We start from the raw sequence: 63,109 nt of genomic DNA, 5'->3' as shown, positions 1-63,109 counted from the left end.
TGGGACACCCAAGTGCAGCAGGATAAGCCATATCAAATAATATAATAATAATATGAAATGATTGTCTAGTATAGTCATAAATTCATAATAAGATGGTATCTAGTGTCATGGTTGTGACTTTCTGCCTTTGTTCATTGTCTAGGTTTTGTATTTCTTTGTGTATTATGTTTCCCTGTCTAGTTCTTTTAGTTCTACGTGTACCATGTTTCCTGTCTGCCCCAGCTGTGTCTCATTTGTAATCACCCCCCATGTGTATATTAGTCTTGTTTCCCAGTCAGTCTTGGTCGGATCATTGCTTTCTGTTACATGTGTCAGTTTATGTGTGAAGAGCTCTCGTCTTTGGTTTCCTGTGTCACCTGCAACCTGTTACATTAAACACCCAGTGTTGGGGTTTAATCACCACCTGCCTCGCTGTCCTGCATTTGAGTCCTCACCATACCTCCACCTAACATCTAGATATAAATGGGTACGCCTACGTGGCTCTCCCATCTCTCAAATATTGGAGATAATCCAGTATCACTGTAATAACTCATAACTGAGCCATGTATCTCTGTGGTGATAGCAGATTGAAGTTCTGCAAGGATTTCTCAGAGGTAGAGCTGCTCTGGAGGCAGAAATCATCTCATTGGTTCAGTTAAACCTCAATGGGCGGAGCCAAAGAACCAAAATAATGAATAAAATAATCATAAATGTCGTCTCCATATATGAATATATATTATTATATGTATTTTTTATCAGAAATTTAGTGTTGTTTTAAAATAATTTAAAAGCCGCTGTTTTATAAGTTATAACTTTACACAATGATGTACAATTTTAACCATTTGTGCTTTTTTTGCTTTTAAACTGGCAGCGGGACATAGATTGAACTCTATTCGTGGAAAGTTATTTAAAGAAACACTGACAGTAGACAAATGTGCAGGGAAGACCGAAGAAATCCAGACCGGCTTATCGGCTCGTTTACAGCTCTCTTCCACTAAATCACACAGTGCAAAACAACAAAGCGGGCGAACACACAGAACTGCTTATAACACTCTCTTTGGGCTGCTGTCTCCATGAAGGTTACAGTTTGTATGTCGTAGGACACGCAGCTACAGCTTAGTGCTTCCTTGAAACAGGTCTAGTTTTGTGATTATCTAGTTAAATTTGGGAGAGAAAGACTAACAAAACACAGTTGTGGAAAACAAGTTACAGACCTTCAAATGTGACAAAGAGCCATGTTCCAGTCTGCATGCAAATGCACTGTGCAGGTCCGTCTTTTCCTATCGCCCCATCTCTTCCCTTCTCATCGTCTTTTCTTTTTGGCGTATTGGTGGATTGTGTAAATGATGTGGGAAATCCAATATGGCAGATGCTAATGATTCTGGAGGTAAATTTGCCTCCAGGAGAGTTGGATATGTGCACCAAATGTCATGTCATTTGAATTTACTTTGTGGGAAATATGACTGGTTATTAAGATGACCTGTAATTGTAGCTCCTCCTTGGGCCATAGTGCAATGTGTAATTATGGAACTGACAACAGGTTTTGTCAAATCCGATGAGTGGTGTCTGAGATCTTGTAGGACAGAAAATAGCCCAGCAGGGTGGCCTGGTGGTGAGAAGGATTGTCCTGTAACTGAAAGCTCACAGGTTTGTCCTTTCTTTCAGCTCTATGTCCTGAAATCCTACCGCTAACTCGCTTTTAGGACACTGAAAACAATGTGTAGCTGGGTGAACTGGTACCACTTTAAGACATGGGTCCAGGGCCGGATCTAAACTGCTGGAGGCCCCGGGCAGAGGCCCCCTTTTAAGACAAATCCCACCTACAATCAAGCAATAAAGACTGAGGAAAAATGTAGTGTTTAAAGCATCATATGTCTGTTACCTGTTATAAGATACAGCACATGAATATCAAAATAAAATGTAACAAATACAAAAGGTGAATGTGGCTCTCTCCACTTAAAATTAAGACTTTCTTTGTTTTGACCCTTGTGATCTGTTAAGGTAACAAGAATTACACTTACTTATACGTTCATTTATTTTATCTCGTATCCAGACTTATCAAGCATATTTTAGGAAAAAAAATTTTTTGGACTTTTTTCAGGAGAATGTAACTTGTTTCAGAACATTTACTTGGTAAAAGTGAAGTTGTCTTGGAGAAAGTTTCTTGTTTCCAGATTTTCTTCATTGTTTTATGATGATTTCTTGAAAGAAGTCATATGGGCATGAATCAAGTGAAATTTATTGAAACCAGCAAGATTATCTGCCAGTGCAGTGAGATAATTTGACTAAAAATATCATGAAGTAAGCTTGATAGGTCTGGAAACAAGTTAAAATCACTTGACAACTTGTCAACCATCTGCCATTTTGCGTTCTTTTCAGTTGTCTCCCTTGTGGTAGACGGGGCCCTACCTCAAGGGGTTCGGTGGTCGCCTAAGCCGGGGGCCTATTGCGCCTTATAGCCTCCTTCTCTCACTGCATGCTTGCTGCTCTGCACTGTGCACTTAACTCGTGTGGTTTGCTGTGTGCATGAATCACGTGTGCTTGTTGATAATTCACCTTCCTAACAGGCTTGGCCCTTGTCTGGTAAAACTAATTCTCTGGGCGCAATTCCCAGGGTGGGGCTTCAGGTTTAAGCCAGAGGTTCCCTCTGTTTTCATACTCTGTGGTCACACAGTGTATCAGTTTGAAATCTAGCCAAGCTTTCTCAGAGAGCAAGCTTTACTGGCAAAGTTTCAACATCAACCAGAGACAAGAAAATTGGTCAGGTGACCTGTCCTCAGACCACAATATTATCAAAATGGTCCAACTGCTACTAAAAAGTAAACACAGCTAGGGAATAATAGCTGTGATTCTTTTTATATAACATTTAATCTAGCATGCTAGCTAGCTACCTAGCTAGCTAGCCTATGATACATGTTATGAAATTCCAGTGGAAAACCTTGATAAAATGATTAAATGATTACATTTTCAGAAGAAAAGAGGAGGCCAAGATAACAGTGATGGCAGCAGTTTGTTATTTCATCCATTTTCACTTCTCCAACTATCAAATTTGGCAGTTGGTATTGCCCATTGCCCGCTTTGCCCAGTTGCATTGTCCATTGCCAGAAAATTTTGCCCCAAAGCTTAAACAATATAAATGGAAAAGTACAAACAAAACAAAACAAATCGACATCTTCCCACCTAACACCATGCATCATCATGACATTCCTATTCCTGCTGGTCATGAACAGCTAAATCCATCACCATCCTCCCTATTCTGAACAGTTGCCAGGCACAAGGGTGTGGGATGAAATTTAATTCTACCATGTTTAGGATATTACAGTATATTGATTAACCGTCCATAACAATGCACACTCTTTATTCTCGTCTTTATGTAACTTGGTGAGATGACAGAGTACACAGTCTTACTTAAAGCAACAACCGCCTGGAGGAGTTTTTGCAGGGGGAGGGAGGGATGCATTCACACATACACACTGCATTGGGGCGTTTTTGGGGGTTTGATGCAAGGGCATTTCCATACCAATGTTTAGGGAACGGAGAGCGTTACTCGTTCACTTACCCCACCCAGACTCTTTCAGCCAGTCTGGGCTATTCACATGAGCGACAATCTGGTCACAAGCCTGCTTCTCTTTTGTTTGCTGAATATAAAGTCAACAGAAATAAGTACTAAGTAGACATTGGATGCAATATTTGATCATCATTTATCAAGAAATGAGAGCTAAAGAGGACATGGGAATAATAGTTTTATTTCTGTAGCACTTATCTACAAGCTGAGTTTACAAAGTGGTTTACAGGAAGGCATGAAACCAAGAACAATTAAATGTACTGTATGAGGAGGTTATCTCCTCATACAGTACATTTAATTGTTCTTGGTTTAATCTGATGTTGTTTGCAATGTTATATTGGAAACAACATAACAATTGCATACAAGTAAGTCTATCATAATGTGTTTTAATAAGTGATTTACAAAGATAGAAATAAGGGACAAGCAGTGCATTAATTATCTCATCACTTTGCAATATGTGATAAGAGGATATTGCAATGACTGATGTGGAAACTATGGTTAAAAGCCACTTTGTGTCCAGATGTCCTCATGTTCAGTCATTGTGTAAACCGCTTTCGTTTGTCAGGAAGCTGCTTTTATATGAGATAATCAATAACTCAAAGGCATGCAGTGTGGGTTTTTTATTCTTTACAGTGTCTTCTGCTGCAACACACAGCTCCGATTTTACTGTAGCAGCTCAACTATGACATTTTCCAGAATTCAACAAAAGACAGGAATTTACAAAATTACATATTTCGCCTCTGTCTTTTATTGTAAAATAACAGGAAAATTAAATGATGTACTCATGAGAGTGTGGCAGTGCCCCCAGAGATTCAAATTTAACCTCTGTCCATTTGAAAATATACATTATGTCGATACAAAATGTTGCATGTCATCTCTTTCTCTTTCAAAATGTTTTCTACTGGTTTACACAATAGTTTCAAGTAACCAAACTACTGTATATCAATCTACTTTTTGCAAATGGGAATCTCTTTTTTCCTTTAATTATTCAAGAATTCTAACATGTACAGTTTAATTTCCTTGCTTTATTTCTTTAATGGGCTGTGTGGTGCCAAGTCAGTCTGGGGTCAAGTTGTTACGATGGTTGACCTGAAATGTCCGATGTGCTCTTACTGCTGGGCAAAGACAAATGGGCCCTAATGGTATGACAAACACACACACACACACACACACACACTGAGCCCTCCACTCATCCATCCACATTAGCATCATACTTTCATCTTAATCCTATTGACAGGCATTCTCTTGTGGCATGGCAATGTAGTTAAGTGTGCAATATTAAAGCAATATTCCACTTAGTTTTAACATGGGGGTTATTTGGCTCTTGACCGCCATGAAAACCAGAATATAAACTAAACACCAAGATCAGATGCAGCTGGACGAGTTTGTAGCGTTCAGATTTTTTACTTCCCATTCATTTGAATGAGCCACGAAAATAGCCTGAAAACTGACACACTGGTGAACAGATTCAACAACAGATCCTGCTGCTGTGATTTTCAACTGACTGTGGGTCCAACGTTTTAGTACATAATTTCGCCAAATAGCATATTTATTGATAGAAGAGAACATAGCGGAGGAATATAATTTAGGAGAGATAGTTCCTGCTTGGGAGACCGGATCTACTTCTATTTTTAAATACTAATTTTAGTATAAACCAAGAATAAAAATTCAAAATGACGACCGACCAATTACTGCTTTATTGTCTTAAAAGTGGAATCTGTTGTAGAATCTGTTCACAAACGTGTTAAATGTCAGTTTTAAGGATATTTTCGTGGCTCATTCAAACGCTACAAACTCGTCCAGCTGCATCTGAGCTTGGTGATTCGTTTATATTCTGGTTTTCATGACGGTCAAGTGCTGAATAACCCCCAAAACAAAGTGGAATACTGCTTTAACAACATTCCTACAGCTGTAAAAGGTGTAATCACCAGGTACAATAAATATACAGATTTGTCGTGGTGTCAGTGGTATACAGATATACTGCCAGCTTACATGATTTCATAGTACATGCTTATATATGGTACAAAGACAACAGGACACCCGTAAATCCTCTAATAGTGGCCTGTAGTCAATTAAAAGCCTCCGATAATGGCCGGGGGCGTGGTCAACACGAACAAATAAAGGCCGGCCTCAAATACAGGCCGGGGAAAAAAACAAAGGAAACAAGACTGGGTCAAAACCTAGTATATGGCTGGACCGTGTCCGTCTCCTCTCTCCGCCGCTGTCCTCTCCACCGCACCCACGGCCCGCATTGATCCTCCCGATCCAAGACCCGGACCCCCGCCGAAATCTCGGCCGAATCATCGGGAACACATCGGTGCCCAGCTATCGGCACTGGCCGGCACTGCCCCCGGGAAACTCCGGGGGCCGAAACCTCCATGCTTGTCTGTGTCTCTCTCTCCGCCGTCAGAACAGAGGGCTGTCAGGTGGACTGAGCTCGCGCATATGCATCGAAATAAACGCCGATATGATATAACTGTATAGATTCTATTCTTAGGTTCAGTTAGCTTCAGCTTACATGCAAACAACGGTGGATACCAGTAAACTCCTGGTGCCTGTTTGTAACTGTAGTTTGTAGTAACGTACAAGTGCCACAAGATGGCTCGGCCGGCGGAAGTCTCTGGAGCATGCCGTCGTCGATTACCGTAATTATCGTAATGCATTGTAGTAACAAAAAAACATCTACCTAACGTACCCCAACAGAAGCAGATCAGAAAACAAGGAGGCTTCGTACTAAAATATGAGCAAATATACTTATCAAAGAGAGGGAATTAGAAATAAAGGCCTGTCTCTAATATAAGCCTGCTTCCAATAAAGGCCTGGTACCCTCTGCAGTTGAGGTAAATAAAGGCCCGGGCCAATATTAGAGGAATTACGGTAATTAATGGAGGTTTTAGGGGCAATCTGTCATTGAACAGGAGGCACCACAGGTAGAAATAGAGATCTTGGCTGGATTGGTCAATTTTGAGATAATATATATATATACTGTATATATATATAGAAAAATGAACTGTGACCTCATCCACTAAGAAAAAGAAGTGTTCCAACTGATTGCAAATGTATGCATTTGTTTATGAAATATTAGCTCATTTGAATATGTTAATTGCAAAGTAAAAAAATAAAATCACCAATACAAAAAGTGTTTGTATTGGTGTCCATATTCAACATATACATTTTAATTCTGATTTTTTTCCCCCTATTCACCTATGGAGAAGATTTCTGAACCCTAGTGGATTCAACCCTTTTGAACCAGTAGAGGGTGCTATACTCTCACTTCTGAATGGCAGCTTTAATAACACACTGCCTGGGGTTTATTGACTGTTCTCCAGTCCTCTCTACAGATTCCAATATCAATTCACTGCTGTCCATATTTTCCTACACAGAATGTGACAACTCCTCTGTTATCAAACAGGTATAGGCTGGATAAACAAACGTTGGTTGAATATTTTGTTGGCAAATGTGTTTCTTTCAAAGGACCTTGAATTAAAACTCATGCTTACAAAGAAAACCATAATCCGTTTAATCACCATGTACAATAAATGTGTTAGAATTTGTCTTAGTGACATTGCTGCAGAGACATATTGACAATTTACAGAGTTTCACAGATGACACTAGTGGTATAATAGCAACAAGACTTCACATGCAGTGCAAAAAGGCAGTGTAAGAAATAGACTATAATTGTCACCCTACATAGATACATTCAACATTTAAGATTCTATAAATAGTGATCTAGTGGTAAATAAAAAGGTGGGACAATACATCCAAAAAGTTAAACTAATCTTTTCAGAAAAGCATGAATTGATGTGCTTCTCCTTGAAGGACCGTATCCTTAAATAACCTACCTCCGTTTCATACTAGGCTACTTTTCATGGTTTACACTATGAATTTTGCTCATAAAGATCAGCCTAAAAGGGTTTAGCTGGGTTTACCCTCCACTGCATCTCTGGATATATGATGTGTTTGAGCAGCATGGCATATGGTTGCAGCTGTAGAGGGAAGTGTAGTGATGACTAAACAGTGCCATGGAAACAGCGCATTGGTTTGGTCTACTATGAGGAAGTTAAACGGACTAGAGTAAGATGCATGAAATAATTAAATGTGGTCATTGGAGAAGTTAGATTGCTGTGGCTGAGAGGTGAATAGTGCATAATATCTGAAGTACACAGGGCTTTTTAAAGCAAGCACATCCTCAAAGCAAACTTTTCTTTGCAAGTGCAGTTTAGCAAAGTCACTGTTCAAGACTGAATACATAGAGACTCTACATAGACACATAACAATGCAGTTTGGAGATTTAGCTCTACAGGCAGAAATAATCTGATTGGTTGAGTTAAACTTCAATAGGAGGAGCCAAAGAACCACAGCTTCTCTGGCTAAGTAACGTTAGACTTGCACTGCACCAACTTGCTGGAATTAGCGACTTTTCAGACTCCCAAGGCGACTTTATTTCTCAAAAGCAACTGACAAATCTAGTGACTTTTCCCGCCTATGGGGAACAACGTTAATGTGTTGACTCCCAAAGCTTTTGGCAACAAATCTGTACGGCTGCGTTACTTGCTCTAATCCAAAGTGGTCTGATGACAGCACTGTCATAGCACAGCACTGTCAATATACAGCATATCCCCCTCCCTCCGCTAAGAGTGGGAAAAGTAGCATGTGTTAATATGCAAATTAGTGCATGACATCATCTGGCGACTTCTGGCAGCCAATACATTCCTTGACTAACCGTACTAAGTTATCTAGGTTACCTAGTTAGCCTGCTGTCCTTCCAAGTTCAAACTAGCCATACTAGCGTATAGTTATCTAGGTAAGATAGTTAGCTAGCTGCCGACCCTCCAGAAGTTTATGAATGCCTTGGTCATGAATGAATGGAAAAAATAAGTCATTAGTTAGATTTTGACCAGAGTTCCTTGCCATTCAAGTTAGCCAGTTAGCTAACTTGCGCTCCAAAAACTGTGGTTGACTACAATTAAACTACAATTCATATGACTAAAACTATAATGTACCATAAGAATGCTGTTTGTTTCTGATTTTATGTGTTCATGTGTTACAAAAAATAGCAATGCTATAGGTGATGGCTGGAATTTCTTTTGCCTTTAAGTGTCAATATGATAGTAAAATGTTGGTGAAGATTAAAGTATAATGTGCATTATGATACAATATGTGTGTAATCTTGTATAAGAGCCTTTTTATCACTGCTGTTTGGACTTGAGTTGAAAGTATAAACAAGTAGCATAGAACATAAGAGATTAGCATAGTAGTAAAGTCTCACAGTGTGTGTGTGTGCGTGCGCGTATGTGTCACCAATGCAGATCACAGTGTGACTGTGCATTGGAACACTAAAATCTAGCTAAATAGATTCAAAGCTTGACCCTCAGTTGGAATGGTGTTTGGTATTTATTTTAGACCCAGTGAGTAGAAATACAGTAAGGTGTTTGGTCCCACACTGTGTGTGTGTGTGTGTGTGACATAAGGAGATGGAGTTTGTACCGAACTGTAGATGACACTGCAGCTTGAAGTGTGGGGGGGATTCACTGTGGTTGGTTGGGTGTGGGGGGTTTGATTGCCCGAACAGAGCTGGGGGGGCGACACAAATGGCAGCGAGGTGAAGAGGTCGCCAACATAATTCTGAAATGCACAAATAAATCAGAAGTGTCCAGGCCCAGCGGTCCAACCAGCCACCTGATGTTTCCTCTCCAAACACTCGCTCCTGCCCTCCCCCCAGAGCTGCTACACTGTAAAAATGTCCACCTCAACAGCTCATTTCAGCTTGTGTCCAGCTATTTTTGTTAAAACAAGTGCTAAAAATCCACCTTTGGGTATAGAACCTTTTAGCGAATTTCACTGAAACAAGTGGCGATATGTTGAAATAAGGCAGATCATACCACTTGTCAATTCCTGGAACAACCTGGAATCTGCTGAAATCATCTCAGTCGAGGGTCAGATAGTTTTTTACTTGTTTTAATCCACAGTGGAAAAGATCTTGAGTACGCTTATAGTGCGTTCACATTGTGAGCTACAACGTTTTGAAAAGGCAAATCATGTGTTTTTTGCTGCTTTGGTATTGCCTTTCATAACGTTACATCATTTCGATGAGTTAACATAGCTAGCTAGCAAGCGCTAATTATGTAGCATTAATCGAAAATGAACAGAAAACGTAATAAAATTTCCCCAACGATGGATATAACCATTCTCCAAGCATCGTAAGAGACCTTTATTTAGATAGTCTTTCAAATTAAAGTTGTAGAGAACTTGGGAGCTTTGAATGGCTGAAATCAACTTCTTGTCCATTTTGCACTTGCCAGGCTGAACTATTGTTCATGAAACAAAATTGTATCAGTAGCAAGGAAGCGTGGAAATCTGATTGACTTTTGACAACTCAAATAGTTCAGCCGTGGCCAACTTTTTCCAGCTGACAAGCTTATTGATCATCTTCACATCAGCCCAGTTTCCCTGGTTGTGCAGCTCTATAGGAAATGAATGCACTTTCGGTGACTTGTTGATTGTGTTGCGCACAGTGAATGCACGATTAGATCCATGCAATGTGCATTGATTAAGTGAAGCTTTCATTCAGCAAGATTCGTCAGAGCATACATCCTGTAGACCAAAATAAAGGTAAATTGCATGGCTCTAAGTTCATAAAAGCAAGATATTATGACTGAACCCGAGATGGAATGGCTTGTTAGAATGGACATTTTTTGCAGTGTAGCCCAGGCTCTAAGGACTTCCACAGGCTGCTCCTGCATACTGGAGACCCGGGGCACCCAAAGGGCATTCACACCTTGTTAAGTTTTACAACTGGTGCATTTGTCGGTCCCAGGCCTCTATTGCCCCTGTGACTCGGTCCCTGCTTTGAAGTGACCTTCTCCGTCGACTGAGGTGATGGAGACGTTTAGGGTGAAGATTTTCTCTGATGAATGTGAATGCGGCACACCTCGGGGCGCATATGGCCCGGCCGGTAAACAGAGAGTGTAAAGCTGGATGAGACTCTCGTCTGAGACAATTAAGGGCTGATGTGACATTAATTAAATTACAATCAACTTGATAGGCGGAGTGATTTAGAACGCGCCTGCTCTGGGATTGTGAATTAAGCTGAAATGCAGTAGGCGGTGCACATGCAGGTATTATATGTCAGACCTTCAGAATTTGGCTTACACAGTACATGACTTCAGCCTGCTAATCCATCTATTTCAGGCTCGCGTTTAAAGTGAAGTTGTCTTCCCGCGCGCGTTCGGAGTTCCTGGGACGCGGCCGCAGTCGCAGCTTGCACGGATTGCTTCACTTTTGTTCGGAAGGAATTCTTTCCCCTTTTTACCTGCGCCACGACAGACCGCTGTAAACTGCATGAAGGAATGCCTATTGAAGTGATTAAAGGAGCAGAAAGCAGGTGATATTTAAGAGTAAGGGGGGGTATTTGGTATGTGAAGACGGACTTCTTGAAACGGAGAGGAGAGGAGGGGAAGAGTGAAATCCCAGCCGTGTTTGGAGGTGAAAGTATGAGGCTCAAACCACCGTGGATGAGGCTCCTCTAATCCTGCAGCACAGTGCCATCCTTTTACATGGCCTACTGTTATTTGTGTCAGCCACTCATCACTCACACATACTGCAGTCAGGAATGGTATCCCGGTCAATTTGGCCTCAGTAAAAAGCAAGCCCTTTGAGAGGATTCGGAGGTGATCCTGACAAGGATCAGGTTCCCCCCTCTCTACCTTATTCTGGAAACAGCAGGCAGGGAAAATTCCTGTCGTGGACGGGAAAGAACTATAATATACTATAATTGTGGTAATTGTTTTGTGTGGAGGGCAAGAATAGGAGGTAGCTGGGAGGCACCTGAAACAGTGTTGTACCCACCTTTTTCAATATGAATGACTTTTCTTGTCAGGTCTGAATGCGGGATTAAATCCCTTTGAGCACACCCACTTTGTAGAGGCTGAATGAGGAAATAAAGGCAGCTATTGTGTTGGCCATGGCTCTCCCCCAGGGCCCTCGCAGCCTCCGCCGGCCTTCCCAGCCACCTCACACACTCTCTCAACCCTGAACCGGCAATTAGACGGTCAAATCAAACCCCGGCACTCAGGACTAATTGTTTCTAGCAGGTCTTTGTAAAGGGGCCATGTTGTTTCCCCATTCAGGCCGGCTCCCTGCCCTCCTTGTGTGTCAGATAGGGGAGGGCATCGTTCCAGCCGGGAGATAAGCCACGGGCTTTTTTTTAATGCCCCAAAGTAGACTTAATTTTCACCTTCCTTTCACGGTTCAGGTGCACTTGTGTATTGAGGCGGTCAGAATTTGCTGCGGGTGGGTTGGCCCGGCGGATACAGTACCTCACAGGATGTCATTCATCGGCGGCTTCCTCCTTTGTTGGAATGTATTTAAAAGGGTGTGTGTGTGTGTGTGTGTGTGTGTGTGTGCGGATTTCAGCGCTGTCCTGCATTTTTTCTTCCCTTTTCGACCATTTTTTTCTGGCTCCTACAACTGTCAAGACATGAAGTGCATGACTTTTCTAAAAGGAGTGTGTGTCAAATGTGTGTAATAATGGAGCGGCAATGTTCACTGTGTTTTTGTCACGTTCTTTCATGTGTTGTGTTCTTCTGGTCTACGGTTAGACCGATATATTGGTTTGCCGATATATGAGGCTAGTATTGGCCTTTTATTAAATATCAGATATCAGCCAGTCAGTGTTGTCCACTGTTGGTATGACAGATGTTCCTCTCTGACGATGAAAAACCCTGAAAAACTGGAAAATCTGACTTTTTTTTTAATTGTTTAATAATGATTTCTGTAAATGTGTTCATTTAAAGGCAGCAATGTATCCCAGAGTTTCAATGGAGTTTCAATGGAGAGTTTTAGTGTCCCTTGATGGTCTAAATGCTGTTTCAGAGGCTTTTCCGCCCTGACAAGAATACAATTTGGGAGGAAACATTTAATTCTAGGATTTTTTTTTTGAATATCGGCGCAAAATATATCGGCAAAAACATCGGTATCGGCCTTCAAAACCCATATCGGTCGAACCGTATTCTGTTCCCAAAAATGCCAATCAGTATCTTAAATCATTTTAAGACACCTAGAACCTGCTTTCTCCATGCAATATCAACAGACTGACTGGTTGAGCTGTCTGAAGGTGACATGCTCAGTGCTACTGTGTTGGAGCTGGAGGAATGATTCTAACATTACAGCCACATTACTCACTGTTCAAGATTAGCATGTCTGTGTACACACAGTGCCCCGTGCCCCGAGTTTATGCATGATATGATTTCAAAAAATGCAAGAGTTTGACAGTTTTTTGACAGTCTCCCTCCTCTTTAAGATAAGACGAAACTTGAACGATCCCCATGGGGAAATTGGGAAGATACAGCATGGAAAAAATAGAATATATAAGAATATAACAAATGGGGAGTGTTAAACATAATATAGTAGACTATAACATAATATATATACAATATAATGAAGCAATTGACAATTCCAACGTGTCAAGAACATATTAAGTATGAAAAAATATATTACAGACTTATGAGGGTGAGTAAAATAAAGATGAATGACAAACAAAGACGAATGAAAATTAAAATATACCAAAAAATGAAATATTTGCAGTATGAAAAAAGTGAACAATTATACAAACTCCATACAAATGACAGAATATGTGAGTATGGAGAAAACAAATGAGGCTCTTCTCATACATCTTCTTCTTCTTCTTCTTCTTCTGAATAGATGTTGTAAAGACAAACATTGTCAGGGTGGGGTCTCTGATTCCTCCTATCTCCGACCTGCTGTCTGTCAGCCAGCCAAACCATGGGAGGAGAGGAGAGGGTGCCTCTCTGAGCTGCTTCTGTTTTAATTGGAGTGTGACTGGGCTATAATGGGAGTGTGTGTGTGTGTGTGTGTGTGTGGGGCAGTGATGGACAGGCAGAGATCAACCCCCCACCCCCACCCCTTCCCTGCTGTGGACCCCTATGTCTGCTGCTCGGCCTGTCAAGCCCGAGACAGAGAGAGAGAGCGAGAGAGAGAGAGATGGAGAGAGAGGGAGGGAAAGGAGGGGAAAAGAAGAAGAAGGGGGCTGGAGTGGTGAAGTGAGGTACAGGCAGACATTTTCCTCAGGAATGCTGGCAGCTATCAGAAGTGACATGTAACCGTATCCGCTGTCAGATCTCGGGGGCTTTATCTGCACTGCTGCTGTTGACTGCTCCTCCGTCTGCAGATCCCTCCTGCCTGATCCCCCCCTATGGTTTCCTTTCAATTGTCTGGTTCCCAAAGCAGGGTCCGGGGACCTGCAGGCGGTCCTTGAGGAGGGTCCTGACAGGAATAGTTTAATTCTGCTATAATTTAATTCACTAGAAATTATCCCAATTAGAGAATGTATAATGAATAGGCTTTGAATGTAATCATAGGCTTCACTCTCACTATTATCTCCCCACATACAGTGTAGACAGTTCTACAATTCAATACTAAATCAACAACAACTAAAATAATCCCATTTGAGGTTTGCTGGGGCAAAGTCTTATCAAACATCTGAGAATTCCTGGTTTATGTTTTTATGAATAAAAATCATGCATTATAATCAAAAATCCCTTGTTTTACTGACACAAAATGACAATTAAAATTATCATTTATTGAAAATTACTCTTAGCACTACCTGTGTCTCATCACATAGGCTGGATCTCACTTTTCACAGTCTTTTCCCTTGTCAGATATATGAGTCACCCCAGTAGGTGACACTTCTATCATGAGAAACAGCTTAACTCAATTACAGGGTAATTAAAAAGCAATTATCATATTTGCTACATAATAGCGTGCTAATGCCTGCTTGAAGCTCCAACTGCTATCCCCCCCTCCCCATGACTTTATGCACTTGTAGCTCAACAGAGTGGGATAATGGCACTGCTACAAACGTATTTTACCCCCGCTGGTGTTTGCTCTCCACTTAACCAAACAAGATCAAACACTTCTACCAGAGCGGGCCTAAAGATAGAGAGGCCACTTGAAGCCAAGAAGAAGTGAGATCCAGCCTGCTTTCCTTCTGAAAGCGTTAATGCCAATAGTGATCGTTCAGTGATTCTAAACCCATCGACGCCGCCGTGTCGTTCTGCGTTTTGAAGCCACTTCTGTGCGGCGGAGAGTCCTGTAGCGACTTGCTTAGGGAGGGGGTGGGGGGGGGGGCTTTGCAGGTGAGCAGAAACAGGAGACGCACTTGTGTTTTTTTTCTTTTTTTTTTTAAGAGTTTAAGTGCTGTCTTTGAAAGTGTCCTGTTACGCTGCTCCCTCCGTGACCATCTGACCCCCCTCCTCCCTCCTTCCCTCCCTCCCTCCCTCCTGCAGGTAAGCCACTTACACTCCCATTAAACTCTCTGCAGCATCCCTAAGGTTGCAGGTCCGCTGATTTAGCCCCAGGGCTCGGAGTTCCTGTTATCTAATTGTGTGACGCTGATTTAAAAAAACAAAACATAAATGAGGCTGTCACGCACGTGCATGACAAAAATGCCTGGTTTTGCATGGCAATAACGCAGCAATATGACAAGACATTAAAAATGTAAAGCTGTAGGACTGTAGGACTGATAGGTCCTACTATTGGGGATATAAACACCACTAACACTCCAATAACACTTTAACCACCACCTGCACACACACACACACACACACACACACACGCACACACTCTGCTCTTTAATGCACTTTGCAATGAACCTGTTTGTTAAAAGCTAATAGATTGCAGACAGGCAGAATAGAGACTATAAATAAATTGGACTCGACTCGACCCGCCCCGCTACCATCCGACGGCAGTTTCGCCTCCTCCCAGGCCAAGTGACACCCGGCCTTGTTTGTCTATGTCATTATGTGGGCGGAATATGTGACTGATGGCTCTCTGAGAGGCTGTAAGCGCTCGTCCTCGAACACCAGGGCGAGCGGGGCCGGTCAGCCCGGAGACGCGGGCCCTTATTGGCTGCGAAGGGGCCTTTGAAAGGGACGAGGGGCCGGTAGAGGCCAGATGTGAGGAGAGATTGACGAGGGTCAATGGCAGCCCTCTTGGAGGTTACAGCTAGGTAAGAGGGTGGCGTGGCTGAACTGGGTCAGCCAGGACACTCGAATGAAATGAAAAATCACTTTATTACCTTGTTATCTCATCATAACGTACACCTGTTTACTGTAACAATGCATGCTAAAAAATGTCTCAAAATGTTATTGTCTTGTATTTTTATATTAAAATCCTGTTACTTTTACTTTCTGGAAAATGCAATGTTTTTAGTGGTTACTTCATCGCGTACATAAAAATTCCAACCAATAATACCATCACAGATAATTGAACACCCCCCCGCCCCCCCCCCACCCCCCCTCCACTCTTCCCATCATATAAAACCTGCAACTACACAACTTTCAAAGTGACAGAGTGGCAATATGGTACGGCAGTAAAAATGCGGTGTCCTTTTCCTAAGATTATTATTCTTTTCCAAAAAAAAAGCTAAGGTGTCTCTTTTACTCTTTAGCATTATGACTTTGTCAATGGCCAGCACCTTGTTTGGGTGTGCATTCTATTCTTTTCACTTTCATTTTCCTAAGACACCAAGGTTGTGTACCGGAGGCTGGAATTTATTCATTTAGAAGAATCTGGAATTTGTGAAGCACAAGATTACGCACAAAGCATTTCACAGTGGATACTAGCTTCACTAACTACACTGAGCACTGCCCTTCTCTTTACATGTTTGCTCTGGTCCAACTCGCCCACTTTTGAACAGTCCTTCCCCATGTTATGTCCTGGTCAAAAGTCCTGTGTCAATCAGAAATACATTGAATTACGGAAGCAAGACATCATGGAGATGCAGATTCCTTGTGACTTAAACCGACCCTCAGACAAAAGACTGTTTCTTGTATGCTAAAAGCAGAGAGATTCAGATTTGTTGTGTGCAGTAGTTTGTGTTTGACAAGATGAAGACCACATTTCCCATAAACCTGTTGCTTCCTGTTGCAAAGAGGATGTTGCAACGTGTCCCCACCTCCCCCTCTGTGGTGTTTGTTTTGAAGAGCAAGAAGGGTAACAGCCCTTGATAACAGCTAATAAGCATTCTGACCAGGTAAGCTAACACAACTATTGAAACTATGCAGTTAGAATAGTGGAACTGGAATAAAGTTGTGTACATGCAAAGTAAAAATGGCTCATGTTTTGTGCTGTAAAGCAATCCAGCAGGTTTCCCGCCAAATCTGACCCAACGACACATAATGTAAAATGCAGTGTAGAGGCTGGTAGTTATTATACCAATGTCTCAAAATGAATATGGTAATGATTTTATGACATTAAATGCTACACATAGCAGCTTTAACAATATCAGGCAGCTTCCTACTGGTGTCTCCTCCCTGTGAAATCATAGTTAGCATTCTCACAGGACAGCGCATGTGAAACAATGAGGAAAAGCCTTTCATCAGAGTGAACACCGGCCTGCACTCCCTCCGCAACAACTGAGTCCTGGAAGCCGGACTGAAATACCAGGCGTGTTGTTGTGTCACCGGCTGGTTTGGGTGTCGGCGTCGCCCAGCCACCAAGTTGTAGGGCACCACTTGTCTTGGCCGGCGGTGGTGGTGGGGGGGCGGGCCCCGGGGCGACAGAAAATAGAAAATGGAAAATTCCTGTGTGAAGTGCAGTCGTTGGTGATCAGGTGTGAACTGCAGAGCAGGAGATCAGAGCAGGAAGGGGTGGAGGGAGCAGACAGCTGCTGCAGCCCCACATCAAGCCCCTTCCACTACAACACACCAGCTGGGACCGGGGGCCCAGCAGCTCGCTGCTGCCGGGGCCGCGGCTCTCGCCAGACCGGCCCAGGCAACCATGCTGGGGGAGGAGGGGAGGAGGGCAAGCAGATGGAAAAATGCAAGGCGGGGGAACCAGAGCAATTCACCTCCCCTCGCAAACATCTCCACCGTTTCACATTTTAGGAATTGACATGTACATGCTGTATCGCACATCATGTATATCATGCTGTCAACTCACATATTTGTTTTCTCCGTTTTCTCTCACTCATTTCATACTGCCTAGATTTCATTTTTGGTATATTTTCATATTGTACATATTTCTACATTGTACATATCTCAGCTTGCTCTACTGCTGTTATTTTGCACACGCTGCATACATGATGTAATTCATTCTTTTTATTCATCATACTTAGCACATTCTACTGCTGTAATTTCCAGTTAGGTTTATGTTTCTTCCCCAAGAGAAACCTGAGCGCAAACAACATTCATAAAGATGAAAGGAAAGGAAATATACAATAGAGTTCAGTCAAACAGTCAGCAGCATACAGGGACATACGACATACCAGCATCTTGTGTGGCTTTGCTAGAAAGTGACTGACAGCCTGGTGAATCTGCATCCAGCGGTGGAGGATTCAGCACTTTGCCCCATGCCAGGCTGCTTGGAAGAAATCAACAAGCGCAGAAATAGGGAGGCGAATAAAAACGAAGAGGAATACATTTTCTGTTTCGTCATTTGCATACTTCATAACAACGACTGGAAATGTTTGCTGTAGGTTGCTGGCTTTTATTCCTCACTCTGCTGAAGATTATCATTGGTGGTGCTAAAAAAGGTTTATCATCTCTTTTTGGGTTAGAACAATATATATTGGGCCAATATTGTTCTTTTATTAAAAACCTGATCTGGTCCAGTCAGTGTGTTTCACCTCTGATTTGATGGATATGATGCAGTTTGATTGATTACATATTTATTATAGATTTGATCAATTCTACACTGGTTGTCTATGGGAAGAATTGATTCCAAAGCGACATTTTGATCAGGTTCCACACAAGTATGCATGAATATGTTATTATTCTGAATACTAGTGTCCCATGTTCTAAATGTTTCAGAAACTTTTCCACCATGACAAGAATACAATTTTTCTGGGAAACAGTATTTGTTTCTGTTTTTTTGGTTTTCTGGCCTCAAAATGGTCACATTTAATGATTTTTAATATCGGCCAACAGCGGCTTTAATGGAAAAATATCAGTATCGGCCTTGAAAAACCCATATCAGTCGTACCCTAATCTCCACTGTTCAAGAAAACCTTTTTTCCAGCTTCAGCTATGTTTGAAAAAAAAAAATCTATTTCATCTTTTGCATGTTCATAATCCTTCGTAACGATGATAAATGTTAGCTGTAGATTGTGCGCTTTCATTTCTCACTCTGTTGAAGACTATCTTCATCCTGACGCTGTTGACTAACTATTTCTATGTCTCACTGGGTAAAGAAAAGCTCTTTTTCCCAGCTTCAGCTACAGAGGTGCTTTTCTATTTTAAAAGGATTCCTCTGAAGAATTCCTCGGGGTCTGAGCGTGTTTTGACTGCGAGGCCCAGTGACATCAGCGACATATGTCTGTGCTCTCGCCGTCAACTGATGACAGAATAAATCTTGCAAATGGCTATCAATGAGTCCTTGAAATCCCAAACCAGTCAAATATAATGGCCTGATGTGTCCTCTGGGAGCGGGAGGTCACATGTTTTTGGATCCATAACTAATTTCTAATAAATGGCCATTTTCCCGATGCCAGTGTCCAGAGGTCAAATTGTTTGCATGCTTTTTTCTTCTCTTGCTGCAGACTCTCCCAAGACGATTTTTGGCTTCTGTGAGGAGATGGAGTCAATAAATTGCGAATTGCGAATGGATCGTAAGCAACGTCGTAAAAGACATCGTAGAAACTTGGGTTTCATGTGGTCTTCCAATATTTTACTTCACATATTTTACCTTTCATGCTGTCTGTCAGGTGGTTCCCTAGCCTGAAAAAATAATACCTCAGTATCATATGGATTTTTGGTGTGTAATATCAATTTTATGGCAGAGAAAGGCATCAAAAGGTAACAAAAGTGTTTACAATTTTGGATTCTTAAGGTGGGGATTTGTGTGTTCTACAAACCTAAAGAAGATTTGCATTGAGAACATCCATTGAGTATGTTGTGACTGTGTTCAGAGAAGCAACTGATGTGGTCAAATGTTAAGTTGTTAAGTTATTGATAAAGAGTACAACAGAATTTGAAGAATCTGAGAAGAATCTAAGTATGGAAACATTTCCACTGCCTCCTGTCAAGCTGATGGTCCCAACTTTCCTTCTCCTAATCAGTCCCAAGTCAGTTATTACTTAAACGATCATAATGCATTTCTTGTGAGAAGCACAATTAAACCTCTATTCTCTTTTTCTTTGCTGTATCCTATTACTATGTTGTCCCCACAGGGACCATTAAAGTTTCATCTGATCTAATCCTAACAGGAGGAGCCTTTAAAGGAATAGTTTGCTAATGCGGAAGCTAAATACAATGCAGAAAGACTCGATTTGCATGAAATAATTTGGCATCAGAAGACTTGGATTATGTTGCGCGAGCTGTATGGAGTCATTTTATGGTTATTTTTTGTTATTTTTGGAACTCTAAAGATTGATCCTCAAAGAGAGTTTGTTATATGGACTAAGAAACTTCACCAGACTTCCAACTGGCATGGGGGTGAGTAGATAATGATAGAATTTTCATTTTTGGGTGAACTATTCCTTTAATTCCTAAACTATGACATTACAAGCAACCAAGGTAGTATCACTTTAAATGACTGTTGAGTGAGTCCAAGCATATTATTCATGGAAATTGTGGATATAAGTGAGGAACCAGTGTGTTTGGGGAAAGTATAGGCCTATTGTTTGTGGCCCTAAGTAGCCAAGTAGCTGTGTTCATATGGAACTGGCAACAGAGAGACTGTACCCACCAGTCGGATCTATTAAATGTCTTCATTTGGCCCCTCAAAGCATCTGAACGTGTGTCATCCGCATTTACAGCAGTGTCTCTCTGAAAGTGATCTGGCTGTTGAGCATGTTCGTTGCTCGGTGACATTTTGCTCCTTAAAAATAACACAGATGCTGCATGGTTCCCCGTCTGCCTCTCTAGCCTCGGTGTAGCTGGACCAGTGTCCGGCTATTTTCATTACCACCCCCCCACCCCCTCTCCCCTCTCCCCTCCCCTCCTCCCTTCTTTCTCTCTGTCTCTGTTGTGTGACTCACTTTATTGGTTTCGAAAGGCTGACATGTTTCCCAGCTTCTTGGCCCAGTGGATGAAGCGGTCAGAGCCTGTCTGCAGCCGGCCGGGTGTTAATCGCCGATCGGCAACTCAGGTTTCACCTGTCGGACGTCCCAGCGCTGCAGGGACTCTGGGGGGGGGGGGGGGGGATTTGCACAGTCTAGTCACCCTGACAATGTTGCCTGTCACCTATTAGCTCTTATACAGCTTCTTTAGTTATTCACACACATCAGTACTACCTGTGATATTCCATTTGCAGACGTCAGTACATGTTTTCCAACTTTACAGAATTCAGATTTGGCAAATTTGCTCGTATCTCTCATCACAACTGTATCCCGTGTTTACCACATTAAATTTGTTCTTGTGTGTGCGTGTGTGTGTGTGTTCAAAGGCTTTGCAGGGCCAGTGCTCATTATGGATAAAGGGGGTGGGGGAACTAGTTCAAATTTATTGCCTGTGTCAGCTGTGTCAAATTTGGCAAGCTCAAATGGTCAGCTTGCAAATGGCAGGGCGATACCTTAGGGTCAGCAGCCTTTGTCATAAGTACAGGTTTGTACATTTTGACCGTATAACACTGAGATGACCACTATGTCGACATTTTGAGTATAACATTCCCAGGCTGTTGAATCAACTGATGGAGACCAATGATGACTGACCTAATTGTAGGGTTGGGGTGGCAGGGAGGACGGGAAGAGTCCCTCCTCTGCTGATGAGGAGCAGGGGTGCTCGTCCGAGCAAATCCTCTCGAACAATCCCACTTTTTTTTTCTTTTTTTTTTGATCATTCATAAAGGGGGACCACCCACTTCCTGAACCCTTGCCTCTATTTTTGCAGGGTCAGAAAAGAGTGGCCAGTTGCTCTTTATGGCGGAGATTTTTACGATGCGGTCAGAGCTGTTTGGAGACCACCAGTTCTCCTTTCACTTGTCGCTGGAGGTACAGTAGCCCCGAGGAAGGCTGGGGTTCTATGAGAAATGAATGTGATCGGAAAGTTTGGCAAAAAGTCAAAAAGTCTGCAAAAGTAGGAGGGAAACTGTTGTTATGTCCAAATATACATAGGACTACACAGTATGTGTATTTGTAGCTCCTTTGTTATTTAATTTCATATATTGTCATACATGTGAGGAATGTCATTGCCCACATACTAAGGCCTGCATCATAACTAGTGATGTAGTGATGAATAAAAAGGTTAACTATATGACCTCCAGTAAATATAAACAAAATCTATTATATTGGCATTGGTTTTTGGTTGTTTTTTTGTCCGTTTTTTTTACCCTATCCTCATATATATATCCTGATTTGATGCTACTTATTATGATGTATACTATAGATTTAGTGGGTAAACTCTTCAAATCCTGTCAACAAGTTAAAGTAAAAAAGTATTTCATTATTACATGGAAATGGAACGTGTGGGGAAAATGTAGGAAGCCTGTAAGGCCTGAGGGTGTGGATTGAGAGAAAACTCACAAATCCCTTGTTGATAAAAAGTTAATTATGCTGTTATTCAATTAAGAAGCATTTGACTTTCTCCAAATCTTATTACACAGTAGGTGCAAGAAATTCAAAGCCAATACAATAATCTGTACCTCCAGGGACAAAGTCATTTCCTTATGTCTGTATCATCACCATTACATGTATTCATTCAATTGCTGTCGTTCAATTTCCTTCCAATGAGCATCCTCACATCCAACAATGCATTTCTGCAGCATGAGCGTTCTTCCAAAGGGAGGATTTATGTTTATGTTTCTTTACAAAAAAAAAAAAAAAAATGGCTGGAGGTGTTTGTGTTTTCCTGTGAACGTCCGGTTATTTCTATCACAGTCTGAGCACCCGCCACACAGACACGAATAAATAAGATCAGGTTGCACGGCCTCAGATCTCACCGTCACTTTGTAAACTGAAGTGTGCATGTCTGTTTCTGTGTGTGTGTGTGTGTGTGTTGGAAGGTGGGGATGGAGGGGGGGAAGGAGGGCTAAACGACTGACATTTCATGGGGCCATATCTCCTCTTTTTCTTCTTTGTATATCCCATTCCCCAAACGTCTTGCTGACACTGAACGCAGCATAGCCAGAGATCTGTGAATTCCACAGTGGTGAGAACAGCTACTGCAAAAGCACTCTGTACCCACTAGCCCCCACCCCCCCCAAATAAAAATTTATCCTAGTTAGCTCCTATAATTGGAAGTCAAGTCATAAGAGCTAAGCGTCATCCGCTGCCGTGTTTCTACGTTTAGCAGAATGTAACTCATGATGAATAACCCCGGTGAACCAGCAGTCAGAAACGATGGTTAGATATTTGTTTACCCAGTTTAGTTATTCAAATGTTTTTCAGAGGGAGAGCTGCACAGAAAGCAGAAATAATCTCACTGGATGAGGTGAACGTCAATCGGAAGTGGGAAATTCCCAGTTGTCATAGGCTAATACCAACCTCCATGCGTTCCAGTGGTCCATGGAAGAAACATGGACGCCCGTGAGATTTTCTTTGCCCGACATAAAATAGCCGACTATTCTGCATGCTATAGCTAATGTTATGTCAGTGATATTTGGCAGCGATACCTAGCTAGTTAGCATCAAATGTTAGCAACCGTAATGTTAAACCATTTTCCACAGTGGTATTTTGACGATTTAAGGTCATGCAAAGCTAAAAGCCAAACTTAAATGTATTTTGAGGATTATAAACATGTTAAAAGTAATGCTGTGTAGTGTTTACAGTGTAGGCTGCCATGTTGAGGTGATGTCAGATCATTGTACCTCGGAAACCCTGGGGGTGAGAATTCGCTAGTTTGCTACTCAGAATTCCGTCTTGAAGGGCCACTCTGTTACATTTTTCCTAGTGGGAATTCTGAATATGACTTTCTGACATGGAATGCAGCATAATGTTACACTGAAGCCCAGTGAAAAAGGCAATGGGTAAGAGAGGAGGTAGCTAATGAAGCCTAGTGCTCTTGCTACTAACTTCAAAAATGCAATCTAGGTTAGCTAGTTAGCCTAGCTGCCCTTCCAAGTTCAAATGGGGACCGCCCATTGTTCAGACGGCCCATTATTCTGAAACCCCAATAGTCCGAAAAATGTCCCATATTAGACCGAAAGACCATTTGTCCGACATCCCGGAGGTGGTTGGGTTGAGGCATGGGGTCACTGAAGCCGTCAGAAGCCACGGTTGTGGATGGAGCCAGGCATGGAGTTTTCGGACTATTGGGGTTTCGGAATAACGGGCCGTCGGAACAATGGCATGGCACCGTTCAAACTAGCCATACTAGCGTATAGCCATCTAGGTAAGATAGTTAGCTAGCTGCTGAGCTTCAACATCATGAATGCCATGGCCATGAATGAATGGAAAAAATAAGTCATTGCCATTTATATTTATTATTTACCTTTTGACCAGAGTCCGTGGCCAGTTAGCTAGCTTGCGCTCTAAAAACTGTGGGCTCCGCCCACTGAGGTTTAACTCAACCAATCAGATTTTTTCTACCTCCAGAGCAGCTCTGCCTCCGAGAAATGCTTGTCGAACCGAAACTCCAATCTGTGTAAATATGTGTTACAGTTGGAAAAGGTCCTGCACTCGGAGGAATGAGAAGACTTGATCCAGTGTTTACTGGTGCGACATGCTTTTCAAATGTATTTTTAATTGTACAGGCAGACGACATTGGATCATATATCAGCAGACTTGTCACACATTCTTTGGGTAGCAAATAGGTTTTCCAGGTGATGGGGAGTCCGTCACTGCAGCATATACTGAGACAGGGTTATTTTGGTCCTGCTATGCGGACATCTCACAGGCTTATGCAAATAAACACACACACACACACACACACACACACATACACCATGCATCATTCTGTAAAATCATGAGTTGGCTCCCTCAATACACATCACTCTTATTCTTTGTTTTGGCTTCTGACTAGAACAATATTGTTTGTTGTCAGGTTATGCCACAGCAGGACTGATTGATGGACGGACGGATTGACAGCGTTTTAAGAAGTGACATTAACAAGTGGAATCAATTGCCGCTATGTCTACTGTGTCAGTTGCTACAAGCTCTTGTCACCCAGTCAAAAGCAGGTCAACATGTCAGAGATGCTTAACTGCTGTATTTTACAACTTTACTGCCCTCGACAGGGGGGTGGGGGGTAGGGTGGGGGGCAAGAGAATGTGTATGGGGCAAGATGTGGAGGCACTTGAGGCTTCACGTTACACACTGTTGTGCATGGACATAAACTATAGGCTTCATTTGGACTCAGCAGCTATCAAAATATGGAGAAATTACCATATTGTCAGCTATTTCTCTTCTATTCTATGCTATTCTAGTCTAGTCTTTTATGTTCTATTGTATTCTATTGTCTTCTCTTCTCTTTTCTTCTCTTCTCATGATCAATGCAGCATTTTCAAATCCAATTTAAGTCTAGAAATGAGTTGTTTTTAAAGGGAAGAGGAAAAGAGAGTAGGCTATCATCACTTGTTCATCTTTGGGATGTTGATTATCTTATTATTTAAAGATGAAACGAGTTTGTCTAAATGGTTTGCTTTGGGCTCCATTACAGGAGCTGGAAGTGTGACCAATTAGCCTCTCTATAAGATAAAAGGGGAGGAGGGGGGGTCAATGGTGTCTTTAACACCTAATTGCCACACCCATAAGGTGCCATTAGGCTACTCACTTTTAAATACAATGCTGCAATAATGATCTAAATACATTAGAGAGAGAGAGAGAGAGAGAGAGAGAGAGAGAGAGAGAGAGAGAGAGAGAGAGAGAGAGAGAGAGAGAGAGATACAAATTCGAAGTAAAATATTCATGCAGGCCAGTTTAACTTTAGGAAGTGGATTTGGAAATAAACCTTTTGCCCTTATGCATTTTTTAAGAATTTAAATGAATTTTGCTGCACTTTTTCTTTGCATAATTCTCCCTATGAAATCATCTTCGGTGTCCTGTTGCTCTGCCCACCCACAACAGAAAAATTTCAGGGAGGGACTTTTGCCTTTCAACATTTAACCAGTGAGCAGCCTGATCCCGGTGAGACAGAGGGCTTTTCAAAACCTGGAATTAACCCAGCAGCAGACCTGCGCCGACCCGGGACCCCCTTCTTCACATTTTCACGCAAATGACATGAAGAAGGTTTATCATGGAAGTCGGCGGATCCCCTTATAATAAACCGCGCGGATCTTTTCAACAGGGCTTGAGCACCCAGTCGGCTGGATCAGGTTTTTATTAAATGTGGAAAAAGTGAGAGGTGCTTCTATCAGAGACTTTTGGTGTGGATGGACAGGTCAAGTGTGCATATGCCAAACTCTGGGAGCTCCTTTGGATTTACCGCATCCTTCTGGGATTTATCTGCCGCGAGAAACCCCTTTCTTGATCGGATGAAATAAAAAGGAGAATGTATGGAATAAATCAGCGCTGTATTTACATGTAAGACAGCTGATAGACGTCATTGCAAGACTTTTTTTTTTTTTTTTACAATACAAAATATGCTTGAAAATGGTTCTGAAATGCCACTTCATGATAATAATTCTTGATTTATTGTTGCTTCTGCAGATCATTTCATTTTTTCGTGCTGTGGTGCCATGCTCAGGTAAGCCCACTAGAAAGTTGGTCACATTCTTTCATCTTTTTCTTTTTTTTTTTTTTTTTAGTTAGATTAAGACCTTTACTGTTAAATTACGACATGTAATCTTAATGTTGGTTGAAAAGTATTACAAAAGGTACGATTCTGCTATTATTGTAATCCTATGATACGTTTTAGAATGATACTATTCAAATATGACAGTAAAACTAAAATTCCCTATAAGAATATCATAGGAATATTATAGGCTAGTGATATCATAGGAGATAAAAATAGTAGTGTGACAAAACGCGCTATTGAGTGCCGCAGACACGCTTTAAGTTCCTATAGGAATAATAGGAATATTATAGCGATACCATAGGAGTTAAAAAATAAATAAATAAATAAATACAGAATGATATGGCCACTATAAACTTAGCCTACACAGACACACCATAAGTGTAATATTCATAGGAATATTACAGAAATACCATAAAGCAGGATAAGGCCACTGCAAACTTGAGCTGAGTGTTGAGACACACCATAGGAATATTATAGTGATATCGCAGGAGATGAAAAATACCATAAAGTAGGATAGGTCACCATTAATTCACTATTGAGTACCGCAGATACATTAAATCCCTGTAGGAATATTCTAGCAATATTTTAGCGATTTTTTCTCTAGGCGCAAACTTAGACTCAGTTGTTATTATTTTGCTTATACATAAATATATATTTTTTTAAATCTCAGATTAGAAGGAAAAAATATGTGATTTTATTTTTCCCTTTTGCATAAAAAAGGGGGAGAATCACCCGTCTCCTAATTTTAACCAGTATGTGAGGACGCAGGGAGCAGTGACGGACCAGCTCAGCCGCAGACAGGTCAGGGTTTACCAGCTCTACAGCCGCACCAGCGGGAAACACGTCCAGATTCAGGGCAAAAGGGTCACCGCCACAGCTGAAGATGGAAATACTTACGGTAAGACCTGACCTGAGGCCTGCTTTTAACCTTATAGGACATTTTTGCTTTGCTATAAATCTGTAGTTCTGGAGTGGAGTTCCACAGGGATCCATCAGGGGTCCCCAGAAATGTGTTTATTTAGTTCAATTTGACTGGAGGAGCAGCATAATGAGAGAATGTATGGTTTTGATCAGAGGTTTCACTGCACCTTAGCTTAGATAGTATAATTATTATCCTCAAAATCATATCTAACAGCAATAAAAACAGTTCTTAGATGGGTTTTCTTGGGACAAAATTAGGATTAGGCGGATATATCGATTTGATATTGGGTTTTTATTGAAAATAGGATTTCAGACAGTCAATGTTGTTCACCTCCAACATGATGGAGTGTCCTTTCATTTTTTAACTGAACAGCTTCAGAGGGTGTTAGTCTGTAAAACTTGCAATGAAAGCTGCCTCACCCTGTATGGGTTTCAGCGGAGAGTTTTAGTGTCCCATGATGGTCTAAATGCTGTTTCAGAGGCTTTTCTGCCCTGATAAGAAGACCATTTTGGGGGAAACAGTGGATCTTGGAATTTTTTTGGCACATTTAAAGACACTGATTATCAGCTCTTGGCAGCTTCAATCAAAAAATACTTCATATATATTAAAATTCATCAGCTTGCAAAAACCCATATCGGTCAAACCGATGCTGGGACCATGCTGTAGGGGCCCTGCTGGGTCACTGTTGTCCTCTGTGTAGGGACCACAACCAGGAGTTTCACCTCCCAAACCTGCCCGTCCCACCCTCTGTGAGGTGTTTTCAGGCCTATATGTTAATTCAGCTTCCCCGCTGTATCCAAGCCATCGTCTGGCGAATTAGCGGCTGATTAGGCCGAGTCTTTTGTCTCTGTGGTCCAATACACATGGCTGTTGTCATGCCCAAAGGCCATGACTAACTGAGAGGGCAATCAGGACAAATTCAGTTTAGATTTGTGTATTCCACTGCTGTTACAACTCTTTAATGGCGAATGATAACATTTGTTTAATCAAGGCAATAGCTTTGGTGTTGGATGTTGTCAGTATGTAGTTTCAGTTCAAAAGAGAGATCCACCCTTGCAAAAAAGTGATCCACTCTTATATGATTAATAGTGCAGAATCAAGCTAAATTATGATACTTTAAAAAAAGTAATAGGTAACACAAGGGCTTGGTTGACAGAACATCGACTGGATCTTATATATTTTAGAGATATTGAATGATGAACTTCAGGTAATGGTTTTTTTTCACCAAAATTTGTATACAGTGTTGTGGAAATGACTATGGAATATCATTTCCAGACTCTCCATAGACTAGAATGACATGGCAGCAAATTTCTGGGAGGCTGTTTATTTTGGATAGTTTGTGCATTTTGTCTGTGAAGCAGAAAATATAGTTATTCCCATTTAAGCATCATTGGAAAGAGGCAAAATGTGACTTTATCCAATAATATCCCCAATGCAGTTTGTGTCTGGTCTTGTGTAAAAACCTTTGGAACAGATTTGAGAGCTGACCCGCAGTTTCAGCTATATTTGGCATAAAAGTCTGTCTTTTTTGCAGCTCTTTCATTCTTCTTCTTCTGTTGTTTTTTTGCAGCTCGTCTGTTTGTAGAGACGGACACCTTTGGCAGTCGAGTGAGGATAAGAGGTGCGGAAAGCGGGCGCTACCTCTGCATGAACCGGAAGGGGAAACTCGTTGGAAAGGTATGATAATAAATTGATTTCTTTTCTATGATTGGAAGGTAGATATATAGGCTACATATGAAACCATTCATTGATTTGGGGTCGTATAGAAGAGTTTTGAGTTAGTGCTGTGAGTAAAAAGGTAAATTGAGGTTATCACTTGATTATAGTATAGTATGGTATATATAGTGCCATAGTTTATTGTAAGATTTGCATTCACTCCTGGCTAAACAAGTAAACCTACAGAGCAAAATCATCTGTGATAATTTAAGTGTAAAAAAAAAAATTGAGTGTAAAAATTGACCAAAATGTAACTTTGGGATCATTTTACACTGCAAAAAATGACAAGTTGTCAAGTGATTTTACCTTGTTTCCAGACCTATCAAGCTTATTTCATGATATTTTTAGTCAAATTATCAAACTGCACTGGCAGATAATCTTTCTGGTTTCAGTAAATTTTACTTGATTCATGCCAATATGACTTCTTTCAAGAAATCATCATAAAACAATGAAGAAAATCTTGAAACAAGAAACTTTCTCCAAGACAATTTCACTTTTACCAAGTAAATGTCCTGAAACAAGTTACATTCTCCTGAAAAAAAGTCAAATTTGTTGAAACCGGTGAAATTATCTGCCAGTGCAGTGAGTGTGGATAAGTCTGGAAACAAGATCAAATAACTTAACCAGTCAGTTTTTTGCAGTGTAACCCGCCAAATCAGCTCTATGAGAGGACAAACACCTCTCCAGTCAACACTTGTCAGCTCCAAATAACTGTCACTTACAAAACACGAGACTTCACACTGGAAAATTTGCCGCGTACTTGCCGACAAAGTCAAATTCCAGTCATGAGCGACCACTTTCCACTGCTGCTCCTTCGGTCGGCTCTGCCTGGGCTTCACCTTTGGAGATCTCACATCCGCCAAAATACTGTAGCTCATACGCACGCTTCAGTCAAACTCCATTGTCATTGTAGTCTCGTGGCTTGTCATTCATCCCTGGACATGATGTGCTGGAAAAAATGGGAATTCTCTCAGGAGATGCCCAGATAGATGCCCAGTCTGTGTGTCTAAAGAGTGGCAGCGATGGGGGGGGGGGAGTACCCTCCCTCTCATCCCCGCCTAGTGTTTGGTCACAAGTCAACTCTCCACTTCCTTTGTGGAAATGGAAAAGATGTAGTCACATGTCTGGCTGCCATGAGAAGCCGTGAATCCATTTCTCTTCTTCTTTTAGAAGTGGTGAAATGTGATGATAGATAACGAAGATGAATTTACATGTTTAACCCCTGGCACCCTGAGTTTCCCCTTAAAGTTCCTCTAAAGTAGCTTAAAAGTTAGAAGAATTTCCATATACAACAACATCACATCCACATTCTGTATCTGCTCGTTCCAACGCATCATTGAAGCTCTAGCTCCTTATATTGAGTGAAATATTCAAACCCAAGGTGTCATTTTTTATGGCTGCACCATTACAACAAATGGAAAAGATGTAGATCCTCCTTGTGCATCATTTTCATTGTAATCATAGACATTTCCATGTAATTCAGTATGACATATATGGAGTCTTTGGAAACCTTAGGATCTTGACTAGAATTTGAATTAAAGTTCTGAGTTTGAACAAAGCTCGTAGTGTGTAGTTTGGGGCAAAACACTGGTCTCACTGATAAACATATGTTCGTAGCAACACATTTTGACATTACATTTATTTTCATTGACATATATGTTATGTTGAAAAGTAACCGGCCCAAACTAGATGCTCAGTTGGTGAAAAGAGCACATCCTTTTGAAGAGTATAATATAGTGTTGATCAGCCCATTTAAACACAGTACAACTACAACTATAGTAGTATGTAGTTGTAGTTGTTCCTTCTGTAAATATAACTATATAACTATAAAGGGTTTCAAGAAAAGAAGTCAGGGTTTTTACCTCTTTCTGACCTGCCACTCTGGATTCAAATGACTTCATTGAAAGAAATAAAGGAAATTTTGAAAGACAGAAAGCCTTAAATTGGAGAGAGCTAACATAAAAGGTGTTCCTCTTTCCTTTGTGAGATGAATTACATGTTGGAAATGCAGCTGATTTATGATGAAATTCTGATGAAACACCATAAGCCTAAAAATACCCATCAGAAATTTGGTTTGATGTGTATAAACTAAAAAAGAAGACATAATGCACAGTGCTATCCATGTGTTTTCCAGTCTGTTAGTGGACCTTCTCTAACATAAATCATCTTTTTCTGTTTCCTCTCTCTCCACACACACACACACACACACACACACACACACACACAGCCCAACGGCCGGAGCAGGGACTGTATCTTCACGGAGATCGTGCTGGAGAACAATTACACCGCCTTCCAGAATGCCAAGTATGAGGGCTGGTATGTGGCTTTCACCAGGAAGGGGAGGCCCATCCGAGCCTCCAGGACGAGGGAGAACCAGAGAGAGGTCCACTTCATCAAGAGGCTGCACAAGGGCCCGCCCCCCTTCCCCAACACGGACCAATCCAAACACTTTGAGTTCATCCGCTTTCCGGCCGCCCGGCGAGCCAAGCGGAACCGGAAACCCCAAGCCTCTTCTTAACAAAAACATGGAACTGACGTGACTGTGAAAGAGGAAGAAATTTTATTTTTGTATATTTTTGATAGGTAAAAAAAAAGAGGGTGAAAAACGCCAAAAAATCTAAAAGTAATATTGCTGTAAAGTGATCACGTGTAAATAATGAAAGAGAGTAAAGCAGATGGATTATATTGAATGGTGTTGTGTGTGTGTGTGTGTGTGTGTGTGTGTGTGTGTGTTGCCATGGTGAGGAGACATTAATAAACATTTTAATAAACTATTAAATCATTTAGATCGTGGCTTAGATGACAGAGCCAAAATAGCTTTTCCAAGTTAAGAAACCCTCCTCAGAATGCAAAGGAGGTAACATGCAGCATGAGTAGTAGACCTAGGTGCACTGATTTTTTATTATTTACCCCTTAATTCATGCAAAATCCCCTTAAATTGAGTTATGGGAGTTATTAATGGAGGAGATCCCATCGAAACCTCCTTAAACTCCCCTTAATCTTGACTCCTTACTTTCTAATTTAATGTAAAATTCAGGGAGACAGGAACTTTTCCATTCATTTCCACTTAATAACCCTCTAAACCTGCACAAAAGGCATGAAAAATCCCTTAATAGTGTCTCTGTGAATCAACCCATGAATAAATCCCTTATAAACCCATGATACTAACCTTACTGTATTAAAGCTGTTATTTTTAATGGATAATTAATGTTTATGTAATGGAGAAATTAAGGACATTTCAGGTATGAAGTTAAGGGGTTTGGTTTCGTAGTGCAAACATCAGAAAATGACATTCAAATTAACAAAAGTATTCAAGCCCCTCATTTTTTTCTCATTATGTTCATTACATCATGCACTGATTATTAAGCTCACTGTGCTTATAATGCGCTTATGATGCCTTATAATGCCACATCAGCATCACTTCAAGTTACCCATATACGTATGTTAGAAATGGAATATAACATTTGCCACATCACAAACAACATTTCAAAGACACGATGGATCGTTCAGTCTTAAACGTTTAACCATCGACTTCAAATTGAATTGAAATCATATTGAATTGAATATTGATTGGTACAACTTGCCCTCAATGACTTTTGTGACAAAGTCCAAGCAGGGGCAGTCTTAGCATTAGGCAAAGAAAAAAACAAGGCAGCCAGAGAGCAACGCAAAACACAAGAACAGAACTAATATGTTATGTTTCATCAATTTAACATTCACTTTTTGAAAAATGCCCCACTTTTTGTCTTCTAGTGCAATATTGGCTCTTAGCTGTGAGCTCATTTTTCTTCCCACTGTACCAGTTATGGTGAGAAGTTAAAAAAGAAGAAGCAAAGCTACTCAGGTGACACAGAAAAAACACAAAATAGAGAGAAAGAAAGAGAGAATCAAACCCCTTATTTTTTATCCCTGAAATATCCTTAATTTCTCCATTACATAAACATTAATTATCCATTAAAAGTAACATAGCTTTAAAAAAGTAAGGTTAGTATCATGGGTTTATAAGGGATTTATTCATTTACTAGTGTCTCACAGAGACACTAGTAATTAAGGGATTTTCCATGCCTTTTGTGCAGGTTTACAGGTTATTAATGAGTTATTAATGGAAAAGTTCCTGTCTCCTTGAATTTTACATTAAATTAGAAAGAAAGGACTCAAGATTAAGGGGGTGCTTAAGGAGGTTTCAATGGGATCTCGTCCATTAACAACTCCCATAATCAATTTGAAGGGGATTTTGCATGAATTAAGGGGTGAATTCATGTACATTAATGAAAATGTAAGGTTATTTTAAGGGATTACTGGTTCGTAGAGTACAGGTATGTAAGAGACAAATTACATATAGGTCCAAAATCACCTAACTCCATGCACAGTTTGCTCAGCCCTTGAGGAACAATAGAAGGGATGGATTGAAAAGGGTGGAGGGTGGAGGGTGGGATCCAGGGGGGCATTCAGGCCCCCAAGTCACTAAGTCCACCCCTGAGTCCAAGCCACATCAAATGGTTTTTCAGTGTTATGACAGATCAAAATGCTATTTGTACTTCGCCCGGCGATCCTAGCTCTTTTAATGAGCTTGGCAAAGAAGTAAGACATGAGCATTAGGCTGAATTAACATTAATTATTGGAGATGCGGTCGTGTTTATGCGATTGAAATGAGATCTATTTTCGGCGTGATGACAGATGCCTTTGAGGAGAACCATTTGTTACTCTAGGTCAGTGATTCTCAACCTTCTTCATATCAAGGATCCAAAAGAATAATTTTATTGCTAGATAAGATTTTGTCCAGAATTCCATGACTAGGTAGAGAGATAACAGTGAAACTATGATCAAAACAGTCATTCTTCTACATTCTCTAATTGTGTTAACTTCTTGTAAATGAAATAATGGTGAAGTTTAATAATTCATCAATTTGCTGGGGACCCTCTGGAACCCCCTCCAGGACCCCTGGTGGTCCCCGGACCCCACGTTGAGAACCACTGATCTAGGTGCTTGACAGAGGGTTGAGCAGGCTAATCATACAAGTCTCAGAATGTATACGAATGACTGACTTTTGATTGTAAGTTTCGCTGCCCCTTCCCTACCTACAGTATAGACAGTTCATTCTTTACCAAGTCATAGCTTACTGCAAACATCTTCTCAGATAACATGATACTTTATTGATCCTTTATTAGGAAATCCTCTCTCCCTGGCCCTCCTCCACAGGGAGGTCAAAGGTCAGGGTCAGCTAAAGAACAGCACTCCCTCAGCAGGTAGGGATTCAGCTTGCTGATCTCCTATCTCACCTTCTGCTGCCTTGATCCTCAGGACAAAATCCTGCAAAATGTGAGTGTAATGTGCATATCTGTTTGGGGGTCCTTGACATAAAACAATGTGGAAGCCCCTTATACAGGAATAACAAATAGCCTGTGGCGCCCTCTAGTGGCAACTAGCGCACACTGAATAGGAATCAGGTGGAAAGTCAGCTGATTCCACCACAAACAGGAAGAGACCTGCAGAGGAAATCATAGTTCAACAAACAAGGCATATAACTCAGTTCTACTTATGTTTTATATCAAAAGCAAAGGCAAATAATTCGAATAAGTAAATAAAAACATGTTCGGTGGAGACGATGAAGATGGGGATTTCTTGTCTCCCACTGGGGGGTGAGTTGGGTTTTTTTCACCTAGCTAAATGCTCTTAGCCGGCGAGCTAACTTTAGCTTGACACCATAGAGAGAACGACTTGTCTAGCTCCGTTTAAAATCGGGCAACTTAATGTGGCCTTGCTTATTGGTAAACGGTCATACATGGTAGAATACAAGTTGAGACCTTTTATGAATACTTGTAAGCCTCTCTCTAATTCGGCATACACATACTCCAATAAGAAGCACGCATTCCAAATATATTTCAACATTTACAAATGTTTCGCCCGTTACTCCCTCAACCCTCTTCCACCAAAATACACAGTGGGGGGCGGTAGCGAGCAGTGCGAACCACTTCCAAAAGATGAGATTTTACATACATAAAGTGCTTCTTTGAAGATCATATGTGTGCCGAATTGGAGAGTGGCGTCTAAAGATTCGTGATGAGGTTTTTAAGTTATGTTCTGGCGGTATTTACTTTACCGATAAGCAAGGCCACATTCAGTTGCCAGATTTCTGAAAGGGGTTTGGCGTTACTTCCTCTCCACACGAGAAAACGGAACATATTGGGGCTAGCTAACATTTAGCCTATCTCTTGACAGTTTCCAGCATTTAGCAACAGTCTTTTAATGCCGCGGAGATAAAAACAAGCTTTGTAGCAAGCTAATATACGGCTAGTTACTGGAACGTTATACCGAGTTATAGCTATGTTATAAAGGCTTATATGAATGTAAATGCTTTCATACTGATACTGAGTGCACGTTTGATTCAGTCTCCAGCCCACTGATGAGTTATCACCAGGTTATCACATGCGTCGATATCTACATTGACGTTGTCACCCCTAGTCTATTTATATGGCCAAGTAGTTTCCATGAAAGAAGCCTTTCAGACCTCTCTGGTCATGATATGTTCAGGGACTTCTGTTCAGGGCACCGTTTAAATTACATGTCACATTTATGTTTTAGGCATTTAGCCGATGCTCTTATGTGGAGCAACTTAGAAAGATTGAGTAGATATCTTATTAAAGCCCCGATAACGCTCCGTTCTCTTGTATGGAGTGAATGTCACGCCAAACGCCTTCAGAAATCTGGCAACTTATTGTTGGCTTGCTTATTGGAAAACATACACACTTAGTAGAAGATGACCCAAGACCTTTTATGAATCATTAGGGTCTTCTGATAAATTCGGCACATATCTGATACACCAAGCAGGGGTTATTTCAATAAAATCAAAATTATTAGAGCTGCCACACACTGCTCACTATTGCCCACCACGGGGATGGAAGAATATTGTGGGAATAGCTGCTGAATTCATTCTAAAAGTGGGAAATTTATTGAAATAAGTGCTACTTTGTGCATTGAATGTATGCCGAATTGAAGAGTGGATTCTGGTGTTTTCTGAAAGGTCTTAAGTCATTTTCTAAGTATGTATGTTGTGTGTTGTCTAGGTATGTATGCTAAATTGCCAGATTTTTTAATGGAGTTTGGCGTGATGTTCTCTCCTTACAAGAGAGAACGGAAGGTATCGGGGCTAAGGACACTGTTGATAGACAAATTGGATGTCGCAGGGATCAAAGCTGTGACCTTTCTGTTACGGGATGGACTCGCTGACCACTGAGCCACCCTGCCACCCAATTATGAGGCATTCAGTTACAGCTCTGCCGCATTCTCTGACTGCCTGCCGTGTTGTGCTCTCTAACATTGCATGACCGGCGTGTTGATAACAATGCTCCTCATATGAGCTGGTGGAATGAGAAGCCTGTGTAGGGTTTGAGGCAGGAGGGTTGAGCAGTGGAAGGAGGGAGGAGTGTTATGGCGGCTAATTCCTCTCACATGCTGCTTGTTAGAAGAGTAAGGTGAGGGCTTCTGCCGCGGCACATCTCTGCTCAGCGGACACCCGACACTGAACCAGACCTCCAGAGCTCTTCTTCTGCTATGCTGTTGAATCTGCCACGGTGGTGTGACCGCACCGGAGGACAGGGGATCAGGGGTAGCAGTGGACAGCAGCATCGGAACGTATATCGGGAGGCTTTTAGGTGGCCGTCTCACACATGCAAACGGGCTGCCCCTCCACATCCCAGTTCTTTGCCATTGGAGACGAAGGCCTCAAGGCGTTCACCATGTCTATTCTGGGAGATACCAATGATTACCTGTGGAGGGAGTTCCAGGGGTCAGTACGAGTCTGCTTTTCAGGGATTCAGTGAAGCGTTGTTTTGGAATTGCAGGCATTTTGCTTTCCTGGTTCTCTTCCATGTTGAGGAAGCATGAAATGTTGACTTAGCCTTGCAGTTTTGACCCTGAACTCCTCTGACATAAATGACAAGATCGTTGGCTGTGATTGATATGATTAATGGATGAATGTATCTTTTAGTACTCTGTAGGGCAAATCGAAAACGCATAATGTAGCCCATTGTCTGCTTGACTTTTAAACATGCGGGTGGATTAAAAGGGTGTTAGGAAATGCCGAAGTATGGCAGGCAGCTACAGTAACTCTTGAAATCCCCCAAATCAAGATGAAAGGCTCGTACGAGCAGCTTTGCCCTCGTGTGTGGGAATGGGCCTGATGCACAGCTAAGGCATTTTTATTCTATGAGCCCAGCCTCAGAGTGGAACAAATTTCAGCTGATCATACATTTCATGGCACACTAAACCATAAGTGGATTGCAAAGATAGACATCATCTTTTACACTTGTCATCTTTCCAGGGCTAAGTTGGCCTCTTTGTTTGGGCTGGACCAAGCAGCCAGTCAGGGGAATGAGTCGTTCCAGTATACAGCACCTAAGCAGCCCAGAAAAAGCTCCAATCCAGGTAAGACTATCACACCAAAAGCCATCAGTGAATTAAGATGGTGCCATTATATGGGATCTGACCTGAATATGCCTTCTGCCTGTTTATAGTGCCACCTGCCCAGAAATCAGCTCTGCCCCCCGGAGCTCCTGCAGTGTTATTCGCCACAGCAGCCCAAGCCTTCAGATAGTGAGTAGCCTGCTTTAAATATTCTAAAATGTCTTTAATGTTACTTTAAGTGATTCTTAGCCTTTTTGTCTAGCAGCCCCTAAAAATGAAACTCGATTTGTTGCAGGCATACATATGCAAAGCATTGAACCAAGTGGTGCATTTATCAGAGATTAAAAACATTATAATACATTTGTATTATAATAACAAGCAGCCTATAGTTGTCTGACATTCATGTCTCGTGCGCAGTATTAGCGGACAGTATGTGAAGCAAGGAAAGCTGGGAGCAGCGGTACTGGGCAACCACACAACAAAAGAGGTTAGAGCTTTTGCTAATTGGTCAGTCATTTGAGATTATTGGGCCAACTTTTGATTTCTGTGAATAACGCACCTCTCCTCTCCCGCAGTACAAGCTGCTGCTGTACATGAGCCAGCAGAAGCAAGTGACGGCTGCCAAGATTCACGTCGGCTTTGTTTTTACGGTGAGCAAAGACTCAAAGGATGTTGAATGTGGAGAGACAGATATTCTGATACACTAGAGGAATTATGGAGGGTTCCTGCACACATTTGGAAAGACTGAAAATGTATGGAAAAACAGCTTTATTATTTGGAACTGGACAAAAAATTCCCCTGCTGTGTCACATATTCCGATATTTGTTGTTATATTAAGCATAATCTTCAGCTATAGAGTGATATGGCCATATGATACAGCCACTGTTGGCATAAATCATATTGAAATGTCAAGAAATTAAAGTCTGGATAAAGTTTGGTGCGATTTTTCTTTCTTGTTTCTTTTTTTTTAACCCCGTGTTTTTAAAGTTTTGGGGTTTTTCACCTCCTATGGAGTAGATGATCTAATTCGATTTTGGAGCATCTTGCGGCATACATTAGCATATTAATGAGGACAAATGGCCGGACATTGCCTTTTCTGTGTTCCTGACCACATCCTTTCCTCTCCCACAGGTACAGCCGAACAACTACTGCACTTTTTATGACGACCAGCGGCAGAACTGGTCCCTAATGTTTGATTCAGAGAAGGTTTCAACAGACTTCTGCAAAGAGGTAGGTGACAGTAGGGGAGACTTGTTGCAGAGTTGGTGGTGATTGTTTGACAAACGGAATGAGAAGATAAGAGGTCAAAGGTTAGAGCAGGTCATTAAAGAGTAACTAAACCCCAAAGCCAAATTTGTGGTAAAGCCTGACATCTAAGGGTGAAAAGTAGTATACTGGCAATCTGCTATTGGCTGGCCTTTGGTGCCAGCTGATGTCACCACCTGTTGTACTCTATAGAAGGTGACATCACATGGCACAAAGACCAGACAATAGCAGAAGGCCAGTTCAGTACTTACCTACTTTTCACCATTAGATGTCAGGCTTCACCACGAATTTGGGTTTGGGGTTTAGTTACTCTTTAAGACTACCAGGGTTAGAGGTATAAAATCCTGGGGGAAATACTGAATCCTCGTCATTTTTTAAATTTATTTTTGAACATGAAACAGGTCCAATTAATAGATATTGAATATCTGCTACCGGCAGCTTCAATCCGGAAACACTGGTATTGGTAGTGGCCTTCAAAAACCCACAGCCGTCTAACCCTGCTTTGGATAAAAGCCTCCTAAAAGTTATGTTATTAGCTGATGACTACTTTCTTTTGATGTGTGTCAGGTATGTGTGGCGAAAGTGAACAGTACCCCCTCCTTAGATGCTGCGGTGGTTCAAGACCTGATTCTGGGGGAGGGACAGGCGGTGGAGAACGGAGACTCCCTGGAGGTGGCGTATACAGGCTGGCTCCTGCAGAACCACGCCATCGGACAGGTTAACCACCGCTACCAAGCTTTATATTTTTCTTTCTTTTTTGCCTGGTGAATTTGCCGGGCACGACACTCTTCGAATCTTCAATTTCGTTTCAGGTGTTTGACTCCAACCAGAACAAAGACAAACTGCTGCGACTGAAACTCGGAGCTGGAAAAGTTATTAAAGTGAGTCGGTCTTTGTTTACGGAATAAGAACAGCAGCTCGACTTCAACCCCCTCGGGGAAACTCCCGCTAAGAGAAATGTCTCATTCTCCTTCTCTCTCCTCTATCTGTGAACAGGGCTGGGAGGAAGGGATGCTGGGGATGAAGAAGGCAGGCCGCCGTCTCATGGTGATCCCGCCCAACCTGGCCTACGGATCCAAGGGAGTCGCCAACCGCATCCCGCCTGACAGCACGCTTGTTTTTGAGGCAGAGCTTCGACGGGTATCAAACAAATATTCAACGCTTACTTCTTTACCTACCACTTTTCTATCATACACACCAAGGACACAGGAATACTTTGCTATGTCTGCATATATACACTACCCATCAAAAGTTTTGACACACCACATTTTTCTTTATTTTTACTATTTTCCACATTTTAGAATAACAGTAAATAATCGATGCTGCGGAAAATATCGCGATATTTGTGGAATATCGCTATATTCAATATTATTGAATATCGGCCTAGCTTAATTACATTTACACCTGACATACAAATGCTTCTAAGATAACAGCTAGTCCGAAGGTTATTTTATGAAATACATTTTTGCTGACAGAGTTCCGTCCTTTCAGCTGTCTGTTTTTTGGTCTTAGGTGAAGTTTGCTAAGGACAGTGGGTCCGACCGGGCCAGCGCTGGCTCCAGAGACTCCGCCGCTCCTTCCCCGGCTCCTTCTCCAGCCCCCAGTGTGGAGAACCTGGCCCCGGAGCTCCCGGCACAGACGACCGCCTCGGGCCCAGGCAGACCAGGGTGAGAACCTAAATCCTCAGGAGACGTTTAACAGCATTATCCTGAAGTCATGTCAGCTGATTCGGCTCTGACCCTTTCCTTTTTTTTCAGGGAGCCACCGCTTCGTGCAAAGTCAAACTCCCTCAGTGAACAGTTGGCGGCAAGTGCTCACTGCTTCTTTTTTCTCTTTCCAATGAAGCACTAAATGAATAATCGTGTTCAGATACGTTGCAGCTGTAATGATGGAAGCGGGTCTTTCTTTTTACAATCTCCAGAATCCGGACGCCACCAAAGCCAAGCTGATCTCCCGCATGGCGAAGATGGGTCAGCCCATGTTGCCCTTTCTGACGGGGGTGACCAGCCAGCCAGAATCCAGCGACTCGGAGCTTGAGGTGAGATGGGAGAATCCTGTAAAAGGGCTTTCTACCATGTGCAGCAGATAGTCTACGTTTTCAATCCTTCTAGTTTTTCTTGCCTCGAGGCCTGAAATGAAAACCCATTAAGTCATACTTTTAGAGAATAGATAGAGATAGAGTAACTAGAGAAGAAAGTGGTAAAAACACTATAGAGAGGAACATGAATGGCTCTAGATACCAAGATGTTTTGGTAAACAATCTGTTGCTTTCTGCAAAAAAGCTCGAAGCTAAAAGAAGATTACAGAATTTGAATACTACTAATTGAAGTATGCACACTTGCACATCCAAGCTGTTTTTAATACATAGTCAGAAATGAATAGCCTTTTGTTTTTACCTTGATTTTGGTGGTTACTGTATCCAAATGAACATGAAAATCATCTGGTTTAATGGGTTTTCATTTCAGGCTTCAAGGCAATAAAAAATAAAATTTGAATGGGCTTGTAGACGTTGGATATCCACTGTATTTAAATAACATTATTCAGTGTAGAGATGTAGTATCAGTGTTGAGCGTATGCTGCTGTGTGTTTCCCTCCAGGACACCAGTGTTTCCAGAGCGAAGGATCGGCCCGCTGCTCCGTCTCCAGTCCAGATCTCCACTGCTGCTCCAGGCTCAGCGCAGGGTGAGCTCCCTTACACCCGTTGAAGGGTGTCACTAAAGCTAGGGACACACTACATGACTTTTAGGTCGATTATAGCCACAATTTGATATCACAACTGATTTTCACTCGAGTGAGTCGAGTATAAAAGATGATCTCTTGCCTCCTTATCCAGTTGGGACGGTCGCCAACATTTAATAAATGTTTCAATTGTATGACTCAAATCTGGACAATTCTTGACATCCTCCTGTAGTGTGAGCTGGCCAACGAGACCAGCAACAAACTGGTCGTCAAGTGTGTGCTCCCCAAAACAAACTGGTTGTCAAGTGTAAGTTCGCCAAATCCAAGTGTGTGTTCCTGTGCGACGGAAGGAAAAAAAAAATCTACGAATGCCAGTCGTTAAGTGTGTGATGGCCAATCTTTTCAGTCTGTTCGTTTGTATAGTGTGTTCCCAGATGAAGTTATTTGTTTTTCCTGCAGCGCTTCCTCATCCTCACACAGCTCCGCCTTCTGCCTTAATTCCTGCTTTGACCGCTGTTGCCCCACAGCCTGGGATGCCAGGCAGCACCCATGCCTTTCAGGTGAGACTTCTCCACAGCTTCCCCCATATTGTTAACTTACTTTCAAAATAAGAGAAATGTCTCAAATGTGGTATTAGCTCTCATATCAGCCTGTTGTGTTGTTTCATAGCCTTACCCCTACACACAGACTTCTGTGGCTCCCACTCAACTGCAGCCTGTCGGCCAGGTCTACCCAGCACAGACTGTCCCATACATGGGTAAGACAATATGTTGAAACAAGTTAGTGTATTATGTTTATGCAGAGTGTCTTTGCAGTATTTTTGATGTCATAATATTGAATCATTGTGTATATAGTCAGGTCTGTGTAAATGGGGAATTTAGTGCAATATTTCAAGGAAAAATCCACCCTAAAACACTTAAACACTGTTAAAAGAAACAAGAGAGAAAGGGCTTCTTTCTAGACTCGCAACTCTCGCTGTTTCTCGACTGGAAAGTCTCACTCTCTCCCCGTTATTAGCGCTATTGCTGTTGTTCTCTCCACCTACACGTAAAATCAACGGCTGGATGCAGCAAGTCCAGGCAAGTTCTCCGTGGGTTGTCGAAAGTCATTCTGGGAAACATAGGAAATCAGTAACTGAAGTGTAATAGGAAACTGGATACAACAAGACTGCTTCATCACCAAATAATTCCTGGAATGTATTGAACATCACAGATTGATGATATATAACAGTGTAAGAGTATACGAGAGTGGAATTTTCCTTTAAAATCTCAATGTGTTGCCCTTTAGCTGAATGCAAAATTGACTTTAGGCACTTTTTCTACTAAAAAAAGTCTAAAGTCTAAAATCTCAATTTTGAATTTGTCTAAGCTAAGGGGCAACAAATGGAATTTTGGAATACTGCGTTAAATTTTCTGTTTTGATTCTGAATGAGAATATTACACTGTTACATAGACTCAGTCATTGTATTATGAGAATTTCAGTAGGTTGTACTCTGATTTTGTTGTTTTCCCTAGGCTCTGGTGATGTGACTTCTTTCTTGATGACTGAGGCCCGGCAGCACAACACAGAAATCCGATTATCTGTCGGGAAAGTAGCAGATAAAGTGGATCAGTTGGCCTCAAAGGTATACTGGGCATATATATATGTAATATTCTCAAACTTTGACATAATGCTTGAAGAGAGAGGAGATGCATCTGGTTCACACCTCTTTTTGTATTTAACAGATAGATGATCTTCAAAGGCAGGGAAGTCTTTCGATGGGCATGTCTAGCATGTCGATGGAAACCTCCATGATCATGCACAACATCCAAAGAATCGTCCAGGTACAATATAGAATAGTACAGCACATAGCATTCTTGTTTTCTTACTTTTTCAAGATGTTTTATACATACATCCACTGATGGGCTTGGACTTGACATCAGCGATGTAGTCTGGGGTCACTGGGTGTTTACGAAACCTTTTTTTTCTTTCTTTTTTTTCAGGAAAATGAATGTTTAAAGAAGGAAGTGTTTGAGAAGAGCTCTCGTATCGAGGAGCAAAACCGTAAGATCGGGGAGCTCATCAACCAGAACCAGAGGTGAATCCCAGGAAAACATGAAGAAAATAAAGTCATATAGTCCATACTATGGCTGATGATGAAATTGTTAAGTCTGTCAGTTAAATCATGGCTCCTATGCAGTTCTGGAAATGTTTTGAAATATTTTTTAAATATTTTTGACAATATTGTGACAGTGTTTTGAAAAGTTTAGCAGTTGCACAAAAAGGTCTGAGAAATCAGACTGAGATTATCAGTATGAGATTATCAGCCTATATCATACTGAACATAGACCAAATTCTTAAAATCCAGTAAAGATGCTCAAATAAAAGTTTTAAAGTTTTAAATGTAAAATGAGTTTGAGGCCGGTCTAATGTGTTTCCTGCTGTCGTTCAGGTACGTGGAGCAGAGCAACCAGCTGCTGGAGCAGAGGAACGACTCCCTCAAGTCCTCCAGCGAGCACAACCAGGCGAGAATACTGCAGGCCGAGCAAGATAAGGTGAGCGGTCATTCCCCGTGATGAGAATGGGGGGCGGGGTTTGGGACTATAGATTGAGAAGTTGATTCCAGACATTCAAGGCTTCCCAGTTCTCTACGACGTTTATTTGAAAGACTACAGGGATGAACATCTCAAAAACGATGCTTGGAGAACGGTTGCATCCATCATTTGGGTCGATGTTAAGCTTATTTTCAATTAATGCTACCTAATCACTAGCTGTGTTAAATCATCAAAACGATGCAACGTTATGAAAGGCAACACCAAAGCAGCAAAAAATACATGATTCAACATAGATCCAGTTGGAGTCTCTGTCTACAGTCAATCAGAATAGACACCAAATTACAGTGATTGACCCAAGGTGCTAGGTATCACACAAACAAAGTATTTTTCCTTTTTTCCCATGCTTTACAAATGAAGTGAGCAATATGGAAACTGCCCTTTCTAAAACATAGTTCAAGTTTTTCATAATCATCTAGCCAGAAGAAATTCATAAAGACGGAAGTCATTATGCAATGCAACATGTTTCTTAGAACAACATAAGCCGGACAACAGAACATAAAATCAAGATCAAAATAAAAAAAAATGTAATAAACTCCCACACTATAGGTTGGAATGAATGAAAAATGGTGCACATATCCTCTACACCTTTGCCTCTAGGACCATCAATGTACGCCATATTAGATTTTCCAACATTGTCTTGAAACATGATTTATTTACTGAGGCATGACTGCATCATTTACAGTATACAGTCAGCCTGTAAGGGGCTCACAGATGCCAAAAAGATAAACAGACAATGCAAATGGCACCTTTTTCACATTTGTATAACTTGTTACTGAATACTGTTACCTTGTTTTGTATGAGAGATTAGTAGTAAATTTGGACTAGTAACTGAAGATTGCATATGTCATTGTCTCCTAAGATTTTCACTATAAGATTACAATTTATATTCCCAGCTTTCAGGGGAGGTGTGTTTAACCAGTGTCTGTAGCCTTTTACAGCCCTTATGCCAACAATAACCTCTCTGCTCTTGCTCTTCCTGGTTGTTTGCACTGCTATGTCGGTCTGAGGAAATCTAGCATTTACTGCTCTCTCTTCCCAGCATGCACTGCCTCGGGACCTGGGCTCGGGCCAGGTGAGCCTGTTTTCTCTCTCTACTGCTACCAGATCCAGGTCAAATAGTATTTCCAAAAAACGTTTTATTCGTTTTATTTAACCCTTATTTGGCCAGGTCAGTCACATTGAGATTAAGAAAGCAGCATGAAGACAATCAGCAATATTACAAAAACATTAAAATCATATAAAAGGAGATCAATCGAAATTACATAAAAGAGAACTAGTAGAAGGCAATAGCACTTCATTTCTGGCTTTAGGGACTGATAACAAAAACAATTCCTGAGACAGTAAATGGCAATAGTTTGTTTTTGCCTACTGCTACTATTTGACCCAGATCTGACCAACACCATCGGCACCATCCCGCTTAAATCATACATCACGGGCATTTTAACTAACTTTTCCTTTCTTTTTTCCTTTTTTTCCCCCTTTCTCCTTCTCCATCAGTCACCACTCACCCACCATTTTCTCCCCGCAGGGTCACGCCGCTTGCACCAGTAGCACCAGTAGCCACTCATCCAGGCTGTCACCATTTTTATTCTGCTGTCTCTATCTCGGCTGGTTTTTGTTTTTACTGTAGACGACCATCAGTACCTCTCCTCCATTTCCCCCCTTTCCTCTCTCCTTCTGTACCTCCCGTCAGGTGCGTCTGACGGAGGATCTGGCCTCGTCCGCCTCCCGGCTGTCTCAGCTGCAGCTGGAAGCCACTTCTCACCAGCAGAAGGCGGCGGAGCTGCAGGCTAAACTGGCCTCGGCGCTGCAGGACGGCGAGAGCCACTGCCAGCGCATCTCGGCCCTGGAGACGCAACTGGAAGGTTTGTGACGCCGCTGCTCTTACAGGGTTCCTCCTGCGCAGGTCTGGGAAATGACAGAAAATTGAATTTGAACATTTCCCGGACTCAGAAAGTTCACGAATGGAGCTGGAATGTAATCCTATGGAAGTTTGGAAAGTATTTTGCGGCATTCATTTGTAGCATAGATTTCTAAATAACTGGCAAATAAAGGAAATTGCATCTTGAAATTTAAGAAAAACGCAAAAAAAAATAAAAAATCAAAGGTACATGACTGTGTCCATAACAGCCTTAACCATGAAAAGCACTATAAGCTCCATAATTTTGCGCTACAGTGCGGTAAACAGTCCAGCTGTCAGTGCAGTTATTTTTGGATTGACCTGTCAAGCCTGGCTAGTTCATTCATTATCTAGCATCTACATAGTATATAATGTACCACCGCTCTGCAATTTGTAATGATTTCAACCTGTCGCCAACTCTTCCGAGGAAAGTAGCTCTTGGCTGCTCAAAAAGTCGCTAGAAGTCGCCAGATGACATCACACGGCAATTTGCATAGGAATGTATTGCTCCAGCCGTCCGGTCCTAGTGCATAGAGGGGCTACACTGTGTATGGGAAATGCTGTGATCAGACCTCTTTGGATTAGAAAAGCAAGCAGCACAAATCTACATGCGTCGGTATCAGCTTTACCGATTCGTCATCAAATGCAACACATTAACATTATTCCCCATGGTCCAAAAAAGTTGCTATATTTGTTGGGTATTGTAGTAGATGTCATGGAAACATCACTACCTTTCATAATCAATGGCAATTATAGCCACACAGTGCAACCTTTTTCCTACCCAGGAGGAGACACTTTGTCTGGTCACTGTTATGCAGCAGTCACTAATAGAATTACATTAAATGGCTGGTTAACATGGGGAAAACATGGGAAGAACCGCAGTGCCATGTGACATTCCAGCTATATTGCACAAAAAGATCTGATAGAGCAGCATGCAGAGAGGACATAATCACTGTTTGACATGGAACATGTTTATCTAAGAATGTGTATTTGGGTTTGATCAGTATGGGATTTTTGTTATTTTTAGATTTGGTCATTTTCATGCTAAAGAAATCCACAAAGATCCAAGTGTGTAGTCTTTTCCAAGACAAATTTCCCCCACGGGGACAATAAAGTATATCTTATCTTATCTTATATTTGTAATTCTTGTTAGGGTGGAAAAGCCTTTGAAACAGTATTTAGAGGGCAGGGACACAAACACTCTACATTGAAACCCAGGATAATAATAATAAAACATTCTGGTAATTGTGTTAAATCCTATCAAAATGTCACATAATAATCAGTTCGGGGTAAGGGCGTCCCATAAACAACCAGTGTAGTATTGATCAATCGTACAATAAATATGTAAGCAATCAAACTGATCATCATATCAAAGATTGATGACACTGACTGGACCAGATCTGATTTTCAATAAAAGGCCAATATCGGCCCAATATATCATCAAACGGAGATATTGGTCTAACCCTAGTGTGTGTACCTGTTTGCTGCTTCAGAGCTGAAGGAGGCAGCAGAGAGGGCCCAGGCTCAGTACCGCTCCGAGAAACAGAAACGCAAAGAGACGGAGCTGAGGGTCAACAACATGGAGGAGGAGCTGCAGGACCTGAAGACCGATAAAGAGAGTCTGGAACGCGTGAGTATCCCCTCATGAGCTAAACACATGTCTGGAAAATTAATTGGATAGTTTCCAGGTCTTGGGAAAAGTTTGGGTAAGTGTGGAAGCTGTAAACGCAGACAAACGAGCCGTTCCCCTTCGCTTTTCAGACGCTGTCGGACAGGAAGAGGAAGTGGCAGGCCGAGCGGCAGAGTCGAGACGAGGAGGTGGAAGAGCTGCGCAGGAGCGGCCAGCAGGAGCTGGACCACCTCCGAGCTCAGCTCCGCAAGGCCAGGACCAGCACTGACAACGCCGCGTCGGAACAGGTAGGAATATGAATGATAATCTGATGGTGTAATGATGGTTTTGTTGGTTCTAAGGCCAAAGGAACAGTCCAGCAGCCTGTTGTACCAGTTAAACTTCAGTTCAAAAGTAGGCTAGATTGAACATAAATTCTCAATAAGTCTGAATTTAGTTTTCTAAAATAGCCGTTGGCGTGGTGCATCAATTTGTTGAAACTGTATTAGTTTCATCTAATCGTATACACAGATTTCTGTCTGGGATTGTGGTGTGTATAGGAGACAAACTGAATTCTAATACTTTGTACTAGATAACATATCTATTTGTTGACATTTGGTAAATTTAAACTAGCTTACCTTAGCTAATATTGACTTAGCCTACATTCAACTGAGGCACAATAAATTGGTTTTAGCATGTAGTTTGTTGGCCACAGACAGTGAAAACGTCACTGTCTGCAACAGTGTTGTGGTTAGCTTTCCCTTTACGCTCCACTAGTTAACATGCGCCTCAAGTCTTCATGGTGCAATTAAACATAGACACAGCTTTAGTATCAAACTAACTGATTTCAACATGACATTTAGTGTAGGCTTTAATATCCTAACTTACCCCTAACCCTCATTAGTGCAATGCGTTACACAAGACCACTGTTGGTGTATGTGTTGAATGTGTACTCATGTGCTTAGTCATGCCATTTACATTGATTTGTGTGTGTGTGTGTGTGTGTGTGTGTATCAGTTGTCCCAGCTGCAGGTGGAGCTGGAGGAGGAGTGGAAGGGGAAGTGCGAGCGGGCGTTGGCCTCGGCTAAAGAGCAGCACGGCCGAGAGACGGCCGAACTGACGGAGCAGAGGGACGCTGTGGAGCAGAAGCTGGCCCAGCTGCAGGACAAGGTCAACAACCCGGCCCATGCACACACACAAGCTTATTCTCTTTATCATAGAGTTTGTCTCAAGGGGAACGTTTCGTCTCTCCAACAGTTCACGGCTCTGAAGCAGTCGAGAGATTCAGAGGAGCAGAGCTTGCTGCAGCGGCGGGGGCAGAGCGAGGAGCTGCAAGCCCTTCAGGAAAAAGTAAGCGGGACGATTTGGCGTCGGCTCGGTCCGAGCCTCGCTATCTCTCCCTCTGCTGCTCCCCTAATTTGATTTAACGGCGCATCATTGCCAGGGAATGCATTTGTCAGGGATGCCATTTTTTCAGTTTCATTTAGATACACAACTACCATTCATTCCTCCTGAGAGATTACTGTTTGCTGCTTTTCGTCTTCCTGGTTACAGCCCTGACTTTTTACATTTTGGCATGGCATAAATTGTGTTTACACACACAAACACACACATACACACACGCCTTGTCTTGCTCTCTATCAGTACACAGCCCTGGAGCAGCAGTCAGTCGCTGTTAAGGAGAAGCTGGAAGGACGAGTGGCCGAACTGGAGAAGAAACTACTGGCAGAGCAGGAGAGCCCAGCAGACACTGCAGGAGAGGTAAAGGGTACACACACACACACACACACACACACACACACACACAGACACACACTTGAATGAACTGCGTGCCATATAATTAGTCCCCCAGTTGCGTATCTTCGCCTCTAGATGTCACCGAAGGACAGCTGAACCTTCAGTCCCTCACAGCTTTTCACCACCCAGAGACTTAAGTCTAAATTTCTACAGCATAGAAAGCAGTTTTCCCACTGATTTGAATGTTATTTCAATACTTCAATACCAGTTTTCATAATCCACTAAAGTAACCTTGGTGCATACAGTTTAAAAGTGGTTCTATTTGCGGTTGCATTAAAACACATTTGACTGAGGGTACAGCAGTTGGAGTATGATTTAATTTGTCATACTTTATTAAGGAATTATCTCATGTCATTAAGATGTCATTTTAGCAGAAGTTTTCAAAACCGTAAACAGTAATGCGACTGTATGTTATGCACTTTGTAATGCGATTATGGAATTGTTTCATTTACTCAAATTTGTTTTTGCACTTTTGATTCATATGATTTAGATTTTCATGACAGCTTTATAGCACTGTTTATGTTCATCAGTGTCAAAGAGTTATCATAAATGTCATTTAAGCAGACATTTTCAAAACGGTGATATAAAGTGTTTTACTTAACATTATTCATAATGCCACTAAGGCTACGTATGTGACATTACTAATCATTTCTGAAGGATGAAAGTCACGCCGGCTGTCTTGTACCTGCAGGTGAAGCGGGTGATGAACGGAGTGTTTCACTCTCTGCGGGGGGAGTTTGACCTCAGTGAGTCCTACAGTGGCCAGGCGGTGCTGGGAGTGATCGTCAGCACCATTAAGGTAAGACAGAAACACCAAAGCAGGGTTGCTAGGACTGGAAAGTTAGGGAAGGTATGGACACTACGGTAACGCTTTATTTTCCAGGTCCGCAATTTCCTAATAATCTCCTAGAAAGGAACTGTTAATTCTTAGGAAGTTTCCTGCAAAGAACCAATGAAATGATGTACTAATTATAGGGAAAATTGAGAAAGAGTTCAATGGTAGCTGGTAGTTGGTAAGCACCTGGTAATTTTGTTTGGAGTTTCCAAGACAGAACCATGAAATTATTTAGTAGTTAGAGGAAGGAATTCAACAAATAACTATATTATTTAATTAGATGAATACTGATTTGGGTTATGAGATTGACCTCTGCCTGTTATTTTTCCACTAAATAGATTATGGTTTTGCAGTTCTTTCCAGGAAACTCTTTTAGAAATGTACAGTATCTTATCGACTCCACCAGACTGCTGACATTTTCTATAGAACTACTGCATCATTTCATGGTTTCCTTCCAGGAAACTTCCCAAGAATTAACAGTTCCTTTCTAGGAAATTATTAGGAAATTGTGGACCCAGAAAATAAAGTGTTACCAAAACTACATTTGATCATTGTTTGATGATTGTTGTTTATTTGACATACTGTGATATTATTTGTAGTGTAAAATAATGTTCAGCTATAGTGATATGGCCTTGTTGACAGTCATTTTTGCCCAGCCACTCTCAGTATACATATTATTAAATATCAACCAACAAATTATCTTAGCACTAGTTACATGCTTCCCAGCTGTGAGTGTCTTAGCAAATGAAAATACAACAATAAAAAATGTAATTGAAAAAATTGAAGTTGAAAATGTGTATGAATCCTGCCAAAGATTTCCTTCTTTCATCCTGGCATCCTTATGTTTCCATTTGTTACATTTTTTAATCGGGTTTGATTGATATGGGGTTTTGGAGGCCGAAAGTGATATTTTTGGAATGAAGCTGCTTTTTTTGTGCTGATATTCAATGTCTTCAAATTTGACCATTTTCATGTAAAAAAAAGTCTGTGTTTCTCTTAAAAGCCTCACTAGAACATGAGAAACTAAAACTCTCCATTGAAACCCAGGATAAAATTGACAATAATCATAAACATATCCATGCATAGTTCGCCCAAAAATTGTAATTAGAATCAAGCTAGGTTAATTACACAATTCATATGTCAATCAAACAAACTGCATCATTTTCAGCAAACCAATGTATCCCTAACCCTATTTAAGAGTCATGTGGATGTGTTTGATTTCTGTTTCCCAGAATGTGACTCTCCAGCTACTCAACGGCACAGAAAGGCCTTCACCGCAACAGAGCAAGAAGGATGAAGAAGTGGAGGAAGAGGACGAGGAGGAGGAAGAAAGCGACGTGAAACAAAGAGAGGAGGAACCTCAGCAGAACGTACACGTGAATGGTGAGAAAAAAGACGAAGAAGAAGAAGAAGAAAAGGAGGAAGTACAGAGGGCCGAATCGGAGTCTCAGCAACTCGAAGAGGCAGTCGAAGTCCATCGGGAAGTAGCAGCAGAGGAAGACGCGCCGGTAGAAATGGAGTTGGTGACACAAAGCCAATCAGAATCCGTAGAGGCCGCAGATCCGCATCCGGCGTCGAAACCACAAGAGGCGATGCCGACAGACTCGAAACTGCCACAGGTACAGGACGCGCATTCTGTCCCTGAAACATCTATAGAGGAAAAAGACAGCACTAAGTCTCCAGATCCAGCTGACGGACCTGAGGAGAGTTCGCCTCCTGAGGTCGGACAGGGAACTAGGTCTGAGGGCGAGGTTGCGGTGAGCTCTGAGGCGGACGAAGCGAACGTGGACGTGGAAGACCCTCGCGGAGAAACGAACGCGGTGCCCCATAAAGTCTCCGGACCCCCGACCAACCCGCCACCCCCGCCCAACTTACTTCAGGACAGCACAGGCAAAGTCACGAGGTGAGTGTCCTGGCATGAATGGTAAAAAATACCACCTGATCTCTTTATTTATTTTTCGTCCATCTTCGTCCATTTGTTTGCTTGTTCATCCATCCATCACAGGCGATATCTCGGATACCACCAGACGGCTAAGGCACATTTGGCGTAATGCCTTACTTGAGAGAAAAAAATACAAGAACAAGTGAACAAGTGTATTTACCACTTTTTTGGGATGTTCAAGCACGCGCTCTACCCGTAATTACAACATTTCCAGCACTTGAAGGCAGCATCTGCTTGCTACTGTAGTGACAGTTGGCGCGGTGCAGAACAAGTGTGGTAAATCTAGATAATGAGGTAAATATTGGACTTTTGGACCAACAGTGCAATCGTTTGGCTTCAGAACACTTGGATTATGCTGCACAAGCTGTTTTGAGTAATTTTGTGGCCTTTTTAGTTGCCGTTTTTGGAACTCTAAAGAAACGGTGTCCATCAACTTCTGTTGTTTTGAAGAAGGCTGCCACGGAGTTGCGCTAGCCAACTCTGCTGTGTGTTTTAAGGGCGTACAGATGTAACCGTTTTTTCGACTGACATGAGGGTGAGTATGTACCGTACGTATGTGACTCGCCAAAGCCAAAGTACGTCATCATTTGTGATTGACAGCACACTGAAAGGGTCAAAAGGTTGTTGCGCAGCTACTGGAGAAGCATCCAACTGTTCAAAATGCTTAATGATCGATAAGAGGTATCGATTCTGGTGAATTAGGCAATTTGAAACCGGGTTTAAATTGGAACCGGTTCTCGATACCCAGCCCTAGTGCTCGAAGTATCCCTCACTACACACTGGATGATGGGGAGGGGTACATATGTGTAGTCCCGCCCATATATATGTACACACCCACCCACTGATGTTTTATTGGTTGACCACCACTGTGGCTGTCTCTCAGTAAAACCATTGAATCTTGATATAATCTTCCAATGTCCTTGGTGAAACCTTTCATTTCTTATTCTTAAAAGTTTGATCAGTTCTATAAACGTTTATCAAAACAATACAGCTGAATTGTACCCACCCCCTTTTATCTTCGGAAGTAGATTTCCCATTGATTTTCTCAATTTCTTAACAGTTGAGTTGAAATCAGATTGACTGATGGATTCTACAGGAACATATGTAGTAATTTCACAATCTGATAACTCATGGTAAGGCTGTCTTACACCATTAAAACTTCGGTATGGATCCATTCTGATGTGTAGTGTAGCAGGCAAGTAAGGAATTCTAGCAGCATACATCCCATAATTATTTCATGCCAGTTTTTCCTTGTTGGTGGCTTTTTGTTGACCTGATTCCATTTAAGTTGCCTACATTTGTAATATGTTTGTTTACCCCTCTCTAATATGCATGGATCCTGCAAACTAACTGCCTGTCTGAACTGTCTTTTCTTTCTCGCTTGCTTGCTTTTGTTTCTCCTCCTCTCTCCTTTTCTTTTTTTTCTCTCTTCCTCGCTGTCTCTGTCTGTCTTCCTCTCCCTCCCTCCCCTCCCCTCCCTCCCTCTTTCTTTCTGATGTGGCTATTCTCTCAGTCTGACCGGGGGGGTTGGTGAGGAAAATGGAGAGGCGCCATTTTTCCAGACCCCGGCTCCGACCAAACCCCCCCCGCCGCCCAGCGAGGAGGAAGAGGAGGATGAGCTGGTGAGGAAGGATCTGCAGAGTTCAGCGCGAGCTTGCAGATTTCAGCACACCGCCTCACCCCCACCCCTCCTCTGTGTTTTCTCTCCGTGTCATGTCAATCAGTGTTGTTTTTTGCTTTTTTGATATTTTGGGCCAATATTCAACATCTTTAGATTTTTTTTGACCATTTTCATGCCCCACAAATTCCAGTAAAATTCAAGATCTTTAAATTTTTGACCATTTTGTGTTCTTTGTATCCCAAAAAATTCCCCCAGAATTCTATTATTGACAGGGTGGAAAAGTCTCTGAAACAGCATTTAGACATCATGGGACACTAAAACTCTATTGAAACTGGATAATATATTAATGATAATAACAGTGGCATATTCATGCATACTCAGTTATATAATAAATATGTAATCAAACTGCATCATATCCATCTTATCAGAGGTGGGTGACACTAATTGGCCGATGTCAGATTTTTAATAAAACCGGTATATCCGTCTAAACCCAATTACAACCCTATATCTGTCTTAGTGGATTTGGATTATTCCTATTTGGGAACTGATCTGTTTGCGATCTCAGTTGACAACAGTGGCGTCTCTCTTGTTTGTGTCCAGAGCTTGAAGGGCCGTCCTCCTCCAGCCCCGCTGTTCGGCGAAGACGACGAAGAGGACGATCTGGACTGGCTCAGTTGAGAAGAAACCAGCCTAATAAAGAGTCTGAGTCTTAATGATCAACACTAAAAAAAAAAAAAGGGGGGGACATTGCTTTTACTGATGCTGATGAACTGCACTCGACGGAGCAGTCGGAGAGCCCGGCTTTTCCCCTCCGCATTGACATGTTGACTGACAGCTACTGCTGCAGCTGCCTGCAGGACGGACTTCCAATCACAAGCTCTGATTTTTGGTCGAAATAACAAGCCTGTAAACCCTCAACGGAATCAAAACAAATGCATTTCTTTAACGGTTAATTCTGTGATTTCTGTGGGTGATACGATATCCGCAATTTCGACCCCCAAATTTTTTACACAATACTGTAGCAAATCATGTTTGTTGATTCAGCAGTTTTCATGTGGTCACGTTGGTTTCAGGCTGTAGCGTTACATGGTTTGTGCTAATTATTAGCTTGCTGCTTTAAGAATATAACTTTTACACCATTTTGCTAACCTGAAATTCATTCCAGGAAATAAATGACATGGAATCTGCGGCCTTGCTTTCTCTTTTCTTGTGTTTTGTTGTGTTTTGGATGGGTTGCTAATATTGTGTGTTCAATTTGAGCTACACTGTTAATGAGGATTTCCGTTTAAGGAAACTTCTCTTAGCCCTTAGTTTATTGCTTGTCCTAGCACTAAGCGTTTACATGTTCATTCTGTAGTCACAAGATTACTATAAAGGCACCAATGCCCTGACCTTTGACCTCCTTATGTTTGGTTACTTGTCATGTTTGGTGATGTAAGAATTGAAGCTTATTCTACTGTTGCACTCATTCCAAGTCACTGTATGAGAGCTTCAGTTAAATGCCTGAATTGTCAATGTAGCTAAGCTATTTCATGTAATATCAAATAAATCAACAGTGGAATTGAGCAAGAAGCCCTTTCATTTTACCAGGACTTGACTGCTTTTACTCTAACAGGTTATTTCTATTGCCCTCTTCCACCAAATGAATGGAGGGCATTAACAACTGGACACTATTATGTTTTCAGTAATCTGGAGAAAGTCATTCATGCTTTTATAGCACTATGTGAAGTGTTTGTAAAAAGTGCTATACAAATTTTGTTTATTATTTTTCAACTAATTAATATTAATTAAATAACTTCAATAAATGTCTTCTTCACACCAGAAAACAGCAGGGGGCAATCGAGACCCTAGTAAAGTATCTATGTTGCTAAGCAACACAAGTGCTAACCATGTGTTTGTGAGCTGGAACGGATTTCTTAAATTAGGCCTAACTTAACATAAAGTTGGCATTGTAGCCTACAGTTAAACATTTGATCGTTGTCGCATGTAAGGTACGTTGGAAGTGTATTATATGGTGGTTTTAGTTTACCAGAGACTACAGCTAATGGCGGAATCAAGACAGTAGCCCCATGGAATAGCGTATGAACAGATGGCATGTCGAACTGCATTCCGAAATGTGTGTTTATCGCTGACTTGTTAAGCAGCAAACGTACATACCTCGTAGAACAAGACTGAAAACATTTCACAAATCTACAAGATCCACTTGGAAATTCGGCATACAAAAAGCACCATATATTTCAATTTCATATGAACTTTGTCAGCTAACACTCTTCGCTACTATGATGTATTTTGATGGGAGGAGATCGTCGGAATAACAGCCGAATCAGTTCTAAAGGTTGACAATTTATTGAAATAAGACTTACCTAATGGACTATATGTAGCTATGCCGAATTTGCCAGTGGAACTTAACAATTCAGACAACGCATTCAGCCTTATTTTATCAAGTATGTGTTTTTGTCTGTAATCAAAGCAACATTACATTGCAATATTTTTGAATGCAGTTTGGCGTCAGCTTCTATCCATACAAGATAGCGGCACGTATCGGGGTTAAACATTGACCAGTCATTATTTGACGCATGTGTAGCAATACTTGCTTTTTTATATATATATATAACGAAAGGGCCGGTTGTCTACAAAGGTGACTGGGAGAAGAGACAAACCTAGCAGCCATAGCGAACATTTACAAAGTTTACAAGTATAGACTGTCACAAAAAGCAGTTTTTGGTGGCTGTTTATCTCAAAAATCAAGCGGCACGTGTCATCACAATGAAGAGAAAATGCACATCCAGCATTGATCTATTAATTTATTAAAAACAAAAATGTGTGACAACTAAAAGTTAAACAAAGAATAGGCCTATAAATGGACCAGTCGTTATTTACATAGAATGATAAACAATACCCCAAACGTTTTCCATCAGTTGTTGACACAGCTTCTATGCTGTCCGCCCCCTAAAATGTCAAATCTCCAGAAAATACTGACTTTCCCAGTTGCATTTACCACTTTGTTGGGTCATTCATGTGCCTTTCAATTCGTAATTACCATATTTCCAACAGCACTTGAAGGCAGCATCCCGAACTGAGGAAAAGCTTCAGCTTGCCCTTCCTCTGTCAGGTGAGGCATGGGCAGCCTGCCAGGTGCGGGTCTGGATGAAGCTCACTGTTTGTGGCCGATGTGCCCCCATCCTTGCTGCTGGGAGGCCGAGCAGCGCATCCTTAGAGGCAAACCTCGCATGCTGAGGGCCCAAGCCCCCAGCAGGGCTGCAGCAACAGCCTCTGAAGGTAAGCAGACTGTGCTCTTCCTCTCATACAACACTCACATAGAGAATAAGTGGGATACATTTTCATATAATGTAAAGAAAGGGTCGATTACCTACCAAGATGACTTGGAGAAGAGGGAAATTTAGCAGCCACAGCTAAAATCTACCAGCATTGGCTGGTGGTAATGCTGCCTTCAGGTGCTCCTTGTAAGCTCCTACGTTTGAATGTTGAAATTGGAAATAAAAATTAAAAAATGTCTGCCATAGACTACTAGAAGCAAGCAATTTCATGGAGCTACCAGCTTAAACAAGTTGTCTGATTCTTTGTAATAAGCGATTATCATCAATCATTTGTATTTTTATTATTTTATTTTATTATTATTATTAGTTAATAAGTTGTTTTAATTTCTTTGTTATCAGTGGATGGGTTTCCAACCCTCAGTGTGGTCAATGCATCAGAGTGGCCCGAAGGCAGGACGTCCCATGAGGTCAAACTGCTCTTTAAGTCTCTTCAAAGTGAAGTTGATGTATCCAAGGGTGCGAGCAGCGTCCTCACCAGCCGGGGGGCTTTACCAAGAGGAGCAGGCAGACAGTATGTTGAGTTTGGATCCTATCTTGGAGTTGCATTTGCGTGCGGTACACTCGTCAACTGATGAAACTAATTATTTCCTTCATTGCAGTGTAAATGCCACCTCAATTCTCCTGGAAACGAACAGAGAAAACAGGACAGTCAAGGTTGGTTCTGCATGTGACTTTGTTATTCATCAGCTCATGTAATGGTTTAAAGAAACAGTGCATCTCCTTCACCCCTCCCCTATCTATTGTACGAGTTTTAACACAGACAACTCATGCAAAGTGTCAAAAGTCAAATAGCGCAGATTCGACACGGGATGTCGTAATCACAGATTTGACAAGTTGTAAACACTGAGTTGTACCCGCATTTTACAAGTGTTCAAGTGCAAAATGACACATGCAAAAATATGTCATCTGTTTTGCAGATATACTTAACATGTATTCAAAAACAATTCAGCTATCTTGTGACTCTCTTTTTTGGGTTCAGGTTTGCACATATTTTCTTAAATTCCAAATTCCGAAAGACAGCTTCAGATCTATTCTAGTGATCTAGTGTTCTCAAATGGCTTGAGTCTGATTTACCTTCATAAAAATGAGGATAAGTTTGGAAAAATAGTTACTCAGTCCCAATACACATATTCCGGCACATTTTCACTTTATGGTAATCTATAGTGTAGTGGAGTATAGTGTAGTATTGTGTAATCGTACTGCTCCCCTTCTATCAGCACACATCATATGGAACACTCATCAAAATCTGCAAATCCATTCAAGAAATTAAGGTGGAATTTTTAAATGGAAAATGTGTAGGAACTTGGAGAGAAGACCTCTTTCAATGGTGGATCCTAGCAATTTAAATATACAATATAACCAGCTATCGTAAAGTCTTTGTCATTGATACTTTGACTGTCATTCCAGCTAAGTACCACCCAGATCAGCCTATTGCCCAGTTGCACCGGTGCGTCACAGTCCTCAGAGGCCACAGTGATTTGGGTTCCCAGTTCCCATTACATCCCACCATGCCACGCTCAAAACAGGTGATGCACACTACTGCTGCTGCACTGCATTGGGTTAGACCACATTTTGTCTAGAATATAACATGACGTAACATGACATGACTTGACATAACATAACATTTGTCCCATTCCTTGCTGTTTTGTGTTGTTTGATCATTAAAATCCTATTAGACATCCAATCTCAAATGACTCCAGTGGTCTGCTGTACCAATTTGTCTTTTTGACCACAGTACTAAAACTCCTCAAGTTGCTGTCCAGGAACTCATTTGCATCCCCCCTGCCAAGTTGAACACATCCGGTGATAAAAAGGTGAATAACGAATTCTCTCACAAGGACACAATCCTAACTTTTATGAATTCATACGCTTGAATCGGCTCTAAAGACGTTGCGTGTGCTATAGAAAAGATTGAAACAGGAGACGTGGAGGGAGAGGGTTCCGCTCCAGCGAACACCTTTGAACCGACTGAGCGAGGAAGGGAAGGGCTCTCCGAGGTCGGAGGCGGACGCCGACCTGCCGGATCCCGGTTCGGAGCGGCCCGGCCCAGACGGTGACCCGCGGCTAGAGGAGGCTGCCGCCTCTCCCCGGGACCACCGTCTTGTTCCTGTAGATCAAACCCTGGGTGCTGCCCCCGAGGCCGAAGATGGCGGGGCCTTCCACCTCAGGAACAAGCCTGCGGTCTTCCACCCCGTCTGGGAGAGGATACGGAGGAGGCACGCCCCGGAGGACCACCCTGGCTACAAATACAAACTGGACACCAAGGTTAGTCGTCAACTGCCCCTTTTGGGTCGTCTTTGTCTAGACTGGAGGTATTCAACTTCACAAAAAGCAAAATAAGGCCTAAAATGCTCAAACTGAATTAGGGTTATTTGCTTAAAAATCAGATATCAGACAATCAGTGCAATCCACTTCTGATAGGATAGACGTTCCTCACTGACCACAGTTAGTATATATGTTTTTATCATTATTATTATTTTATATCAGATATCTAACCAGAGAAATCATTCCAGTGTGGTGTGGGAGGATTTTACTCAACAGTCTGTAAAACCTGCAGTGAAACCTGCCTCACTCTGCCTTAAGGAGCTGCTAACCTACCTCAAAGAATTTCATTAGCATGAGTTTGAAGCAATGTTCCCACTGGTCATGGAACTCCTGGAATATCATGGAATTTTGAGGTGTATTCCAGAGAAGTAAATAAAGGGAATTGGATCATTTCTCTGAGGAAGTCAGGTAATTATCAGAACTTGTTTTGTACATTCGTTGCATTAGATGGTTTTCAATGCAACTGGAGGGGAAACCAGACTGAAAAACAACATTAGCAAACCAAGAAGGAAGTGTTTTAGTGTCCCAAGCTGTTTCAGAGGCTTTTCCACCCTGGCACGAATACAATTGACTGAATAATAGTCATTTTTTGAGAATTTTTAGGGTCTGAAAATGGTCAAATTGAAAGATATTGAATATGTGATGAAGAGTCACGGCAGAGTGAGAGTGGGCATCGGTTTCCCAAAGACGCCGACCCTGATAACGCACCGTTTCTTAACACACCGGTTGTTTATTTAGTGTTTTCAGCGTCTCATGTAGAGACTGGCTGCTGGTCACGTACTTCCCTGATTGCCCAGGCCTCAGGACAGGAAGAATGGAATGAATTCCCTTTCAGCTGTTAATAAACAAATGAATTAAAGAATGTAAACGGGTATGATTTCATGCACGATGTATGCCGAGGACGTGTGCGGCTTCTAGTGGCCCGAGCCTTGCTGTTGTACCGTAATATTCTGACGGTAAGTGAGTGAAATCAAAGAAATCAATTGCTCTCTCTCTCTTTTGAATAGCAATATTTTGCCAATAGATGAAATTTTGTGCCAATATTCAATATCTTCAAATTTGACCATTTTCAGGCCAAAACATTTCAGCCCACAATGTAGCTTCGGCTCCATAAATCTTGTTCTGTCTACATTTGGAACTCAGACTGGAGTTGATGGGGTCGACTGGGAGAGTCTGAAGAGGCAGACGTACCTGTGGAGGAAGCGCGTCCAGGCAGCCAATCAGGAGAGGGGAAAGCCTTCGTTTTCCGAGGAGGAGGCTGGATATCTGCCTGACAGCCTCCACCCCATCCCCAGACCAACCCTGCACTACCAGTCCAAGAGCCCTCCATCCATAGGTAACTGCTGTATCTCGGGAAATATCGCGATATTTCGTGAATATTGCGATATTCGATAATATCAGATATCGGCCCAAGCCTATAGGGCAGCTTAAAGAATAGAATACTAACGATTAAGATTTGATATGGATTTTTGAAGGCCGATACTGATATTTTTGGTACTGATATTTTCAGCTGATATTCAATTTACTTTTGACAATTTTCAGGCCAAATATCCAGAATTATTGTTTTGGCGTGATGGAAAAGCCTCTGAAACTGCATTTAAACCATCATGGGACACTAAAACTCTCCACTGAAAACCTCACTAATGTTATTGTTTTAAGGGGGGTTAGCAGCTCCTTAAAGGAATAGTTCACCCAAAAATTAAAATTCTGTTATTACCTACTAACCCTCATGCCAGTTGAAACACAGGTGAAGTTTGTTAATCCATATAACACACAGAGAGGCACAACTCCGTAGCAGCCTTCTCCAAAACAGCTTAAGTCCATGGGGACCGATCCTGGGACGCAATTGTAATTGACCTGAGAGAGAGAGGGACTTATGCCAGTGACCCAATTCTGATGATATTGTGTGTGCAGGTCCTGCTAAATGCCGCTGTATGGGTTGTATGAGCGGGGTGTGGCAGAGCTACAGTCGTGTCCTGGCCTCTCAATCCAAGGGCCGCCTCTTTAGGAACGATGCCTTCAAGTTCCGCCGTGCGCCTCGCCCCCGCCTGAACCCCGGACACCAAGTCAGTGTCCACACCTTGATGCCGACTCATCATTTATCATTTCGCAGGCACAGCGTCCGACATCTCTATTCACAATCTTATGCTTTCTCAGGCCGTAGACGAAGGTGAGCAGAGCGATGCGGAGCTGGACATGAAGGGCGTCCTTCCTCCCCCGAACTCCAACCAAGGCTCCCAGGAAACACTACTGAACTGACCGAGTGAGTTGAATTATCATGCTGCAAAAAAATCTCATGTAATCTCATTTTACTTAAAACAAGTGAAGAAATCTGCCAAAGAGGTGAGATAACTCCACGTGTTTCTAATGCTTTTCTCGAATTGTGATCCACCTAATTTCAAGATATTGTCAAGATTTTTTTGCACTTATTATACAGAAATACGGTGAAATCTGTCTGCTTTCTGCATCACATGCACTCTCTAACATGATGTCCTTAATGTAGAATTCCTTGGATGTACAGTCAACTTAACAGCACTAGATGTTTTTCTGTCCCTTTTTTCTTTGATCCCAGCAACATCTAGGCAGAAGTTCAGACCAAAGCTCAGCGGACAAAAACCCTGTCCAGTCTCAATCCACCGTCCGGTCCAAGTCTCACCTACGAAGAGGACAGACAGTGAAGAGGAGACTATATGTTTTCTTGAAATAAATGGGCAAAAGAATTCGAGATCAGGCTCCGGTTCCTGTTATGTAAATACGGTGGAGCTTTTTGTTTCTGCAGAGCGGTAGGTGTCACCGTAGAGTCGCCAAGGGTCGTGTGAAAGGAAATGAAGAGTGTCATTCCAACATGAAATCGCCAACATTTGGGAAAAAATGAGAACTCCTCTCAACAAAACAATTGTCAGCATGAAAGTGGCACACATTAGTCATCACTATTAAAGTTTTTGCGTACAAAATAGCTTTATTTTTGGAGAATACAGTATCTGTTGAGATTGTTGACTGATAGGGTGACATACATATGGACCATTTTGGAATGAAACCACTGATTTTTACAAAAGTTTCAATTCAGAAGAAAAAATTAAATACTGCAGATTTCCCCTGATATTACATTAGAATAGGTGACATTTTAACAATCCCAATATGGCAAATTGAGATTACTGAAGATAATAAAATAAATCATTCCAAAAAAACATGACAACAACCAAACATACTGAAAATAATACAGTGAATAAATAGGGACAAACATACAGCATCCTCATGGACAGAATTTAGATTTACAGAATATTAGTCAATCCCTTCATAACCATTTACTGCTTAACTTGATTCACATTTTTCTTTGAACTAGAGAGAAACAGTATACATAAAATGTTTAAATGCACTTAAATGGGTGAATATCCCAGTTCATGGGATATTTGAATGCACCCACTACACTCAATCTTTCCAGCATGAAGTGTCCCTTCCCATTTGACTCTAGTCTGACAGTCATGTAAGAGACCAGTGTCAAGGGTGCAGCTGGTTTGACTCCTTCTGTCCTGGAATATACAGCAAAAAAAGTCTTCATTTAAAGTCATTCAGTCTCATATTCAGTCTTATTTTCCTTTAAAACGAGTTCAAAAGTCTGTCAATTCCACTTGTTTCCAATGCAAATCAACCCGTTTCAAAAAAACCTCTTGATTCAAGTGTCGTTTTCTCGATAATAGTGGAGTGACTGTCTTGTTCTGACTTGTTTCACGATACTGACAAGTGAAACTCTGTTGGAAACAAGTGGAATTATCTCACCCAACTGGCAGAATTTTTCACTTGTTTATCAGAAAAATACGATTTTTAAACAGAATATGAGACTAAATGACTTACGACAGAGGTTCCTCCCTCACCAAAACTATTTCCATTAAAGGCCTTGATCTTTAATGCTAAGTAAATTAATTACTGTTAAAGGCAGTAATGTATCCCAGAGTTTCCCCTTAAATAGGTGGGGTGGGCCACTCTGTC

The 63,109-nt window shown here is 41.7% G+C and overlaps 2 protein-coding genes and 1 long non-coding RNA gene across 3 annotated transcripts; all 3 read left to right on the top strand.

Moving 5' to 3' along the window:
* The first annotated feature begins 25,929 nt into the window (after window positions 1-25,929).
* On the top strand, window positions 25,930-31,331 carry fgf17 (fibroblast growth factor 17). Its single transcript, XM_071903544.1, has 5 exons — window positions 25,930-25,961; window positions 26,088-26,124; window positions 26,896-27,073; window positions 28,668-28,774; window positions 31,041-31,331. Exons 1-5 carry the CDS (start codon window positions 25,930-25,932, stop codon window positions 31,329-31,331), a joined length of 645 nt encoding a protein of 214 aa, XP_071759645.1.
* A 2,969-nt stretch (window positions 31,332-34,300) lies between these two features.
* On the top strand, window positions 34,301-54,646 carry fkbp15b (FKBP prolyl isomerase family member 15b). Its single transcript, XM_078285101.1, has 29 exons — window positions 34,301-34,452; window positions 37,134-37,237; window positions 37,327-37,405; window positions 37,634-37,703; window positions 37,792-37,866; window positions 38,348-38,446; window positions 39,050-39,199; window positions 39,295-39,363; window positions 39,479-39,622; window positions 39,995-40,149; window positions 40,240-40,292; window positions 40,378-40,520; window positions 41,080-41,164; window positions 41,621-41,721; window positions 41,831-41,918; window positions 42,676-42,785; window positions 42,886-42,984; window positions 43,144-43,238; window positions 43,593-43,695; window positions 45,449-45,620; window positions 47,149-47,285; window positions 47,417-47,572; window positions 48,282-48,434; window positions 48,522-48,614; window positions 48,909-49,025; window positions 49,753-49,860; window positions 51,129-51,799; window positions 53,352-53,460; window positions 54,060-54,646. Exons 1-29 carry the CDS (start codon window positions 34,403-34,405, stop codon window positions 54,135-54,137), a joined length of 3,666 nt encoding a protein of 1,221 aa, XP_078141227.1. The 5' UTR covers window positions 34,301-34,402; the 3' UTR covers window positions 54,138-54,646.
* A 6,459-nt stretch (window positions 54,647-61,105) lies between these two features.
* LOC144539592 (uncharacterized) lies at window positions 61,106-61,795 on the top strand. The gene is made up of 3 exons (XR_013505038.1): window positions 61,106-61,188; window positions 61,280-61,385; window positions 61,695-61,795. It is a non-coding gene; the product is annotated as an uncharacterized LOC144539592 (long non-coding RNA).
* Window positions 61,796-63,109: the final 1,314 nt, after the last annotated feature.

This window comes from Centroberyx gerrardi, chromosome 8, assembly GCF_048128805.1.
Source record: "Centroberyx gerrardi isolate f3 chromosome 8, fCenGer3.hap1.cur.20231027, whole genome shotgun sequence".
Taxonomy (NCBI): Eukaryota; Metazoa; Chordata; class Actinopteri; order Beryciformes; family Berycidae; genus Centroberyx; species Centroberyx gerrardi.
Note: the sequence above shows the minus strand (reverse complement) of the source record. Positions and strands in the feature narration are given on the sequence as shown.

What these genes read in the sequence shown, in the direction of transcription:
- fgf17 (XM_071903544.1), top strand. Translation starts at nt 25,930, where the DNA reads ATGTATGGAATAAATCAGCGCTGTATTTACAT. An exon ending in AATCAGCGCTGTATTTACAT is followed by an intron (nt 25,962 to 26,087) that starts GTAAGACAGCTG and finishes TTGCTTCTGCAG; the next exon opens with ATCATTTCATTTTTTCGTGC. An exon ending in TGAAGATGGAAATACTTACG is followed by an intron (nt 27,074 to 28,667) that starts GTAAGACCTGAC and finishes GTTTTTTTGCAG; the next exon opens with CTCGTCTGTTTGTAGAGACG.
- fkbp15b (XM_078285101.1), top strand. Translation starts at nt 34,403, where the DNA reads ATGTTCGGTGGAGACGATGAAGATGGGGATTTCTTGTCTCCCACTGGG. An exon ending in TGCTCCAGGCTCAGCGCAGG is followed by an intron (nt 41,165 to 41,620) that starts GTGAGCTCCCTT and finishes TTTTTCCTGCAG; the next exon opens with CGCTTCCTCATCCTCACACA. An exon ending in CCTGGAGACGCAACTGGAAG is followed by an intron (nt 45,621 to 47,148) that starts GTTTGTGACGCC and finishes TTGCTGCTTCAG; the next exon opens with AGCTGAAGGAGGCAGCAGAG.